Source organism: Globicephala melas, chromosome 6, assembly GCF_963455315.2.
Source record: "Globicephala melas chromosome 6, mGloMel1.2, whole genome shotgun sequence".
Lineage (NCBI taxonomy): Eukaryota > Metazoa > Chordata > Mammalia > Artiodactyla > Delphinidae > Globicephala > Globicephala melas.
Window position 1 is genome coordinate 28,459,431 of NC_083319.1, and position 71,608 is coordinate 28,531,038.

Consider the following 71,608-nt stretch of genomic DNA (forward strand, 5'->3'; position numbering starts at 1 on the left):
TTATTTCCTCAATATAATCTCTTAAAATGAAAATTGAGAGAACCAAAGGGAATATCTTATATATACTTACATATGTACAGTGTACATATTATAAATTGTCATCCAGAAACTATGCACTGATTTATACTCCACATATTACTCTTCCCTTTTCTCTTAAGATTAAAAAATGTGCCTACTCATTTTCAGTTTTTTCTTATAAAAGTTATATACGTCAATTATAAAAATTAAAATACTACTTAATATTAATTTCATCATTCAAATGACCACTGTATGTTTTACATCCTTTCAAATTTCCTTCCTGTGTAACTGAACACATCTATACAACTATGCATATTTCCTAGAATACTGGGAAAAATAATTTAAAAATTAAGGCTTTTAATTTATTTCGCCAAATTTTGTGGAGGGGAAAGGTTAAGCCAGTGTACCCTACACAGTAGGGGTACTTATTTTTTCCCAGCCTATTTAGTACTATATTTATAAAAGTATGTCTTTATTAGGTGAAAATGGCTCTCATTATTGTCTTAATCTACATCTTCTTTAATATATATTCAGTAGTCATCTGTACATCTACCTTTGCATAAGTTTTTATGTTTCTCTTTGCTTTTGAATTTCATTTACGGTGTTTTGGGGCATGCAGAAAGATTGAGCTTTTTTATAATAAAATCATCAACTCATTGTTTTTCCTTCATTGTTTCTTCATTTGTTATTTTGGCTTAAGACATATACTTGTCATTCATATTATTAAATAAATTCATCTGTATTTTATTTTAGTAATTCTATAACTTTTTTCTACATTGAAATCTATAACCCATTTGAATTTTATTTTTTAGCATATGGTATGAGATGGACATCTAATAATTTTCATAATTTTTCTCCTATTCATGTATTTTCCAATTTGAAAATAAATTTGTCTGTATATTCTGATAATTTTCTTAGGATGTATTATTAGAAGTTAAATTTCTTGGTAGAGATCAGAAGCTCAGCTTTGAATATGTTAGGTGTGAGATGTCCACTGGACATTCAAGTAAGGAAGTTGAGGAGGCAGATGGATATAATGTGTCTTTTAACTATTTTATTAGCTATTCTTAGTCACTTATCCTTCCAGGTAAACTTTACATACATTTTTTTAGTTTGCCACAAAAAATGCTCTGAAATTCTGACTGCAATCACTTTCAACTTTAAAAGTTAAATGGCCCAAATAAGTGTTTATTAAATAAGTTAAGTTATGTATAATTATCTGTTTGCTGTGTATACTTGACTAGAGTGTTAGGAAGTAATTGTTAATCATGCACATGCATTATTTCTAATATACATATACACACATATATGTACATGTACATACATATACATAAATATATGACATTTTGGTCTTTTTCTCATGTCATTCATACACACACACACACAAATGGAAGGTTGATGGAAATATCCCTTAAGAACCATTAGTTCTTTTTGTATTAGAGGTATGGTCACTATATAAATTTTTGCTGTGTTTAATCTTCTGAGTCTTAGTGAACTTAACTTTAGGTAGGAAATTACCTGCCAGAAATTATGCCCTGTGAATGCAAATGTGTGTGTATGTAAATACGTATATGCACACGTGTACACACACACTCATAGGGCATTTGTGTTTACAATTTCATGTTATTGTAGTTTTGGATATCATGTGCTAATTCCTGAAGCTGATTAATCAAAATTATCTAATACAAATGTTGGTACAAACAAAGCTATGGACAAATTTGAGGCTTATGTTGACCAGCTGGTATGTCAAATGAAACCAGTAGGCTCCTTTCTCTGACATATTTTTGGTTATAACACACAATTGCCTATGTATGTGATTTAATTGTGCATAATGTCATATTTATAATTAGCTACTTGAGTTCATTCCACTCATGTCCCCTCTGAGTTACATTCCTATTGCCCAAGTGTCTAAGCTTACAATGAAAGCAGGTATTCCCACCAGAAACAACTGCAGCTACGCCTACTTTTGGTGGACATGTTTTTTTGTGTCATTTTAACCAAATTCTAATAAGACAATATTACACAAATAACTGCTTGGTGTAATAGTTTAATAAGTATTATAAATAAAATATATCAGAAAATGAGCCAGTGGGTATTTGTAACAGTTGCTTTTTTAGTTGATTTTTCAGGAATTTGCATTGATACTTGGAAACAAGTATGTGGTCAAGGCACATAATTTTGTTATCTTTCACAAGAGAAAGAAACAAGTAGCAAAGGAAGCCCAGGGAAAGCTTAAACAGCAGTTGAGATAAGTATGTGTGTGCTCGGGGGAAGTGATTTTTGTTGCAGGGCAGAAACTAGAACTGTGCTGGGAGAAGACTCATGAGTACTTCAAGCTCCCTTATATTCATGTCAGGGCTCATTTTCAGCAGCAATAACTTCCAAGTCACCTATAAAAGAGCATTTGATCGACATTTAGTAAAGTCAAAGTTCAGGATAAAGTAAGGAATAATTTTGGCCCTGCCCCGGTAGCGAGACTCAGGATAAAGGCTGTATCGCTAATCGTGAGTGATGGGGCCATTATGGCTCCTCTTTAGTCTTTACAGGAAGTCAGTCTCTATGTAAATCCCCTTCCTGTCCTATTGCTTGAGAAAGGAGTACAAACCTAAACAACAAAAGGAGAAAAATCTTTGGTTAGATGCGCGTATTAGACCAATCCCCGTCAGTTAAAGCTGTCTATTTTGTACATTTCTCATTGTTTAAATGAGGTTGTCATCCTATGTACTGTGAGGTTCCTTACCCTACCTGCCTGACTTGGGCACTGACCTCAGGAGACAGTAGCAGCTGGGAGGATGCTTCACCACCGGCACCCTGGGCCCCTCTTTAAGGTTCTCTGTCTGCAAAATGCTGGGAGGTTGCGTATTTCGTTAAAAAGGGGGAGGCCAGTTCTGTTGCTAGCTGCTGGTTGACCTTTTCTCCTTCCCCCTTCAGCCTGAAGGGGTTTGTCAAAGGACAAATCAAAGAGAAGCTGGAACACCGCCTGCCATAGGCCCCAATGCTGAGACAGCGATAGCGCGGGGCGGCAAGAGCAGCAGCTGGCGCTTCGGGGGTGTCCTCACGGCTACCTGGCACCTAGGCTGCAAAAGCCCCCCCGTCCATGGCTGTTCGCGAGCCGGCCGGAGGCAACCCTGGCAGTGGGTCTTCCCCTAACGGCACCCTTCCTCCCCAAGCTTGTCCCGGGATCCTTGCCCTGCGGGTTCTAGGACTTGCACTAGAACTCAGGCGGCAGCAGCGAGCTCTCAATCCTGGGCTCTTAGGCCTGTAGGCGCATGCGCGGCCAGCACGCTCCCAGCAGTCCCCTCCCCTCCCCTCCCCCAGGAGACATTTTGGGCACGTCCCGGCAGCAGGTACCCGCAGAGCCTGTGTACGAGCGGCCAGAGCCTAGTCAGGCTCCTTCGGATGGCAAGCATGGCGCGGCTTCGAGCGCTGCGAAGGGCAGCGGCCGGTATTCTTCCTTAAATTCCTTCTGTGGCTTCTCTACTGGTAGGGAGCAGCTCCTGCGCAAGGGTGGATGCAGGCTCGGGGCGGCTCAGCTCCTCCTACTGCGGCGGGGCGGGGGGGAGGGGGGAGAGGGGGCGGACAGCCCAGTCAGCGAGGCGTCCGCCACCAGCCCATGCCATGCGCGTTAGGTGTCAGCCCTGACCCTCCGGTGCACTTTTGTTCCCTCAAGAGATCTTACCCCCAGTGTCAGCTGTGACGTTAGTTAATTTCACCTCATCTCCATGCACACCTGCGTACACTTCGTAAAAGTTCGTGTGTAGAATGCGAGTTTGTGTGACCATTGGGAAGGCAGTATGGATGCGTGCCTGTCATGCTTTGCATTTAACTCGTGGACGTGTTTGCCGGGGTTAATTTTTACTCGGGTGATTTACATGTAGCTAAAGACCAGTGAGCCTTCACTCTTCTTTATTAAGTGCATTCTCTCTCCCTGTCGCCACCTCCAGCATGGCCTTGTTAGAGTATTTCTTAGTTGCTCAGAGGAATGGGGGCAGTGAACTAGATAATGGAAATTCAAATTTAAACAAACAAATCAGCAGACTTCTGATCTTGGCTTCTTATTCTTGATATAGGTCCCAGAGTAACCGCTTTCAACATTTTCAGCTGTTTCTTCTAATACTTGTTTCCCTTTTTCTGAATTATATACACTTTCTGGTGCTTCTTGATATTTTCAGTTACAGATAGTATCTATTGCTTGGAAATTGAGGATATAGGTCTGTTAACATACCATTCACCCAAAATACACTTCCTTTCCCTCATCTGATAAATCACATTAAAATAGTTAAAATTTACACTATATTGATCTTTATGCCTTTATCACTAATTACGTTACCTTCTTACACACATAACTACACACACAACACATAACTAAACCCAATTACACAATAGTTACATTCATGCACACACTGAAGTGATATTGCTTATACTATTAAGGCTAGGGAATTATTAGAGGGCTCTCATCTGTGGTTGTATTGGTTGTGCCTTTGCAAAGACTTTTGAATCATCTGTTCAGAGGAAGGGAGGCTTTTTAAAGTTAGTAATTCCAGAGGTAGTGAGTCAGTTTTTCAAGTTGATGGGTGTCCATATCTAACCAAGCAAGACAAAAAACCATCATCTGTGCCTGGACTGGATCTTTATGTTTAAGTTTATTTTCTTAGACTTTTTCTCCGTAGAATTCACAGTTCATACCCTCATTCAACCCGTATTAATTAAACTCCTTTATGCTTCAGGCACTTTTCCAAAAACTGGGGTGCAGAGGTGAATAAAAGACAAAGTATGTGTCCTCTTGGAACTTCCAGGTTAGGGGAAACAGGTAAACAAATGAAGGAAAAATATGTTAGGGATTAATAAATACAATGAGGAAAAACAAGTAGGATATGGAGAATAGAAAGTGCTGGAGGGAGGTAGCAGAGGCTGCTAGCTATTTCCCAATAGCCATTCTTCTCCCACCCCACCTTTTTTGAAAGTTAGCAATAGAACCCTTGCAGCTTAGTGCAGCCATGTGACTAAGTCCTGGCCAGTGGGATGTGTTAATGCATTTATGACCTACTCTAAGTGGTCTTAAAGCAGTTTAGGTTGTTGCCCTCTTTGTTTCTTTCTTATTTCTGCCTGCTGGAATGTGGATGTAATGGCTTGAGTTCTTGGACTATGAGGTAGAAACCACATGCTGAAGATGGCAGAGCAAGAGAGAAGCAGCCAGGGTTCTGACACCATGGAGCATCATACTAGGAGCCCTGTATGAACTCCTTTTTTACTTGAGAAATCATTTTCTAGTGGCTTAAACCTATGATCTTAATGAAAAGGAGAATAACTATTTTATTTCTCTTTTTCATTTGTTTCTATTATTTTCATTATACCTATCACTTATTCATCACCAAAATCTTTGCCAAAAGAATAAATTTCCTCTCAGTATGATTAAACCCATTAATCAGCTTGTCAGTTTCATCTTCTGGCATTGTCTTTTGGGTGTCTTTTGTTTTCTTGCTCCAGTGTGGACTAATTGTTCTCTAAGATAGCATGGTAGTAATTCTGGGATCTCCTCTCACTGATATCCTGGGGGTCTCATTTACCTTGTGTTGGACCTCCTGTTGCCAGGATTTTATAGCTTTTTTTTTACTCCTACATTTTGGAGAGGGTGCATGGGAGTTAAACTTTTGAGACTTGCATCTCTAAAAATGTTTTATTTTGTCAACCCTCTTGATTCATATGTTGGTTGGGTATATAACCCAAATTCTACATTGGAAATAATTTTTCCTTATATTTTCAAAGGCAATTCTCCAGTGTATTATAGCTTCTAGTAAGAAATTCATAGCGTTCTGATTCCTGATTCTTTGTGTGTGACTTGTTTTTCTTTCTCTGTTTGGAATCTTTTATGTTTTTTTTTTCGTTTTCCCTGGGGCTCTGAAATTTCACAATTACATGCCTTGGAGTAGGCATTTTTTTCATCCATTGTTCCTCACTCAGTGACCCCTCTTAATCTGGACACTCTTCAATCCTGAAAAATGCTTGTGTTTCTTGGAGTTTTTTCCTTCTCTTGTCAATCTCTGGAACATCTGTTGTTCAAACATTCTGCCTCCACTTGATCTTCTCACTTTCTTTTTCTACTATTTTACATCTCTACTTTTTTGGTATAGGTTTTTCTGGGGTTAAGTACCACAGTTTTATCTTCTAACTTATCTACTGAATTTTAAACTCCTACTTTCACAGTATTTATTTACAAGAGCTCTTTTTTTATCCCTTCCCCAGAATATTTTTATTATTTATTTATTTATTTTGCGGTACGCAGGCCTCTCACTGTTGTGGCCTCTCCCGTTGCGGAGCACAGGCTCCGGACACGCAGGCTCAGCGGCCATGGCTCACAGGCCCAGCCGCTCCGCGGCATGTGGCATCTTCCCGGACCGGGGCACGAACCCGTGTCCCCTGCATCAGCAGGTGGACTCTCAACCACTGCACCACCAGGGAAGCCCTATTTTTATTTTTAAAAATAATATTCTCTTCTTTTTCATGGGTTAAGTATTTCTATATCTGTGGACATTAATTACAGGTATTTATTTTAGTCATTGCTTTAGGTCTTTTTCCTGCATTATTTCTTTTTCTTTAAAGTTTTATTATATTTTCTCTTGTTTGATTCCTTTTCTCTCTTGTTACTAGGGTTTTTCCTATAATATTTTTATGTTTGTGATCCTTGACTATCAGTTCATATTTTGGAGAGAGACAAAAAAAAAAATTGAGAGCTCTTTGAGTACCTGGAGAGGCGGCTGTCAAACAGTGGGCTTCACTGTAGGGTTTTCTGACTGGGCTGTTTCATCACTGGGGAAATTGCCCCATTTGCTACCATGTGTAAGTCATTTCTCTTAGTTACCCCTCTGAGGAAACTTCCAGGATTCCATCTGTGAGTTATAAGCCTTACTGCCAGTTTCCTATGACTGAGGAGGGTAGAATACTGAATATCTCAGTGTTTGGTTGGTAGTCATTCACATAATTTGTTTAAGACTAGTTTTGACACTTTCCTCTGTATCTGGTATTCCTGAATGTGGTTCAGCCTTTCAAGAATGTATTAAATAGGACAGGCTAAAGTGCTGTAACAAATCGACACCAAAATGTATGTCTCAAACACAGTAGGATTTTATTTCTTGTTCTTTAAGATCTAAAATGGGTTTTCCTAATTGGCAAGCAGCTCTTCTGTATGTGGTGAATTAAGGACCCAGGCTTCTCGACCCTGTGGCTCTGCCATCCTTAGAGCCCCATCATCAACTGCATCTAGTCAGCAGAAAGGGAGAGAGAATTTACAAGGGGAAAGTACTTACCAGATAGGGAAGAGTAAAATACATGACTGTAACTTAGAGAGGGAAGACGTTGCTAAGTGCTGAGACAATTTCCTACTCACTTTCTCACAGGTTTTAATTATCCGCCAAACGCTGTGAGTTAAGCTTTATCTCCAAGTGAGAAAGGTGAACTTCTGAGAGAGAAGTAATTTTCTCAGGTTCACTGCTGCCCAGTGGCACATCCAGGGTTTAAAGCCAGATTTTAAGACCAGTTCAGTTTACCATTTATTTTAAATCAGTTGAGAAATCAATTCACTTTTTAATCTCTTTTAGCTTTACTTGACCATCATGGATTGCTTTTACAGCGTCTTTATAACTTTTTATGCTTTATTTATTCTCAACATTGTATTGAGGGCCAGAGCATTAATGCAAGGGGCTGATAGGCTGTGTCCAAACCCATGGGGCCTGCTGTCTCCTTTGCCCCTTGTTAGGTCCTTCAGGATACTGCCTAGGATTTTCCCATACACACTTTATGATTGAACCTCACATGTCCCTCTATCTCTTATGAAGGTTGACAGACACATGGTTTATAGCAAATCAACACTACACAGATTAAAATTCCTTCAGAAAATCATTCTGTGTTGTCTTTGCAAGATAGCTTAACGACATTAGTTGAAGTAGTCTTCATATTCAAGATGATTTTCTTCTTATATAGACACTGGATATTAAAAAATACAGTTCCCAATTTTCCCACTCTCTTGGAGTCATTGGAAGTTCGCACTCAGCACAAAATAAACATTAAAAATAGTTAGAGAAAAGTCATAATTTTACAGGCTGCCTTAGTATAAATTCTGTTTCAAAGTATATTTCATTGAATAAGGGTCCTGAGCCTGTGAGTGTTCTGGAATGAGACCTCTTGGTAGATTCATGTGACTAGAGTCTCGTTTGTGATTACCTCTTCAATGAGAGCTAGGCCCTCATTTGGTTGGTTAATTCTTTCCTCTTTCCTGTCTCGCTGACCTTCTCCTTCTTAAGAGGTTCTAATAAACATTGATTATTCTCAAATCATATATCCTATTCCTGTCTCTTTCAGAGAACATCAGTGATACCTATTTTGCAGACAAGAGAATATCAGATTCTAATGTGCCTGATATCATGTAGGAGCTGTCATGTATATTAATGTCTTTTACTTAATATTTTCTTTCTTATTCTCTTTCATTTCACTTTGTGAGGTTCATATTTCCATTTTACAGATGAAAACAAAAACAGTAACCTAGAAGCTCGGAGAGACTAAGAGACAAAGGTAACAAAGTAAGTTGTTCAGATATGGTTCATTCATTTTAATACTCCCCAATAATCCAGTGTTTGAGTATACTGTTGGCCTGTATCTGCGGGTTCTGCTTTAGCGGGTTCTGCACCTGCGGATCAAAAACATTAAAAAAAAAAATGCCAGACAGTTCAAAGAGGAAAAAACTTGTATTTGCTGCCCACAGGCTACTATTTACATGGCATTTACATTCTATGTACAGCTATTTCCATAGCATTTGCATTGTAGTAGGTATTATAAGTATTCTAGAGATGATGAAGTATAAGGAGGATGTGCATAGTCTGTATGCAAATACTACACTGTTCTCTGTAAGGGGCTTGATCATGGCAGATTTTGGTTTCTGCTGGGGTCTTGGAACCAATCCCCTGAAATACCAAGGGACATTTGTACTATAACTTTGTTATTTCTTCCCTATTGATTTTTAAGTGTTTCCATATGTTTATTTTATAAATAATGTTTCAGTGAGTAACTGGTACATGGGAGTAGCTGGCAGGTAAACATGGTCACCTAACAGTTTATTGTTTAAGACTTTTAAATACAAAGCCATCACTGGCACGTAGTGATCTTACATTAGGCAAGACCGAGCTCCAGTTAATACTTGAAAATGTAGATCCTATATGTGGAGCATGGCAATTATTGTTTCTGCTTATCTCCTACAGCGTATCAGTATAGGTCACTAGGAATTCTATATGGGTATAATGGGTGTATAAGACCGTTCTTAAAACAAGAATCTGTTAGAATTTTTGTTTCTGTTAGATTAATATGCTATACATTGTTGTTTTCCAGTTTACTTACGGCCAGAAGAATTTAACGTATTTGAGTAATTTCACACTAATATTTCTGCATTTATTAAGTTTTCAAACCAAAGCAGTCCTTTGTGTGTGTGAGAATTTACAAGCTGCTGCTCTTATAATGTCAAAAACTGAACCAAAGTGAACCCCGTTAGGCTACTCTCAGACCTTTTTTAAATTAAATTAAATTGAATTAAATTAAATTAAATTCCATTTATTTATTTATTTCTGGGCCGGGCCTTCCCCGACCAGGGTTTGAACCGAGGCCCCCTGCAGCAGAAGTGCAGAGTCCTAACCACTGGACTGCCAGGAGATTCCTTCTCAGATCTCTTTCAATAGTTTCATTTTGGTACCAGACTTTTTCATGAACTCAGAGAAATCAGTTTTTCATTTGCATTGTCATTTTTTTACCTCAATGATGTTTTAACTCTGAATAAAATAATTTTATTTTATCTATTGAACAGGTATTTTCCCCTGGGCAATTCTTCAGATATTGCGTGTGTGCATGTGTGTGTCCGCCTTGATTGAGTCCTCAGTTGCATCAGTGAACTCTCAGATTCTCACTGACTTTCTCTTTGCAAGAAGAACACGTTAGTGGACATAATCATGTCCATCTGTGTCATCTCTGCGATGTCCTCTGTCCCGTCCAGCTTTGTCATGTTCCTGATCCAGGGGTGTGTCAGCAAATAGAAGCACCTGCAGTTCATCAGTGGAGTGAAGCCTATCATTCTACTGGCTCTCCAGTTCTGTCTAGGACATGGTAAGAACGCTGGTCTGCCGCTGCTTTATAAACCTCCAATAGGGCTCTGGATTGGACGGATGAAAGGGCCCCTGGCCATCACCAGGAAATGTTCTAGCTAGTCCAAAGATGAATGAAAGAGGAAAAGGCAGACCCAGTTGTACACTTTGATGTGACCAAACATGGCCTTAAGCACACGGCTGATCTCACGCCAGAGGAAATCCGTCCACACACACTGCAATTCATACCACCACCACCTCATTCCCTAAGTGACAACTTTTCAAAAAACTGAGGTGGAAGACTCTTAGTCAAAACTTAAAGCCAATGCTTCTAACATGTCTGATAGATTTTAGCCTTCAGAGTCAGGGTGTTCTTTGCCTTACTAGGAACTCATCTGTCCTTCAGATTCCTGAGGACCAGGTAAGTGAGAGGTGACCGTGCTTCCTGTTTTTCAGTTTTCCCATAGATAGCTAATTTGTAATTTATTGTTTTTGCAGTATGTTAGAAACATAAAATAACATAGCTGTAAGTACAAGCTACTAAGAGAGCTTAGAAGTGCGAAATCTAGTTTAAGAAGGCTGAGGCACTCAACTAAAATAAAAACTAAAGTTGTTAGTAAGAAAATCCTAGTATGTCTGGGATGGTACTGAAGAAATCCTTGTAAGGTTACTAGCAGGCTATTTACTTGAGGTGACAGTATTTACAGTAAAGACAGTACATTATTACTGCCTCATTACCTTATGGCAACACAACAATAGCTCCAGAGATGAGGATAAAAATATAAAACACAGTAGAAAGAATCAGATTGTATATATAGGCTTTTATTAGGGCAGACATTTCCATAATTATAAATCTCATTAAAACAAATAGATGACCTAACACAACACTGAAAATCAACTATACTTCAATTTAAAAAAAACCAATTAGATGACCAAGTATCTTTATTAAACAGTGATCCAAAATGAAGTAAAAATTAGTAAAATTAACTGTAAATGAAGACACTGCAATCACATAAACCAAGGAGTTATCAATGTGCTTTAATACCAGGACCTAATGACATTATTTTCCAAGTAATTGATTAATTATTATTGTAAAAACCATTATTAACATAAATGACACAGATGATACTGTACTTTTCTGTAGTAAAGAAACGTTTAATGGATTTTTTTATGGATCCCAATTGGTATTGTATAGAAAACCTTACTGAACAAAAACTTTTATAATCTCAGAAAAAGACATGATGAAAAGGTTGATAGTTTATGCATATAATTTAACTATACTATCACAGGTATGGAAATGTAACAATCATTTCTATGTCAGAAAATGGTATAAAAGCAGAGGGTTGTCAAAATAGAGAATGAGATATTCTGAAACAAATGAAAAATCAAGATACTGTAGTAATGGCAACTATTTTTAATGTGTGACAGATACTGAAATACCAAGGGGAAAATGAACAGACTGTTTCCTGAAGTGGTGGTGACAGTGGATACAGAGTAACTTTTAAAAAATGCAAGGGATATAGCAAATTAGCTTACCACCTCCTTCAAATCAAAGTGGGACTCTCTTGGAAGAATTGAAGCACCATTAACAGACACATCTTATGGCAGTTCATGCAATGCTTTGTATTTCCGTGGAAAACTATTTCAATGGTGAATATGACGTAGGAATCAGAAGCATATTTTGCTGAGACACTAGGTAATTGACACTTTCCCGAACTGAAAAAAAAATTCATAAGAAGGTATATAAAGTTGTTGACTAAATGAAATTTGTTCTAAGAATAACTCGTACCTAGTGAAATAGCTTACCAGCTGCCACAACTCTGGGATCCTCGTGAGACTGGTGTCTCCCAGCTGCTCGGCTATCCGCACTCTCGTTCCACCAAAGAACATGGACTGCAGAAATAAATAAACCAGAAATAGATTGTAAAGACTGTGGCATTGCTCAAATAAGAAAGACAGAAACATTAATCAGAAACTAAAAGTCCTGTTCTTTAAATCAAAATAGTGATTATCAAAAAGGTAGCACTAAGTATGTTAGTGATAAGATTTCAGAGGAGTCAAAGATTTGGGAGAGAAATTTATAAATTAATTAGTCAAACTGGTTTTATAGAAGAAGAAACAGAAGGATTTTACTTTATTTTGAAAAAGCAAGATTATAAAAAAGTTACGCTGACTACTGAATATTAGGCTGATGCAAAGAAGAACATTGAAAGTAGCTGAAACTTAACCACCCAGAGAAAACCTTTATTAATATTTATTGTATTTCTTTTAAAAGATGAGAAATATAAAATTAGGGTCTTACTGTATATTATACTTTGTAAATGATTTAAAAAAGTCAACAATGAGAAGTTTCTATGACAATGCTGTTAATCTTTAACATGTGAATTCTGCCCCATAGATGTAACAACATTTTATACCAGCCCCTTATTGTTGATTCTTTATATCATTCAAAATAGGTATTCTACAAAATACTGAAATAAATGTTCTTTTACTTAAATTATTTAAAAATTTTAAAATAATGACAATGTAATACATGTTGGCTGTATAGATTTTGGAAAATGCAAATAAATAAAAAGAGAAAGCAGGAATAGTTTCTAATCCTACCACCCAGAATTCACCACTTTGCTATTTTGGTTTATCTTTTCCATATTTATATATATATGTATGTATTTTTACATTTTTATGTATTTAAAGACACACAGCATATATGTTTATGCTTATATGAGACGCATGATGTGTATGATGTATATGTGTGTCTGTTTGTGTATTACAAATATATACATAGTGTCATACTACATTGTTTCTAAAGTTTCCTTATTGTAAACAACGCTGACAAAAACTTCCTTAGAGCAGCACCTATCATGTATATTTATAAAAATAACAATGTCAAAGTCAAATCACTACTTACATTTATTGGGTGCTTCCTATGTGCTAGGCCTGGCTTTAAGCGTTTTGCATGTATTAACTCATTTAGTCTTCACAAGAATCCTAGGTGGTAGGTTATGATTATCATTATTTTATCAATGAGCAAAGTAAGGCACAGAAAGGTTAAGTAACTCACTCCAAGTCACAAAGTTAGTAAGCGGTGGAGCTGGGATTCAAACCCAACCAGTCTGGATCTCATTATTTCCTCAATGTAAACTCCTAAAATTAAAATTGAGAGAACCAAAGGGAATATCTTATATAGGTACAGTGTACATACTATATGTTGTCCAGAAATGATGCACTGATTTATACTCAGCATATTACTCTTCCCTTTTCTCCACTGAGAATGAATTTAAGATTAAAAAGTGTGCCTACTCATTTTCAGTTTTTTCTTATAAAAGTTATATTATGTTCATTATAAAAATTAAAATACCACTTAAAAATTATTTTCATCATTCAAGTGACCACTATATATTCTTTCAAATTTCCTTCCTGTGTAACTGAACACACCTATAAAGCTATGCATATTTCCTAGAATACTGGCAAAAATAATTTTAAAATTAAGGCTTTTCATTTATATTGCTGAATTTCATGGTGGGGAATTATTAAGCCAGTATATGCTACACAGTAGGGGTACTTATTTTTTCCCAGCTTCCCTGGTACTATATCTATATAAGTATGTCTTTATTTGGTGAAAATGGCATCTCCTCATAGTCTTAATCTACATCTTCCTAAATATATATTTAGTAGTCATCTTGAATATATATGTATACACATATATACATTCACCTACATATATATGAATGGCACAGGACTAGAAAGACCAAAATGTTAACAGTATTATCTCTAAGTAGTGGAAAATGGTTTTTTTCCACCTTTGGTCATGGCCATGATATTTAGTCTCTGTAAAAATATGTATTACTTTTTCATTCAGAGACAAACACTCTATCCCAAGTAATGTTATTTTTAAAAATCAATAAAAATATATTTAGAGGAAAAAAAAGAGGAAGAACAGATTTTTCTTAGCCTCCTTGCAGTTTTTTAATTTTATCATTTTGATGTATCATGGAGAACAGCAGTTCAACATTTGGAAAAGCCTTCATAAGTGGTTAACAGCCTAAATAAATATTACGTAAAACAGGTATTTTCAACCCTTAAAATGACAAATAAACCCTAAATATTTGGCAATAAAAATGAAATATATGGCATAATCAAAAACAGTGACAAAATACTGGAGGAACTTAGTAGGTCACCAGTACACTTTAAATTTCATAGAAGAAATGGACCACTGTACCTCTGTTGAGTGCTCCATATTCTGTATGGAAAACTCCAATTAGTTTTGAGTAGCCTAGATCGACATGGGCATTAATTGCTCTTTTGAATGCGTCACCCCACAGAGCTGGCCCACCAGGTTTCATCTGAAAAGTTACCAGCTCGTAGACTCCTGGAATAGGGAGAAAATAAATTATAAAAGATATTCAAGAAATTTCTCATCAGGTTAGCATGGTTCCAGTGGAAGGCTAGTCTACATATACAGATTTGGAGGGTCAAACAAAAAATGTTTATGTACACATATTTATGATTTCTTTGCATTTCTTGCGTTTTTCCTAGCTTTTATATTTAGAAAGTCTCCATGTTTAAGGGTGAGTTATTAAGCTTATCATAGAGAACAAAGAAAAAGGAAGCTATATTAAGCTATTATCAGAATGATTTTTAATCTATAAAATTAGTCATTTAAACAAATACTGAGAATTTATGATAGGATTAGGATTTTTGAGCTGCCTGAGTCTAATTCTAGGTAAGAAATGAATAAGAAAAGTATTTTCTGATCTCATATATTTCCTTCTTTCCAATTCTGAGAGGAAACACTTTTTTGTTTGTATAATTTCCCCCTACAGGTTTCCATTTCTAACAGGAACAGCCGGCAAACAAAGGACCCAAAGTGATATGTGAGATTTTTGACGGGAAAAAAGATGAAGAAGGTGGTTTTATTGTTCCTAAATATCCAGGTAAACACTTGAAAATCAGTCTACCTTCTGGTCAGAAGTATGGAGCAGGTAGAAAAAAAGAAACCAGGGAACAAGTAGATTTGAGAAGTAAAAGGAAAAAAAGTACAAAGCAACTAAAGAATTATAAACAACATAGAGGCAGATAACCAAGATGTGACACTGTTCTAGGAGCCACTAAGTTCATGTAGCCAGCGCTGAAGGCTGAGGGGAGGTCCAGGTGGATAGGATCCAAATAAGACATTTCAAATCTCTTGTCATCTAAGATACATTATGAAGTTGGGATTATGGGGGAAAGAAAACTTAAATTAGTTTATGCTTTCAAAAAGTCTGCCTTTGGTTTAAAATTGGGTTGAGGTAAATATTTCCCTTAAGTCAGTAAGAAAGTGAAATCAGCAAGAAGATAAATCTTTAATAATTATTTTCAAACTGAGGAATAAGAGGAAAACAAGTTAAACTACAGTAATTCAGCTTAACAGTTTAAATTAATCCATCCCCCCCAGTTTTACAAGCAAAGATACACTTACTGTTTTTAGATTAACTGTAATTTGTGTAAAAAAAAATACTAAGTTATGAGAAAATATCATACATTTCCCTTTACCTACCTATACATGTGTTCTGTGTTCTAGATCCCCAACTTCTCAACCTTTCTTCCCATGTAAACTTTTCATATTCATACCTAAACTTTAACAGTTTTTCCAAATTGGAAAAAAATTCATTATTTAATGCTCATTGTTTTAACTGTAAGCAAAGAGCTCAAATTCATTTTTATCTCTATAATCACAATATATTCCGATATAAAAACAAAGGATTACTTTCTCCTACAGAACTTTAGTTTTTATAGCTTAAAATCTTCAGTATGTTCTTCATTAAAATTCAGTGTAATTTAGAGAGACGAACTTACCTTCTTTGGGTGGTTTTTCTAATTTGCACCATGGCACCAGATAAGTAACTTCACTCTCTTGTTTATCAGTGAGACCCATAATTGGAATGAGTAATTGTTCTCGCCATTCCTTATCATTGGCCAAGGCTTTCCGAACTTCAGTTTGATGAGCAAAATTGTCTATGGGAATAACAGGAGTAAGAAAAATAAAACTTTTTGATTTAAAATCACCTGTACACCTTTAACATATATAATATTGTATATCAACTGTACATCAATAAAAAAATAAAATCACCTGTACTATTTCTGGGTTTCATTCAATTTAGCAAATGTTTATTGAGGCCACATAAGGACAATATGTTATATCACTAGAGATACCAACATAAGTAGTTAGTTGCTCATGGTCTGAAAGGGGAGTGGCAATGTAAACAACCAATGATGTCATATAGTAATGGGCTTCATAGGTGCTACCATTTAGTAGGTAGTTGTGAGACTTAGGTAAGTTATTGAATCATTCTGTGCCTGTCTCTTATTCTGTGAAATAGGGATAATGATATAGTATCTACCTCCAGGGCTGTTGTGAGGATTAAAAGAATTGGTACATGAAAGGAGCTTAGAACAATGTTTGGCACCAAGTGAGTACTCCATATATATTAATTTATTCTTATTACTTGAGGCATTTAAGTTATAGTGTTAGTCTAGAGAAAGACTGTTTCTTCGGTAGTGCTGGTGGTGGGTAGTCAGGTCAAGGTACAACTGAATTAAATTTAACATAAATGAAATTAAGATTTGCTTTTTCAGCCTCTTGAACAAACAGCTTCCAAAGAAACAGTGCTAATTCTTACTGATTGACACCATTCTTTTTACCCAGTACTGTTTCTCTTCTGTTTGTTACCCAAACAGGTATATACATTTAATAACATATAGGCCTAGTACTATATTTATTATTAGGGCCTAAGGTTAATGGTAAAAGAGTTTTCTATGGTTTATGCTAGAGATAAGGAATAACATCTATCTTAGAGCTTAAGTAAGTTATATCACGATCTTACTAGTAATTTTCTTAATGGGACATAATTCTCCTTGTTGCACATTAAAGCATAAATTGTGTTTTAATGGGGTTTGTCCTATTACAACAGGGAAATCCTCTAAACTATGGCCATGTTAAATATAGAATGAGCACTTTTCACAATAATGTGATGAATATTAACTTTGGACACTATTATGACTCTTAACTTTGATGACCAGACATTAATGAAATTATTAAAAGTTCTCTGGAAAAAAAAAAAAGTTCTCTGGATATCATCAAGTCCTATGTGGACTTCAGAAAGATTAGACACTGGAGTAACAATCTGGGGATTCCTGTAACCTGTTCTTCGTTGTCTACTAAACCAGCAGTAAGTCAACTTCAATATGGGGAGAATTCTAATTCCTTTGCCTTTACTTCCCTAGAGCAGCATAATGATAGTGAATTCCCTGAAACCTTGGGGTATACTAACAAAAGTGGTTCCCTAAATTTAACAAATTATTCAATCTGAGTTGGGTGAGGCCTGGAAGTTAACTATTATCCCCATGAACCTCAACTAACCTAAATTAGAAATATTGAATTGTTTCTACTAACATCCTGATATCCAGTTGCAGATTCAGCAATAAGAAAAAATAACTCTCCCTTTTATGACCTCTACCCACTTGGGCTCTTGCAGTCAATGCTTAAAATTTTTCATAAATGATCTGTACAGTGGACCATTCTGTGTTCTTTCTGAGCATTAAAGGCTAGTTCACAATTTCATGATTTGAAATATGAGATGTCACACTTTCCCAAAGATGATACATAGGAAATTGGGCAAAAGTTGTTAGAGGCACCAGTGGGAGGAGTAATCACTGAATTCATTTTTTGTTGTTGTTGTATTTGTTGTTCCTCTCTTTAAAAGTTGAATTCAACCTGCGTGTATTTATAGTAACAGAGACCCAAGAGGTAAGTGTCATGTAACATTTAAAAGAGTGAAAATCTATACTGTATACTTAAGCTGGAAAAATCATACCATACTTCCAAATATGAAACACTTTATCGATCCTGCCTCCAAGTTCTACACTCCAGAATCCAACCAATTCAGAGTGAGCTGTCTGAAGATGTATGTTTTTCTTAACAGTTTCCAGAAACTCATTCATCTTTGAAGGTTTAACGCAATAAGTACGAAACTCATAGAATGTTCCATCGTATTGTCTGGGGCCTGTAGCAAAAGATGAACACACCTGAAGAAACATAAGGCAGATTTAAGTATTTGGGGACCTTAAGGCTTATAATATCATGTTACAACCAAATCTGAATCTGCAAAGAAGGGACACTCATTAGACTCATACTCCATGTTTGTACCTCTGTTGTCATCTCTCCTTAGAATTTGCTGAGAGATGTTAATAAAGGTAAGTACTCTTAAGTGTGCTGAATATACAGCTACTGCTTCCTAGCAGGGGTGCCTTAGCCACCTTTTCATGAAAAGTTAATCATAAGAAGGCACTAGGGTCTTAATGAGAGTCCTTTATCCAAGAACTACAACTAGGATTCTAATTAATTACAAATGGTTTACCTTATTTATCCAATATTCTATCTTTAGTCAATACTATATGTGTTACAGTTATATATTTAAATGAACTTTATAAAATATACAGGTGTTCTGGCAGTAATGATGGAAATACGTTTACTTGCAGAAAGATCTTCTTTAGGTTTTTTTAAAAAATGTTAAGTTTCAGTTCAGGTCAAAGTATTTTCCAAATTCAATGAAGTACATCACTGGTAAGTAATAGAACTGGGATGTAACTAATGTTAAAGGGAATCCATAATCTATTAAATTGCACTGTAACATGGTGGTAGACTGTATGAATTCTATAAAGGAAAAATCAACAGGTCAGAACTGAATCATTATTAGGTTTAATTATAGATGCAGTGTGAGAAGGGCATTTAATCCATCCAATTAACTAGGTTGATGGAAATATCCCTTAAGAACCATTAGTTCTTTTTGTATTAGAGGTACGGTCACTATATAAATTTTTGCTGTGTTTAATCTTCTGAGTCTTAGTGAACTTAACTTTAGGTAGGAAATTACCTGCCGGAAATTATCCCGTGAATGCAAATGTGTGTGTATGTAAATACGTATATGCACACGTGTACACACACACTCATAGGGCATTTGTGTTTACAATTTCATGTTATTGTAGTTTTGGATATCATGTGCTAATTCCTGAAGCTGATTAATCAAAATTATCTAATACAAATGTTGGTACAAACAAAGCTATGGACAAATTTGAGGCTTATGTTGACCAGCTGGTATGTCAAATGAAACCAGTAGGCTCCTTTCTCTGACATATTTTTGGTTATAACACACAATTGCCTATGTATGTGATTTAATTGTGCATAATGTCATATTTATAATTAGCTACTTGAGTTCATTCCACTCATGTCCCCTCTGAGTTACATTCCTATTGCCCAAGTGTCTAAGCTTACAATGAAAGCAGGTATTCCCACCAGAAACAACTGCAGCTACGCCTACTTTTGGTGGACATGTTTTTTTGTGTCATTTTAACCAAATTCTAATAAGACAATATTACACAAATAAAAACTGCTTGGTGTAATAGTTTAATAAGTATTATAAATAAAATATATCAGAAAATGAGCCAGTGGGTATTTGTAACAGTTGCTTTTTTAGTTGATTTTTCAGGAATTTGTATTGATACTTGGAAACAAGTATGTGGTCAAGGCACATAATTTTGTTATCTTTCACAAGAGAAAGAAACAAGTAGCAAAGGAAGCCCAGGGAAAGCTTAAACAGCAGTTGAGATAAGTATGTGTGTGCTCGGGGGAAGTGATTTTTGTTGCAGGGCAGAAACTAGAACTGTGCTGGGAGAAGACTCATGAGTACTTCAAGCTCCCTTATATTCATGTCAGGGCTCATTTTCAGCAGCAATAACTTCCAGGTCACCTATAAGAGAGCATTTGATCGACATTTAGTAAAGTCAAAGTTCAGGATAAAGTTGTAAGGAATAATTTTGGCCCTGCCCCGGTGGAGAGACTCAGGATAAAGGCTGTATCGCTAATCTTGAGTGATGGGGCCATTATGGCTCCTCTTTAGTCTTTACAGAAAGTCAGTCTCTATGTAAATCCCCTTCCTGTCCTATTGCTTGAGAAAGGAGTACAAACCTAAACAACAAAAGACAACAACAAAACATCTCTAGCTTAGATTCACAAAACAGGACAATCCACGACAGTTAAGGCCAAATCACAAAAATCTATTTTGTACCTTTCTCATTTAACTTTTTAAATTTATTTAATTCTTATTACTTTTTATATGTTAGTGCCAATCTCCCAATTCATCATTTCTCATTTAACTTTAAAGAGGTTGTCATCATCATATTTTCTAGGAAGTTCCCGACCCTGCGTGACTTGGGCACAGACTGCAGGAGACAGTGGCAGCTGGGCAGATGCTGCACCACCTGTACCCTGGGCCCCTCTCTGAGGTTCTCTGCAAAATGCTCAGAAGTTTTATTTCATGTATAAGGGGGAGGCCCGTTCTCTTGCTAGCGTCAGGTTGACCTTTTTCTCCTTCACCCTTCAGTCTAGAGAGGCTTGTGGCTTGTCAAAACTCAGTAGAAGAGGCTGGACCAACGCCTGGCACAGGGACCAGCGCGGCGAGCCCAAAGGCGTGGGGCGGCAAGAACGCAGCAGCTGGCGTTTCAGGGGTGGCCTCAGGGCCGCCGGGCACCCAGGCTAGAAAAGCCCCCCATCCATGGTTGTTCCCGAGCCGGCCGTAGGCGACACAAGCAGCCGGTCTTCCCCTAAGGGCACCCTTTCTCCTGCGCGCTCCAGGGTCCTCGCTTCCAGGTGCTGCGACTTGCTTTACAAGTAGGCAGCAGCACAAGGCTCCCAGGTCAGAGAGCGCGAGTCGGGTGGTGCGCCTCCCGGGCCCTCCCCTTCCCTCTCCCAGGGATCATTTTGGGCGCGTCCCCGGGGCGGGTACCTGAGGCGCCAGGGTCCGAGCGGCCAGAACCTTAGTCAGACTCTTTCCGAGGGCAAGCATGGCGCGGCTTCGAACGCCGAGAAGGAACGCGGCCGGGATTCTTCCTTAAACTCCTCCTCCTGTGGCTTCCCGACTAGCAGGGAGCGACACCTGCACAAATGCAGGACGCAGGCTCGGGGCGGGGATCCGCGGGTCAGCTCCGCCTCACGCCCGGGGTTGGGGCGCGGCCGGAGAGCCCAGTGCGTAAGGCGTCCGCCCGGGGCCGGCTCCAAACGCCTTTTGGTGTCACCTTTCGCCCTTCCTGGCTCCTTTGTTTCCCCAAACGTTCTCACCCCCATCGTCAAGAGTGATATTAGAATTAGCTGAATGCTGAGGTCGTTCCTGTACCACCTGTCTGGACACATCGCCTCATCTCCAAGAGCTCTTGCATACAATCAGTAAAAGTTCGTGTGTAGAATGAGTGTGTATGATCATTGGGAAGGCAATATGGATGCGTGTGTGCGTCATGCTTTGCATTTTAAATCGCGGACGTGTTTGCAGCGGTCAGTTTTAGTCGGGTGATTCACGTGTAGCTAAAGACTAGTGATTCTTCCCTTTTGTTCATTAAGTGCATTTTCTCTCCCTATTGCCACCCCCAGTATGACCTTGTAAGGCTCCTAATAATGATTGTATTTCTCAGGAGCTCAGAGGAATGGGGGCCCCGAACTACATTCGAAAATTCAAATTTAAATATATATAGTTTGAATCAAATAGTTTTTAAACCTTAAAAGCAAAACAGCAGACCTCTGATCTTGTCCTTCTTAGTCCTGAAATTGGTCCCCAGAGTAGTTAACTTTCAACATTTTCAGCTGTTTCTTGTAGAGCTTGTTTATTATTATGTAAATGTCACTATATGCCTTTTCTGGTGTTTCTTGATATTTTCAGTTATAGATAGTGTCTGTTGCTTGGAAAATGAGGATTTAGGTCTGTTACATACCACTACCCCAAAATACACTTCCTTTCCTGCATCTGATAATGCTTACATTAAGAATAGTTAATTGTAACGTTATTAATTTGATTATATTGATGCTTACATAATTACTAATTACATTACCTTCTAAACATATAAATACACTAACTAAATCCAATTACACAATCATTACATTCATGCACACATTGAAGTAATATTGCTTATACTGTTAAGACTAGGGAATTATTACAAGGCTATTGTCTGTGGTTGTATTGTTTGTGCCTTTGCAAAGACTTTTGAATCATCTGTTGAGAGGAAGGGAGGCTTTTTAAAGTTAGTAATTCCAGAGGGTGATGAGTCAGTTTTTCTAGTGGATGGGCATCCACTTCTAACCAAGCAAGACAAAAAACATCATCTGTGTCTGGACTGGATCCTTATGTTTAAGTTTATTTTCTGAGGCTTTTCCCCCCTAGAATTAACAATTCATTCCCTCATTCAACCCATATTAATTAAACTCCTTTATGCTTCAGGCACTTTTCCAAAAACTGGGGTGCAGAGGTGAACAAAAGTCAAAGTTCGTGTTCTCTTGGAGCTTCTAGGTTAGTGGAAACAAAAACAAATGAAGGAAAAATATGTCAAGGCTTAATAAATATGATGAGTAAAAACAAGTAGGATGTGGAGAATAGAAAGTGCTGGAGGGAGGTAGCGGAGACTGCTAGCTATTTCCCAATAGCCATTCTTCTCCCACCCCACTTTTTTTGAAAATTAGCAATAGAACCCTTGCAGCTTGGTGCAGCCATGTGACTAAGTCCTGGCCAGTGGGATGTGTTAATGCATTTATGACCTACTGTAAGTGGTCTTAAAGCAGTGCAGGAGCGGTTCTCGCCCTCTTTGTTTCTTTCTTATTTCTACTTGCTGGAATTTGGAGTAATGGCTTGAGTTCTTGCACTATGAGGTAGAAACCACATGCTGAAGATGGCAGAACAAGAGAGAAGCAGCCTAGGTTCTGACACCATGGAGCACCATACTAGGAGCCCTGAACTGCCTATCTCTGGACTTCTTTTTTACAAGAGAAAATGTTTCTAGTGTAAGCCACTGCTTTGTGGCTTAAACCTATGATCTTAATAGGAGAGTGACTATTTCTTTTTCATTTGTTTCTGTTATTTTCATTATACCCATCACTTATTAAACACCAAATTCTTTGCCTAAATAAATTTCCTCTCAATATGCTTAAACCCATTAATCAGCTTATTAGTTTCATCTTCTGGCATTATCTTCCGGGGGTCCTTTGTTCTCTTGCTCCAGTGTGGGCTAATTGTTTTTTAAGACAGCATGGTAGTAATTCTGGGATCTCCTCTCACTGATATCCTGGGGGATCTCGTTTGCCTTGTGTTGGACCTCCTGTTGCCAGGATTTGGTAGCTTTTTTATTCGAGACTTGAATTTCTAAAAATGTTTTATTCTACCAAACCTCTTGATTCATATGTTGGTTGGGCATAAAATTCTACATTGGAAATAATGTTTCCTTATAATTTCAAAGGCAATTCTCCATTGTATTATAGCTTTTAGTAAGAAATTCATGGCATGCTGATTCCTGCTTCTTTGTATGTGACTTGTCTCTCCATAAAATCAAGGGAAGGAGTCTGCATAGATTCTTCTCAACAGACTGTGTGAGTGATATAAAGAATATGAGTTTGGAGCATACACACCTGGATTTGAATTCCGGTTCTGGTACTTATTGGCTGTGTAACCTTGGGTAAGTTACTCAGTTTCTCTGAGCCTCTGTTACTTTGTTTGTTATTGGTGATAATTAAACTACTACCTAGGGTTGTAAGAATAATTAAATGAGAGAATCTCATTATAGTACTCTCCCACAGAATTAATCACTCAGATTAATTTCTGCACTGAACCCCCAGAATATTAGAACCAGGGGCATCATTGGAATCTTTCACTTTTTTAAGGATAAATTTCTCAGAAATAAATGCATTAAATTGTATAATTTTGAAACTGAAAGGGACACTAGAAATACTTTGTTGAAAGAAGTAATTTTACACTTTTATTTTGCTAGTGCTGAAAATAAGCTCCAAGAGGGCAAGTGACTTGTTGATGGTTACACAGTAATTTAGAGCTCAAGTCAGGCATAAAGGCCTTGTCGTTGGTCACCTGGGGTGCTTGCAGACAACCTAGCTCTTCATGTACCAACAACTCTGACCCCTACTAACTGTGCCCCTCCCAATTCTCTACTCGTTTTGAAACATAAAGTGCATCCTGACACTCTCCACCAGGTTTCAGCACGTTGAGCATGAAATGCAGACTCCTCGCAGGCCTGTGTCCTGTGGCTCCCGCCTCCCTCTCCTCATCTCCCACCACGCTCCCTCGCAGCTCAACACATTCCAGCCCCACTGCCTTCCTGTTGTTCCTTAAACGTAAAAGCTCATTTCTTTTGTGGGACTTTGTACCTACACTTTCTATTGCCTTTGCTCATAGTGTTCTTTCTCCCCAAATCTTTTCCTGGCTTGTTTTTCCTAATCGTTTATGCCTTGGAAGAAGTTATCACCTTCTCAGGGAGCGTAGTCACTCTTCTCCTCATACACTGCTTTATTTTTGGCTAAGTGATATAATTATTTGTTTACTGTCCAATTTCTCTATAGGATTGCAAACTCCTTGAAGGTAGGGACTTTTTCTTATTCACCCAGACTCTCAAATATGCAGAACAGTGTCTGGCATATAGTAGCTACTCAGTGAATGTTTGTTGAGTGAAGACATGGGCAGTAGATTGGATTGACTTGAGTTCAGTATATGAGTATTTAAGCCCTCTTTGTGTTCCATCACCACTAACCGTAAAATGAGTCTGCAGCTTACAAGCCTATGGCAGCAGGGAGCGGGGCATCAAATAACCAAAAGGTGAGGGGATAGATGCACGTTTGCAGTTGTTATTGATTGGTCCTGTGCTCTGAGGCAATAGGAGGGGCCAGGCCCTCTTGGGTGATCCTACCTTTGATGTCCCTTTGCAGAGACATGCCCTGCTCGGTGGGGGAGGAGGAGTGGACCACCACCCCCGTCCCCCAGACCATCACAGAGCTCTTCCAAAATGGGAACTGGACGATGGAGAACCCCTCCCCCGCCTGCCAGTGTAGCAGCGACAGAATCAAGAAGATGCTGCCCGTGTGTCCCCTGGGGGCTGGGGGGCTGCCTCCTCCACAAGTGAGTCACTTTCAGGGTGCGACCGTTCAGGTGGGGTGCAGGGTGGGCTTGGGGAGAAGGAATGGGTGACCTGCCGTGTCAGGAGGGTCTCTTTCAGTCTTGATTCTTGTCATAGGGAAAAGCATGTGAGTTTTGAGAGGAGGGGCCTTGGAGCACATTGTTCCTGTATCTGAGGGAGCTTAGCCTGCTTCTCTCTTTTGAAGTCAGCCTAGTTTCCTTACTGGTTCGAGGTCCAACCAGAATACGACACTCTGGATCAATGAGCTGTGGAAGGCACACTGTGGACTCTCCCCCAGTGGTGGTGTCACGGGACAGACTGTGACAAGCCCAGCTTCATCTCTGCCTCTGCCACAGATGAGCTGGTGACCTTGGACAGGTCACGCTGAGCCCTGGGCCTGTTTCCTCACCGCTGAATTAGGGAGGCTCGCCCATAAAACTTCTGTGGGTCTTACAACTCTGACATCCTCTGAAACTCTGAGCGTGGGAATCAGTTGTGAGCCATTTTTTCTGAGAATGATTTCAGGAAGAGGCTTGCTCTTGATGTCTCTCTGCTGCCTTATCAGCATCCAGGTTGCAGGGTGAGGAGAAGGAATTTCAAATGGTGTTGAAAACTTAAAGCAGTCCTTCCTGATTACGTTTCTTTAAAATAAGAGCTCATCTCTTCATCAGTATAACTCCAATGAACAAAAGAATTTGCTAGGCGTAGTCAACGGTGCTGCTCCCTGAAAACCTTTTGTAACCATAAAGAATGATACTTCACAGTCTATTCTGATACTTCATAGTTGCTCAGAATAATTTGCTGGGGCTCTCCTTGGCTTGCCATAATGGCCCTGCTGAGAGCAGAATGGATCAGCCCTTGGTGGCTGGCTGATGGCAGAGCCTGGGCCCTGTGGGCAGAGTCTGGTCACACTGTGGTACATGTTTGAGGGACATGTATCATTGTTGTCCTTGATTTGTTTTCTGTCCCAATTCTGCCCCATAAAGACACATGTGCTCGGTTTACTTTGAATTTAAAAAGCTTCTAGCTCAGTCATCTCTCAGTAAATAAGGTTGTTTTTAATTAGTTTAATCCAAAGTGTGCGTCTCATATCTTAGTTACACTTTTCTCCCAAATCAGATTCATAAAGGGTCCTACGGATTTAAGGACAGTTTCTCAGGCTTTTTACATGGACCCATGAAGGACTTGGATGGAAGAAGTGGTATTAAAAGCATTTACTTTCACTGCTTTTCAACTCATTTGTCCCTCTGAGTTTTGAAGGAATAGGTGGTACTCAGAAGAAAAGAAGGAAGAATCGTTGAAATCTTCATACCTTCAGGAAAATGAGATAACTTACATGGCTGCCTCACAACATAGCTCTCTGAGCAGCGTAGTCTGGGACATCTACAGTGGCTCTCATGCTGGGAGAGAGCCAAGGCCTGTGTATAAGTCCTTCAGGTCTTTCTGGTCAGTATCCCTCACTGCTCATACTGACTCCCCATTCGTTTACCCTACGATCCAAGTTCAGGCCCGAGCCACCATAGTTGGAGGAGCATCTGTGAGATGAATGAGTATTCTTTCTTTAACATCTCAGATGCCTAACTTTGTCGATAATCAAGCCCAGCCTCCTCCCCTTCCCCATTTAGCTTCTGTTAGCCCCCTGGGCAGAAATAATAGAAGTTAAGAGGTTGCCAGAATCCAACAGAGGAGACTGAGCTATAACTTTCACCAAATCTAACTTTAGATTTCCTTTAAAGAGGGAATTCATCTAAATGAAGCATGTACAGACTCATGCTGTTATCTGCTACAAAGCGATACTGTGTTCATATTCTCAGTGTTCTAATGTCAGGCTGTACTTTTAGGTATGGTAGGTTTCTCGGGGTGCCGGTACTTCTCAATCATGTCCTCCAAGTCAAAGTTAAGGATGCCATCAAGCAAGTGAAGGAACACTTAAAGCTCGGCAAGTAACAGTATCCATCCCAAAACATGTCAGAAAAGGGGGCCCAGAGTAGTTGGTACATGGGAGTAGCTGGCAGGTAAACATGGTCACCTAACAGTTTATTGTTTAAGACTTTTTAAAATACAAAGCCATCACTGGCATTTAGTGATCTTACGCCACTCAAGACTGAGCTCCAGTTAATACTTGAAAGTGTAGATCCTATACGTGGAGCATGGCAATTATTGTTTCTGCTTATCTCCTACAGAATAATTATATAGGTCAATGGAAATTTTATATGACCCTGTATAAAGGGTGTATAAGACCGTTCTTATAACAAGACTCTGTTAGAATTTTTGTTTCTGTTAGATTAATATGCTATACATTGTTTTTTCCAATTTATTTACAGCCAGAAGAGTTTAACTTATTTGAGTAATTTCACACTAATATTTCTGCATTTATTAAGTTTTAAAACCAAAGCAGTCCTTTGTGTGTGTGAGAATTTACAACCTGCTGCTCTTATAATGTCAAAAACAGTGAACCAGAGTGAACCCCATTAGGCCACTCTCAGACCTCTTTCTTATTTTTTTTAAATAATTAAATTAAATTCCATTTATTTATTTTATTTTGGGTCAGGCCTTCCCTGACCAGGGATTGAACCCAGGCCCCCTGAAGTGGAAGCATAGTGTCCTAACCACTGGACTGCCAGGAAATTCCCTCTCCGACCCCTTTCAATAGTTTCATTTTGGTACTGGACTCTTTCATGAACTCAGAGAAATCAGTTCCGCATTTGAAGTGTCAGGTTATTGACCTGAAAATGATGGTTTAACTCTGAATAAAATAATTTTATTTTATTTATTAAGCCGGTGTTTTTCCCTGGGCTATACTTCAGATATTGCGTGTGTGTCTGCCTTGATTGCATCAGTTGCATCAATGAACGCTCAGATTGCATCAACTGATTGCATGCAACTCATGGTGTTGAAAACTTAAAGCAGTCCTTCCTGATTGCGTTTCTTTAAAATAAGAGGTCTTCTCTTCATCAGTATAACTCCAGTGAACAAAAGAATTTGCTAGGCATAGTCAACGGTGCTGCTCCCTGAAAACCTTTTGTAACCATAAAGAATGATACTTCACGGTCTATTCTGATACTTCATAATTGTTCAGAATAAGTTGCTGGGGCTCTCCTTGGCTTGCTATAATGGCCCTGCTGAGAGCAGAGTGGATCAGCCCTTGGTGGCCGGCTGATGGCAGAGCCTGGGCTCTGTGGGCAGAGTCTGGTCACACTGTGGTACATGTTTGAGGGACATGTGTCATTGTTGTCCTTGATTTGTTTTCTGTCCCAATTCTGCCCCATAAAGACACATGTGCTCGGTTGCATCAATGAACGCTCAGATTCTCACTGACTTTCTCTTTGCAAGAAGAACATGTTAGTGAACATAATTACGTCCATCTGTGTCATCTCTGCGATGTCCTCTGTCCCGGCCAGCTTTGTCGTGTTCCTGATCCAGGGTTGTTTCAGCAAATAGAAGCACCTGTAGTTCATCAGTGGAGTGAAGCCTATCATTCTACTGGCTCTCCAGTTCTGTCTAGGACATGGTAAGAATGCTGGTCTGCCGCTGCTATATAAACCTCCAATAGGGCTCTGGATTGGACGGATGAAAGGGCCCCTGGCCATCACCAGGAAATGTTCTAGCTAGTCCAAAGATGAATGAAAGAGGAAAACGCAGACCCAGTTGTACACTTTGATGTGACCAAACATGGCCTTAAGCCCAGGGCTGATCTCACGCCAGAGGAAATCCGTCCACACAGACTGCAATTCATACCACCACCACCTCATTCCCTAAGTGACAACTTTTCAAAAAACTGAGGTGGAAGACTCTTAGTCAAAACTTAAAGCCAATGCTTCTAACATGTCTGATAGATTTTAGCCTTCAGAGTCAGGGTGTTCTTTGCCTTACTAGGAACTCATCTGTCCTTCAGATTCCTGAGGACCAGGTAAGTGAGAGGTGACCGTGCTTCCTGTTTTTCAGTTTTCCCATAGATAGCTAATTTGTAATTTATTGTTTTTGCAGTATGTTAGAAACATAAAATAACATAGCTGTAAGTACAAGTACCAGGAGAGCTTAGAAGTGCGAAATCTAGTTTAAGAAGGCTGAGGCACTCAACTAAAATAAAAACTAAAGTCATTAGTAAGAAAATCCTAGTATGTCTGGGATGGTACTGAAGAAATCCTTGTAAGGTTACTTGAGGTGACAATATTTACAATAAAGACAGTACATTATTACTGTCTCATTACCTTATGGCAACACAACAGTAGCTCCAGAGATGAGGATTAAAAATATAAAACACAATAGAAAGAATCAGATTGTATATATAGGCTTTTATTAGGGCAAACATTTCCATAACCATAAATATCTCATTAAAACAAACAGATGACCAAGTACCTTTGTTAAACAGTGATTTAAAATGAAGTAAAAATTAGTAAAGTTAACTGTAAACGAAGATACTGCAGCATATAAACCAATGGGTCATCAATAACTTTTAATACCAAGACCTAATAACATTATTTTCCAGGTAAGTAATTATTAATGTGAAAACCATAATTAATACAGATGACCCAGGTAACATTGTACTCTTCCATAGTAAAGAAATATGTTTAATATTTTTATGAATCCTATCTGGTAGTATAAAATAAACTTTAATGGACAAAAACTTTTAAAATCTCAGAAAAACAGACATGATGAAAAGGTTAATAATGTATACAAATATTTTAAAGATATTATCACAGCTATGGAAATGAAAGAATCACTTGAATGTAAGAAAATGCTATAAAAGCAGAGGGTTGTCAAAATAGAGAAAAAGAGATATTTGGAAACTAATGAAAAGTCAAGATCCTATAGTAATAGCAACTATTTTTAATGTATGACAGATACTGAAATGCCTAGGCAAAAAGGAACAGACTGTTTACTGACGTGGTGGTGATAGTGGACAGAGGTAGCTTTTAAATATGCAAGGGACATAGCAAATTAACTTACCACCTCCATCAAATAAAAGTGAGAATCTCTTGGGAGAATTTAAGCACCATTAGTAGACACAGCTTATGGCACTTAATGAAATGCTTCATTTATCAGTGGAAGACTATTTCAATGGTGAAAATGACATAGGAATCAGAAGCATATTCTGCTGAGACCCAAGGAAGTTAACACTCTCCCGAACTGGAAAAAAATTCATAAGAAGGTATATAAAGTTATTGACTAAATCAGATTTGTTCTAAGAATAACTTGTGCTTAGTGAAATAGCTTACCAGCTGCCACAACTCTGGGATCCTCATGAGACTGGTGTCTCCCAGCTGCTCGGCTATCCGCACTCTCGTTCCACCAAAGAACATGAACTGCAGAAATAAATAAACCAGAAATAGATTCTAAAGACTGTGGCATTGCTCAAATAAGAAAGACAGAAACATTAATCAGAAACTGTAACTCCTATTCTTTAAATAAAAATAGTGATTATCAACAGGGTAACACTAAGTATATTAGTGATAAGATTTCAGAGGGGTGAGCGATCTGGGAGAGAAATTTATAAACATTGTTTCCAAAGTTTTCTTACTATAAATAATGCTGACATAAATTTCATTAGAGCAGCAGTACATGTACATAATAAGAGCAATGCTGATGACAACTTCTACTAACATTTATTGGGTGCCTACTGCATGTTGAGCCTGGTTTTACATTTTGTGTGTATTAACTCATTTAGTTTTCATAATAACCTTCAGTGGTAGGTTATTATTATCATCATTTTATGGATGAGGAAACTAAGGCACAGTAAGGTTAAGTAACTCACCCAAGGTGACAGAGTTTTAAGTGGTGGAGCTGGGATTCAAACCCAGGCAGTCTGGATCTGATTATATTCTTAACATAAACTCCTAAAATTTAAATTGAGAGAACCAAAGAGTATCTTACATATGTACACTTACAAATGTACAGTGTATATATTATACACTATCCTCCAGAAGTGAAGTACTGATTTATACTCAGCATATTATCATATTCCTAGTACACTGAGAATGAATTTAAGATTAAAAAGTGTGTGTACACACATTTCAGTAGTTTTTTTAAATAAAAATTCTACACGTCTATTATAGTAAATTAGAGATTTAAAAAACCTTTAACGTCATCATTCAAATGTGATTATATATTGTATATCCTTTCAAATTTCCTTCTTGTATAACTAAAAACATTCGTATTTCCTAGAATGTTGGCAAAAACAGTTGAAAAAAATTAAGCTTTTTATTTTATTGCCAAATTATTAAGGGGGGCAAGATTAAGCCAATACAACCCTACATAGTACAACAGTACTTGTTTGTCCCCAACCCCTCCAATACTATATCTATATAATATGTTTTTATTAGGTAAAAAATGGCATCCAATTATTGTTTTAATCTGCAACTTCTTTAATATATATTAGTCATCTGTGTCATCTTTGCATAAGCTTTTATTTTTCTTTTTGCTTTTGGATTTCATTTATGTTTTTTTTGGTATGCACAGAAATTTGAGCCTTTGTACAATAATATCATCAGTTCTTTTCTCTCCTTCATAGTTTCTTCATTTGCTTTTGGCTTAGAAATGTTGTTCTCACATATTATTAAATAAATTTATCTATATTTTGTTTCAGTAATTCTATGAATTCAGTTTTTTAATTGATATTTATAATCCATCTTGATTTTATTTTAGTGTATGGTGTGAGAAAGGCATCTAATAATTGTCATAATTTTTCTCCTCTTCATGTATTTTCCAACTTAAACAAACATCTATTTTTGCACAGTCCAACTTTTTTTTTACAATATATTATTAAAAGTTGAATTTCTGGGCAACGATCAGCTCAACTCTGGATATGTTAGGTTTGAGATGTCCATTAGACATGAAGTGGAGAATATGAGGCGGCAACTGGATATTATGAGTTTTCAAATATTAAAAGTCTTAACTATCCTTTCAGATAAACTTTAATATCCCAAATAGGTGTTTTATTAAATAAATCAATATGGTATACATACTATGTGTATATAAGTAGTGAGAAATGGGTAATTTTTTTCTTTGGGCTTGTCCATGTCCATTTAATATTTACAATAACTATATATTACTTTTCACCCCCAAACAACCCAAGTAATATTATTTTAAAAAATCACAAATGGTACAACAGTACAAACTTTCACATATAAAATAAATAAGTTGCTGAGAAGCTTAAAAGTTCCCATCACAAGGAAAAAAAAATTGTAACTATGTGAGGTAATGCATGTTAACTAAACTTATTGTGGTAATCATTTCACACAATATATACATATTATACATACACAATATATACATATACATGATATATATACATATATCAGATCATTATGTTGTACACCTTAAACTTACATAATGTTATATGTCAATTATATTACCATAAAAGTGGGAAAAAAATCAATAAAACTCCATTCAGAGATTATGTAGATTATGAAAAAGAGATTATGAAAGGAATAGGTGATTTCTTGAGGTCCTTTCCAGTTTTAAAAATTTTATCATTTTGATGTATCAGAGAAAAAAGCAGTTCAGTATTTGAAAAAGGCTTCATAAGGTATTAATATTCTAAATAAATAAGATTTAAAACAGGTTTACTCAACCCTTAAAATCACAAAAAACTAAAAATTTGGCAATAAAAGGTAAAATACACTCAATAATGAGAAGAGAGACAAACTGACCCAAGGAACTTAACAGTAGATCACCAATATACTTTGCAATTTCACAGAGAGATGGACAACTGTACCTCTGTTGAGTATTCCATATTCTGCATGGAATACTCCAACTAATTTTGTGTAGCCTTGATTGACATGTGTATGAACGGCCCTTTTAAATGGGTCACCCCACAGAGCTGGCCCACCAGGTTTCATCTGAAAAGTAGCCAGTTCATAGACTCCTGGAATAGGGAGAAAAATAAGTATTTTACTGAACACATTCAAGCAATTTGTAATCCTGTCTAGTTTGGTTCCAGTGGAAAGCTAATCTATATATAGATTTGGAGGATCATATATACATATACATGTTTATGTAGACATATTTATTAATAATTTGCACTGTGCTTTTATATTTAGAAAGTCCTTGACCTACTTTAAGGATGAGTTGTTAAGCTTATAGAGAACAAAGAAATATTTTTAATATTTTAAAAATATTTTTAATTTATAAAATTTATCAATAAAATTGTGAGAAAATAATGGAATAGGACCTTTTAGCTGCCTGCATTTACACTTTTATAATAGAAATGAATAAAGTATTTTCCAGTCTCTTCCGGTTCTGTTCTTCTTTCCAACTTCTACTACTTTTTTGCTTTATATAATTTCCCCCTATAGGTTTCCATTTCTACCAGGAACAGCAAGCAAACAATGGACCTGAAGTGACTGTCTCAGAGTTTTTGAGGCAAAACAAACCCTGAAGGAGGTGGTTTTATTATTCCAGGTATATAATATCCAGGTAAATACTTGAAAAGTATTTTACCTTCTGGGTGGAAGTATAGGGTGGGTGGACAGAAAGAAACTAGGGGACCAGTAGATTTGAGAAGTAAAGGAAAAACATGCAAAAGTTACTGAAGAATCATAAATAACATAGAGGAAGAGAACCAAGATTTGACATTGTCTTTGAAGCCCACTAGTTCATTTAGATGGTGCCTAAAACTGAGGGGATCTAGGTGGATAAGGATCTAAATAAGACTTTTCAAATCTCTTGTAATCCAAAATGCACTACAGAGTTGGGAATAATGGGGGAAATAAAATAAAATTTAAATTAGTTTATGCTTTTTCTAATCTGACCTTTGTTTAAAACTGGATTGAGGTAATAATTTCTTTAAGTCAGCAAGAAGTGAAATCAGGAAGAAGACAAATCTTTAGGAATTATTTTCAAACTGAGAAATAAGAAAGAGGAAGACATAAAAGTTAGACTACAGTAATACAGCTTGGCAGTTCCAGTTAATTCATTCCCCCCAAACAGTCAAATTTAATAAGCAAATTTGTACTTCATGATTTGAGATTAGTAGTAATTTATGAAAAAATACTTTTATATCTAAAAGTTTGTAATATTTAAAAATTATGACAAAATATCATACAGTATCCCTCATCTACCCACATGTGTTCTCTGCTCCCAAGGCCCAACTTCTCAACTTTTAGTGACCATGTCAACTTTTTCTATAATATAGCTAAACTTTAAGTATCAGTAATGATAACAATTTGGAAAAATACTCCATTATTTAATGCTCAATTTTTAAGAATAAGCTAAGAGCTCCAAATTATTTTTATCTCAACAATCAACATATGTTCCTATATTATGCAAAAGATTAACTTCATTTTTTTCCAGTAGAACTTTAGTTTTTATAGCTTAAAATCTTTAATATTTTCTCCATCAAAATTCAGTGACTAAGACGGAAGGACTTACCTTCTTTTGGAGGTTTTTCTAATTTGCACCATGGCACCAGATAAGTAATTTCACTCTCTTGTTTATCAATAAGAGCCAAATTTGGAATGAGAAATTGTTCTTGCCATTCCTTATCTTTGGCCAAGGCTTTCTGAACTTCAGTTCGATGAGCAAAATTGTCTATGGGATGAAAAGGAGTAAGAAAAATAAAAATGTCTGATTTAAAACCACCTGTACTTTTTCTGGGTTTCATTCAGTTTAGTAAATGTTCATCGAGGCCACAAAAGGACTGTGTTATATCACTGGAGATACCAACATAAGTAAATGTGACGCCTGTCCCCAAGCTGTTCATGGTCTAAAAGGGGAGTAGGAACGTAAACAACTGATAATATCATATAGTAATGGGCTTTATATGCTCTACCACTTAGTAGGTAGTTGTGAGGCTTAGGTAAGTTATTGAATCTTTGTGTCTGTTTAACGCCAGGGCTGAAGTGAGGATTAAATGAATTAGCACATGAAAGGAGCTCAGAACAGTGTTTGGCACCTAGTGAGTACTCAGTATCTGTTAACTATTCTTATTAATTTTATTGAGGCATTTAAATTATGGCGCCAGTTTAGAAAAAGACTGTTTTTCTTTGTCAGTGGTGATGGTGATGAGTGGTCAGGTCAAGGTATAACTGAATTAAATTGAACATAAATGAAATTAAGATTTGCTTTCTCAGCCTCTTCTTTGAACAAACAGCTTCCAAAGAAATAGTGCTCATTCTCTTAATTACTGTCATCCATTCTTTTTACCCAGTACTATTTCTCTTCTGTTTGTTACCCATATGTTACTAACATATGGGCCTAGTACTAATATTTACTAATAGGGCCTTATAAGACTAATGGTAAAAGAGTTTTCTATGGTTTACGTTGCAGATAAGGAATAACAGCCTTCTTAGAGCATTAGTAAGTTATATCAGGACCTTACGAGTAATTTCTTAATGGGACGTGATTCAGCTGGTGGTGCATTAAAGCATGAATTGTGTTTTTTTTAATAAATTTATTTTTGGTTGCGTTGGGTCTTCGTTGCTGCGTGAGGGCTTCTCTAGTTGTGGCGAGTGGGGGCTACTCTTCGTTGTGGAGCTCGGGCCTCTCATTGCGGTGGCTTCTCTTGTTGCGGTGCACGGGCTCTAGGCGTGTGGGCTTCAGTAGTTGTGGTTCGCAGGCTCTAGAGCGCAGGCTCAGTAGTTGTGGTACATGGGCTTAGGTGCTCCGCGGCATGTGGGATCTTCCCAGACCAGGGCTTGAACCCGTGTCCCGTGCATTGGCAGGCAGATTCTTAACCACTGCACCACCAGGGAAGTCCCATAAATTGTGTTTTAATGGGGTTTGTTTTATTACAACAGGGAGAACCCCTAAACTATGGCCACGTTAAATTCAGAATGAGTACTTTTCATATTAAAGTACTATATGACTATTAACTTTGGACACTGATGACCAAACACTAAATGAAATTATTAAAAGTTCTTTAGATATCATCAAGTCCTGATGTGACTTCACAAAAATTTAATATTGGAGTTAAACATTCTAGGGATTCCTGTAACCGTTCTTCTTGTAAACCAGGGGTTGGTCAACTTCAATATTGAAAGAACTCACTTCCTTTCCTTTACCTCCCTAGCCTAGTATAATGACAGTGAATTCCTTGAAACTCTGGGGGCAGAAAAAAACCCAAAGTGGTCCTGAAATATAACAAAATTATTAAATCTTAAGGATGGGTGAGGGCTTCAAAGTTAACTATCATCCCCTATCAACTTCTATTTCCCTAAAGTCCCTAGATGTTTGAATGATTTCTGCTAAAACATTGTTATCCAGCTATAGCTTCAATATAAAGAAAAAATAATTCTACTTTCTTTTATGATCCTAACTCACTCTGGTTCTTGCATTAACTGCTTTAAATTTTTCATAAAAAATCTTTACAATAACCATTCTAAACTTTTTTTTCTAGAATTAAAGTCTAGCTTAGAATTTTATGACTTGGAATTGGAGATGCCACATTTTCCCAATATTGCTTCCCATATGATAATATAAAGGTTCCAGCAATGGGCTGTTAAGAGGTATACTGTTGGGAAGAATAATCACTGAATTAATTTTTTTGGTATTGCTTTTTTAGTTTTACTTAACCTGTATGTATTTATAGTAACATAGATCCAAGAACTAAGTCTCATGTAATATCTAACTGAATGAAAATCTGTACTGAATACTTAAGCTGATGACTCATACCATACTTCCAAACATGAAACACTTTATTCATTCTGCCTCCAAATTCTACAGTCCAGAATCCAACCAATTCAGAGTGAGCTGTCCGAAGATGAATGTTTTTCTTAACATTTTCCAGGAACTCATTCATCTTTGAGGGCTTAACATAACAGGTACGAAATTCATAGAATGTTCCATCGTATTGTCTGGGGCCTGTAGCAAAAGATGAGCACACCTGAAGAAAGATAAGGCAACTTGAAATATTTGGGGAAGGCAGGGTTTATAATATTATGTTACAAACAAATCTGAGCCTGGAAACAAGGGACACTCATTAAACTCATAATCTGTTTCGACTTCTGTTGTCCTCTCTCCACTGAATTTGTTTAGAGATATGTCAATAAAGATGCCTGCTTTAAACATTCTAAATATATAGCTACTGTTTCCTAGCAGGGGCTCCACCTTTAGTCACTTTTCCATGAGAAGCTCCTAAGAAGGCACTGGGTCAGTCTCTTTACCAAAGGACAATTAGGATCCTAATAAATTTTACAAATAGTTAGGATCCTGATAAATTTTACAAATAGTTTATTATCCCTTATTTAGCTAATATTCCATCTATATTGAATAGCATATGTATTAGAGTTAAGCATTTAAAACAATTTTTTAACATATACAGGTATTTTGGCTGGCACAATGACAATGTGTTTACTGGCAGAAAACTAATTTTTTTTTTACGTTCTTAAAACAATGGAAATTGCTGGTCAGGTAGAAGTATTTTCTAAATCCAGTGAAGTGGACCACTAGTCAAAAATAGGACAGGAGTGTAACTAATGTAATAGGAAACTATGACTTAGCCAGTTGCATTGTACTATGGTGATAGCCTGTGTAAATGCTAGAAAAAGGAAATATCAGTAAGTTAGAATTGTCTGAATAATTATTAGGGTTTAATTACATATGCAACCTGAAGAAGGGCATTTAATCCACCCAATTATAGCAGGTTGATGGAAATATCCCTTAAGAACCATTCATTACTTTTGTAATAGTCATATGCTCACAATGTAAATTTCTAATTGGGTTCTCTGAGTAAACTTAACTTTCAGTAGATGCTTTGTGTATGTATATGTGTTTGTGTGTATATATATATATATATATATGTATATACAAATATATGTATATACACACATGCGCATACATATACATTCATATAGCATTCTAGTTTACATATCCATCGTACATAAGTTTGGTTAGCATGTGCACATTTCCTGAAGCTGATTATACCAGAATTATCTATTAAAGTAGTTTTGGTACTTATAAGGCTATTGATGAATTTTGGGCTTATACTGACTACCTGATATGTCAAAGGAAAGCAGTAGGCTTCTTCCTCTGACATATATTTTGTTTACAAAACACAGTAATGTATATATTTTACTTAATTGTGTATAAGGCTTAATTATAATAATCTCTCTTGAGGTCATTCCATGTCTATGATGAGTTATACTCTTATTGCCCAACTGACTTAAGCTTGCCATCAAAAACAATTGCAGCTGCCCCTGTATTTGACAGATATTCTTTTTGTGCCATCTTACTAAACTTTACTAACAGAATGTTAAGCAAATAAATACTGCCTAGTATTTATAGTTTAAAAATATTATAAATAAAATATAAGTATATCAGATATCAGAAAATAGGCCAATAGGGTACTTGTAACAATTGCTTTTTAAGTTGCTTTTCAGGGAATTTGTATTTGGAGATCAAAATATGTGATCAAAGGCATACATTTTATTATCGTTGGCAGAAGAACGTGTCCTCCCTGTATCCTCAAGTCCATTCTCTACGTCTGCGTCTTTACTCCTGTCCTTCCCCTAGGTTTGTCAGAACCATTTTTTTTCATTGTTTTGGTTGACATTTAATAACATCAAAGTTCAGAGTAAAATTCTAAGGAATAATTCTTGGTCCTGCCCCAATAGAGAGAATCAGAATAAAGCCTGTATTGCTAATCTTGGGTGAAGGGGCCATTAATGGTTCCTCTTTAGTCTTCACCAGAAAGTCAGTCTCTAGAGTAGATTATAATCCCCTTCTTACTGCTCTTTGAGAAAGAAGTAAAAGCCTAAACACCAAAAGGAAAAAACCTCTAGGTTAGATTCACAGAATAGGCCAATTCCTGACAGTTAAGGCTGAATCACAATAATCTATTTTGTACATTTTTTACCCAGATGAAATAAGTTGTCATCATCATATTTGCTACGAGGTTCCTGACACTGCCTGACTAGGGCACCAACCTCAGGAGACACTGGCATCTGGGCAGGATGCTTCACCACCTGCACCCTGGGCCCCCTCTTAAAGGTTCTCTGCCTGCAAAATGCTGGAAGGTTGTGTATTTCGCTTAATAGGGGGAGGCCTGTCCTATTGCCCCTTCAGTCTGGAGGGGCTTGTCAAAACACAAATCAGTAAGAGAGGCCGGACCAGTGTCTAGCACAGGCCCCAATGCGGCGACAGCAACCTCGCAGAGCCGCAAAAACGCAGCAGCTGGCGCTTCAGGGTGACCTCAGGGCTTCCGGGTACCTAGGCTAGAAACGGCCCCTGTCCACGACTGTTTGCGAGACGGCCAGAGGCGACCCTGGCATTGGGTCTTCCTCTAACGGAACCCTTCCTCCTGCCGCGCATCCCGGGGTCCGCCGCCACGGGATTCCGAGACTTGTACTAGAAGTCGGCTCTGCGGCAGCAGAACCACGTTGGCAGGTCTGGGCCCGTAGGCGCATGCGCGGCCCGCGCTCTTCCCCGCAGACGCCCTTCCCCGCCCCTCCCCCAGGGAACGATTTGGGCGCGTCTCGGACGGCCAGTACCTGAGGCGCCTGCGTCCGAGCGGCCAGAGCCTTAGTCAGGCTCCTTCGGAGGGCAAGCATGGCACGGCTTCGAGCGCTGAGAAGGGCAGCGGTCGGTATTCTTCCTTGAATTCTTCCTCCTGTGGCTTCCCGACTAGCTGGGAGCGGCGCCTGCACAACTCCCGGACGCAGGCTCGGGGCGGGTCGGCTCCTCCTCCTGCGTTGGGGCCGGGGGGGCGGGTTGGGGGGCGGCCGGACCGCCCAGTCTGCCAGGCGTCTTCCGCAGCCTGAGCACCAGACGCGTTTGGTGTTAGCTCTGACCCTTCCTTCCACGTTGGTTCCCTCGAACGTTCTTACCCCCAGCGTCAGAAATGACATTAGAATTAGCTGAGTGCTGATGTCGCTCCTGTACCACCTGTCTGGGCCCGTCGCCTCATCTCCTTGCGCACGTGCGTACAGTTCCTAAAAGTTCGTGTGTAGGATGCGAGTGTGTACGACCAAGGAGCCGTCACTTTTCTGTTCTAAGTGCATTCTCCTTCCCCATCACTGCCCACAGCGCGAAGTTGCAAGGCTCCTAATAACTTACACTGTATTTTCCGGGAGCTCAGAGGAATGGGCGCACCGAGGTAGATGTGAAAAAATCAAATATAAACATACGTTGTTAAAATTCTGTGATCCTTAAAAGCAAAACCTCTGGTCTCGTCTCCCCTATCCCTGATTATTGCTCACCAGAATAATCACCTTTCAACATTTCGAGCTATTTCTTCTGACGCCTGTTTCTGTATTTTTAAATAATAGGCATATTTTGCTATTTCTTGTGTTTTTTTTTTGTTTGTTTTTTTTTTGGTCTAGATAGTATCTATTGACTCCTTCTATGGAAGAAGAGGATTTATATCTCTAGTATAACACTCCCCCCAAATAATTTCCCTTCCTGCGGCTAATAATATTTACATGAAAAATAATCAGTTAATTGGTTACATCATTAATTTACATTATTTACATCATGTTAATGTTATTCTTGCTAATAGTTACATTATTGCAAACATTAATGCAATATTGCTTATATTATTAGGACTAGGGAGTTAGTTGTACCTTGTACAATGACTTGAATCATCTGTTCAGAGGAAAGGAGGCTTTTTAAAATTAGTAATTCCAGAAGGGCGAGTCATTTTTTCCAGATGATGGGCATCCATTTCTAACTAATGAAGACAAAACAAAGCATCATCTGTGCCCAGACTGGATCTTTATGTTTAAATTTATTTTCTTAGACTCCCCCCTCCCCAACCCCGGAATTAATTTATTCCCTCATTCAACCCATATTAAATTTCTTCTATGCTTCAGTCACTTTTCCAGAAACTGGGGTGCAGAGGTGAACAAAAGACAAAGTCTGTGTCCCCTTGGGAGTTCTAGGTTAGGGGAAACAGATAGACAAATGAAAGAAAAATATATCAGGGATTAATAAATACGTCGAGGAAAGACAAAGTAGGATATGGAGAATAGAAAGTGCTGGAGGGAGGTAGCAGAGACTGCTAGCTCTTTCCCAATGCCATTCTTGTCCCAACCCCTCTTAAAAAAATACTAATAGAACCCAGGCAGCTTGGTGCATCCGCGTGACTTAAGTCCTGGCCAGTGGGATGTTTTAGCGCATTTATGACCTACTGTAAGTGATCTTAAAGTTGTGTAGGAGGGGTTGTTTTCCTCTTTGCCTTTTTCTTATTTCTGCCTGCTCGAATGTGGATGTAATGGTTTGAGTTCTTGGTCTTTGAGGTAGAAGCCACATGCTGGGGATGGCAGAACAACAAGAGAGAAGCAGCCTAGGTTCTGACACCAAGGAACACCATACTAGGAGCCCTGGACTGCCTGTCTCTGGACTTCTTCCACAAGAGAATTCATCTTCTAGTTTAAGCCACTGCTATGTGGCTTACGTCTATGATCTTAATCATGGGAAGGTGACTATTTTTTTATTTCTCTTTTTCATTTGTTTCTCTTCTTTTCCTTATACTTATTAATCACCAGATTCTTTGCCAAAACTCAAAATGATTAAACCTGTTAATCAGTTTATCAGTTTCATCTTCTAGAGATATCTTTCAGGAGTCTTTTCTCTTGGTCCAGTGTGGACTAAGCGTTCTCTAAGGTGGCCCTGTAGTAATTCTTGGATCTCCTTTCACTGATCTCCTGGGGAATCTCATTTGCCTTGTGTTGGACCTCATTTTTCCAGGATCTTGCATCTTGTTTTTTCCTCCTAATTTTAGGAGACAGCACATGGGACTTAAACTTTTGAGACTTGCGTCTCTAAAAATGTCTTTATCAACCTCCTTAATTTATAGTTTGGGTGGGTGTAAAATTCTACACTGAAAATAATTTTTCCTCATGTTTTTAAAGGCACTGCTCCATTGCATTATAGTTTCTAGTGAAACATTCATCACGTTCTGATTCCTGATCCTTTGTATGTGACTTATTTCTCTCTGGAAGCTTTTATGTTTTTTTTGTTTTCCCTAATTTTCTGAAATTTCACAATAATGTTCCTTGGGATAGATATTTTTTCATACGTTGTGTCTCACTCAGTTGACCCCCCTCAATCTGGAAACTCTTAAATTATGAAAAATTTGTAATGTTTCTTGGATTTTTTTTCTTCCTTCTCAATCTCTGGAACTTCTTTTGTTCAAACATTATGCCTCCATTTGAACCTCTAATTTTCTTTTTCCTCCTAATTTTTTAATCTTTCTTTTTTGCTTTTTTCGGGGGGTGGGTCATGAAATGTTCCAATTTTATTTTCTAACTCATGTAGTAAAATTTTAATCTTCTAATTTCCATTGTTTATGTCCAAGAGCTCCTTTTTACCCCTTTTTCCAGAATGTTTTTTTCCCCACTCTCTTCAGAAATATTAGCCTCTTTTTGTTTCATGGGTTCCATATTTCTGTCTCTCTGGGGACATTGATTATAGGTGTTTTCTTTTTAAATATTGTTGTTTTAAGTCTTCATTTGAGTTTTATTTTGTTTTCTATTTATTTTTTCTGTCTCTGGTACTGGAGTTTTTCCTGAAATGTTTTTGTATTTGTCTCTCAGCTCATATTTTGAAGTTGGACTATAAAAAAGCTCTGTGAGTATGGGCGGGTCTTGCCAAATAATGGGCTTTAGTGTAGGGTGATCTGACTGGGCAGTTTCCTTCAGTAGATGCCCATCACCCCACTGTTATTATCTATAAGTTGTTTCTATTTTTGTCTAGTCAGTTTTCTCAGCAAGGAAACTTCTGGTGTCCCACCTGTGAGGTCTAATCTTTGTTGCCAGGTTCTTGAGGCTAAAGAGAGAAGGAGGCCAGAGATCTCAATATTTGGTAGTACCTTTCAAGAATATATATAATATATATATACATACATACATATATATATATCGTTTAGGCTAATTTGCTGTTACAGATTGACACCAAAAGCGTATTATGACTCAAACACTAATGAATTTTATTTTTTATGAGAAACCAGAGTGCATTTACCTACTTGGCAGGCAGCTCTTCTATACATGATAAGGACCAGACTTCTTCCACACTGTGGCTTGGCCACCCCCTAGGGCCTCCTCATTAACTGCATCCAACCAAGAGAAAGATAGAGGAAACTTCCAAGAATATTTCCAAAAGGAGAATGCTTACAAGATAGGAGTAAAATTTATGGCTACAACTTAGAATTAGGTAAACATTGTTAAGTACTGTTAGGTGCCTAAGGCAATCTCCTATTTATTTTCTCACAGGTTTTAATTATCCTCAAAATGCTATAAGTTAAGTGAAAAAGGTGAGATTTTGAGACATTAATTTCCTCAGGTTCACTGCTGCTATGTGGCCCAGCCAGGACCACTTTTTAATTATTGCCATCTGGTCCGATGAGTGTGAAAGTGCATTTTACACTGTACGTAACAAATAGGTATCAGTTAAAGGGTGGAGGAAATTATATGAGGTGGGGAAAGGCAAGGATCCACTTGATGATGTCTCTGCTTGGTTTTGTCCAAAGGTCAGCCTCATCAAATCTGAAGAAGGAAGTGGGAGAGATGGATCCAAAGCTGGCCCAGCTGCATAGGAGGGCAGCAGCTCTACGTGTAAACTCCAGATGCTTGTACTTTGGTGACATCACTGGTAAGTACTTTCTTTGTGCTGCATCATTGTGTGGCCACTAGGTGGTGGTATAAACTAGTTTCCTTCATTAGGCTTCCAGTAGTGTGCGCTATTTTTGTTATTTTTAAGTTCCTGTAAGTTAACCTGTAGGTATTTAGAGTGGAGTTGTCTTACAGTTCTTCTTTTTTTGTTATATGGTATTATGTATTAAAGAGAAAAATTTCAGTAAAGATGAATTACTTTCAAAACTTTTATGAGTTACTTTATTATTAATATATATAAATGGTAATAAAGTAACAAATTTTCATTCAGTGTTTCTTAGCAAGTATCTTACTCATATCAGTGAATATGTATTAAGCACCTGTTGTGTGTTGAGTATTGAATTAAATGCTGTGGGGAAGGAAAAAGACTGGATACCTCTTCTTGAGATTGTCAATGTCTTGATATTTCTGTATCAGCCTCTTTGCTGCTAGCCTTCTTAGAATTAGTAGGAAAGACTTGTGAGCAGCCCAGTATTTCATATAATATGAATTTATTTAATGCTGTTTCTATTAACAAAATAAATTGTTTTTTATTACTAAAACACATAAACATATGAGTTTAATATATATCCGTTATATACCTTTTTAGATATCCTCTGTTAATTGGCTTTCTTTATGTTTTGCATTTGAAAGTGAATTCTAGTGCCAATGACATTTAAAAACCTGTCAATAATAAAAGCAATTATTTCCTGAAATAGGCTTGGCAAGTCTATTCCTTTGAATAATCCTTGTGCCTCACAATTGGAGTTGGGGGGAAACATTTGGGGGAGGTATTTCTGGACCTTTTGCTAATTGTTTTGGATTTTTATTATGAAATATGGCTGATTTCTTTCCTAGGTGTAAGTTTAAACACCTTTTACCTTTAGGCACTAGTGCGCTTAGTCTGTGACACGTTTTTCCATGAAGTTCCTCTTTCAAATGAACACACATTATCTGATGCTCTCCAATGGAATTCTCTTCCTCTCTGCAAGTTATCATAGACACCTACTAGCTGAGTAATCAACTCACTTTTTAATCTGTGTTAGCTTTACCTGACCATCTTTAATTGCTTTTGCAGCATCTTTATAATTTGTTATTTTAAAATTTATTCTCAATATTGTATTGCAGGCCAGAGCATTAATGTAAGGGGCTTGTAGGATGTATCCAAACCCAGGGGGCCTATTGGCTCTTCTGTCCCTTGTTAGGTCCTTCAGGATATAGTTTAGGATTTCCCCAAATACACTTTATGATTGAAGCTCAGATGTCCCTTTATCTCTTATGAAGGTTGACAGACACATAGCTTATGGGAAATCAGCATTATTCAGATTAAAATTTCTTCTGAAAAATGTAAGTTGACTTCTCAAGATAGCTTAATAGTGTAAGGTAGAAGTGGGTTTACTAGAAGTGGGGTTACTAGTTCCATTACTAGAAGTGGGCTTCATATTCAAGGTGATTTTCTTCTTATATAGACACTGAATATTAAGAAATATGGTTCCCAATTTTCCTACTACCTTGGTGTCATCAGAAGTTCTCACTCAGCACAAAATAAAACTAAAACTAGTTAGTGAAAAGTCATAACTTTACAGGCTGCTTCAGTATAATTCCTGTTTCATAGTGTTTTTCATTGAATAATGGTCCTGAGCCTGTAAGTGTTTTGGAATGGAGCCTGTTGGTAGATTTATGTGACTAGAGTCTCATTTGTGATTACCTCTTCAATGAGAGCTAGGCCCTCATTTGGCTGGTTAATTCTTTCCTCTTTCCTATCTAGCTGCGTTTCTCATTTTTAAACGGGTTTTAATAAATATTGATTATTCTCAAATCATATATCCTATTCCTGTCCACCTCTCTTTCAGAGAATGTTGGTGATACCTATTTCACAGACAAGAGAACATCAGATTCTAATGTACCTGATATTTCATAGGAGCTGTTATATATATTACGTCATTTACTTATCTCTTTCTTACTTATTGTCTTTCATTTCACCTTGTGAGGTTGATTTTCCATTTCATAAATTAAAACAAAAACAGCAAACAAGAAGCTCAAAGAAGCTAAGTGACTGACAAAGGGTAACAAAATGAGTAGTTTAGAGCTGGTTCACTCATTTTAATTTCTCTCCTATAATCCAGTGTTACAGGATACCATAACTTAGTTATTGATATTTAAGTGTTCCCATATGTTTATTTTATAAATAATGCTTCAGTGAATAACTCTGTGTGGATCTCCTTGGTCATATACCTGTAAGTGGAATTAATGAGTCAACTTCATACTTTTTGGTAGATTTTTAAATTGATTTATAATTCCTACTGTCAGTGAATGGGATTTCCTCTTTCTCCATATTCTTGACAGTTCTTGTAACGGTTTAATATTTTCGTATCTCTTGGCTGAGAAATATCTCGTTGATTTAATATACATTTCTCTGATTTCATGTGAATTGAGCCTCTTTTCATAATTTTATAGTCCATGCTGTTTTCCTTTTCTTTGAGGTCCTGTTTATATCCTTTGCCCTATTTTCTGTTATGTTGTTTATCTTAGTAATCTGATAGCTTAAAAAAAAAATCTGGATACTAATCCTCTTTTGTTGTATTTGTTACTGATATAATCTTTCATTTGTGTTAATATTTAAACCTTCCTAATGATGCATTTTTGCCATATAGATGTTTCTAAATTTGAATTAGTAGTTTTTTATGTTTTATGGGCTCATTTGAGATAACGCTTTTCCTATCCCTGTGTATGAAGACATTTTCCTGTAGATATTTTACAGTTTTGCTTTTGGCATTTGATTTGTCTCAAATTTGTTTTGGTCACAGTGTGAGGTGGAGGTTTAATTTGATCTTTATTTTTCCCTTTAATATTAGTAGTCCATTACCAAAGCACAATTTATTAAATATTTCATCCATTCCCTACTGATTTGCAATGCCATATTAAGTATCATTTATTTAGGATATAAACTTCCACATATGCCCAGGCTATTTCTGAATACTCTATTTCTTTGACATATTTATGTTTACTTGTACCAATGCTATGCTATCTGAATTATTGTAGTTTTATCATCCATCTTAACATTTAGTACAGTAAATTTGTAGCTCTTATTCTTACATTTTCTTGGCTATTCTTGGTCTTTACTATTCAAGTTGAATTTGGGGGTAAACTTAAGAAATTAAAAAAAAATCCTAATTTCATTTTGATTGAAATTACACTAACTTTATAGTGAAATTTGGGATGAATTGATGTAGTTATTCTTGAATTTCTTAACATGAACAAAATAAAGCTCCCCAATTTGTGGGGGTTTTCTTCTATGTGTTTTAAAGAAGAGTTATACTTTTCTTCGAAAATTCCCTACACAGATTTTATAGATTTATTTGTGAGCACTTTATACTTTTGTTGGTGTTGTGAGATGCTTTTTAAAGTACATTTTCTAACCAATTATAACTGCTGCACAAAATACTACTGAATTTTGTATATTGATCATGTATTTAGAAGTCTTGCTAGATCCTCTTATTCATTTAAATTTTAAGATTTTCCTTTTATAGATTTTTTTCTTACTTCCTATGTAGACAACCTTATTTTCAGTAAATAATGATAATTTTGTTTCTCCCTTTCCAATCTTCATACCTCCTCTCCTTCCCTTCCTCCTTCTCTCCCTCCTGCCCTTTTTTCTCCCCTTCCTTCCGATTTTTCTCTTTCTTTTCTTTCTTTGCTTTCTCCCTTCCTTTCTCCTTCTCTTCTCTCTCTTTCTCTCTCTCTCTTTCACTGGGTAGGATTTCTGTGCAATGTTGAATTTGTTTGGAACTTTAAGGGAACTTGTTATAAGTTTTTTGATAAATACTCTTTATCAGGTTAAACGAGTTTTTTTTCTGTTTTTAGTTTGCTAAGTTTTTAATTTTTAAAAAATTGTGAATGCCTATTGAATTCAAAACTTTTCCTGAATTTGCTAAAAACATATTTGTTTTTATTCTTTAATTAATATTGTGGTGAGTTACATTAACATATTTTTATAATGTTAAGACTTCCTTACATCCCTGGTATAAACCCTGCCTAGATGTTAGGTATTATTATTTTGTACATTGTTAGATTCTGTTTGCTATTATTTTATACAGAAATTTTCTGTCTATGTTTGTGTGATTGGCTCATAATTTTTCCTTTCTCATATTGCCGTTCAGTTTTCATTTCAGTGTTATTTCAGGCTTATAAAAAACAGTTGGGCGAGGTTCCCACTCACTTTTTATGTTTTATGAAACAATTTGCATATGATAAGGGCTACCTGTTTTTGGAAAGTGTATTAAAAGTATCCAGGGAAATGGGATGGGCCTGGTAAAATTTTAAACTACTGGTTTGGTCTTTACCTGTCTTCGGATTTTTTCATTTCTTCTTTTTATAAATCTTTGGGTGGGATTCTTAGTATATTAATTTTTAATCTTTCTTTTTTCTGAATTTTATTTTATTTTTTTATACAGCAGGTTCTTATTAGTCATCCATTTTATACACATCAGTGTATACATGTCAATCCCAATCTCCCAATTCATCACACCACCACCATCACCCCCTGCCGCTTTCCCCCCTTGGTGTCCATACTTTTGTTCTCTACATCTGTGTCTCTATTTCTGCCCTGCAAACCAGTTCATCTATACCATTTTTCTAGGTTCCATGTATATGCGTTAATATACAATATTTGTTTCTCTCTTTCTGAGTTACTTCATTCTGTATGACAGTGTCTAGGTCCATCCATGTCTCAACAAATGACCCAATTTCATTCCTTTTTATGGCTGAATAATATTCCATTGTATATATGTACCACATCTTCTTTATCCCTTCGTCTGTCGATGGGCATTTAGGATGCTTCCATGACCTGGCTATTGTAAATAGTGCTGCAAAGAACATTGGGGTGCATGTGTCTTTTTGAATTATGGTTTTCTCTGGGTATATGCCCCATAGTGGGATTGCTGTGTCATATGGTAGTTCTATTTTTAGTTTTTTAAGGAACCTCCATACTGTTCTTCATAGTGGCTGTATTAATTTACATTCCCACCCACAGTGCAAGAGCGTTCCCTTTTCTCCACATCCTCTCCAGCATTTGTTGTTTGTAGATTTTCTGATGATGCCCATTCTAACTGGTGTGAGGTGATACCTCATTGTAGTTTTGATTTGCATTTCTCTAATAATTAGTGATGTTGAGCAGCTTTTCATGTGCTACTTGGCCATCTGTATGTCTTCTTTGGAGAAATGTCTGTTTAGGTCTTCTGCCCATCTTTGGATTGGGTTGGTTGTTTTTTTAATATTGAGCTTCATGAGCTTATATATATTTTGGAGATTAGTCCTTTGTCCATTGATTCGTTTGCAAATATTTTCTCCCATTCTGAGGGTTGTCTTTTTGTCTTGTTTATGGTTTCCTTTGCTGTTCAAAAGCTTTTAAGTTTCATTAGATCCCATTTGTTTATTTTTGTTTTTATTTCCATTACTCTAGGAGGTGGATCAAAAAAGATCTTGCTGTGATTTATGTCAGAGTGTTCTTCCTATGTTTTCCTCTAAGAGTTTTATAGTGTCTGGTCTTACATTTAGGTTGCAAATCCATTTTGAGTTTATTTTTGTGTATGGTGTTAGGGAGTGTTCTAATTTCATTTTTTTATATGTAGCTGTCCAGTTTTCCCAGCACCACTTCTTGAAGAGACTGTCTTTTCTTCATTGTATATCCTTGCCTCATTTGTCATAGAGTAGTTGACTATAGGTGCATGGGTTTATCTCTGGGCTTTCTATCTTGTTCCATTGATCTATATTTCTCTTTTTGTGTCAGCAGCATATTGTTTTGATGACTGTAGCTTTGTAGTATAGTCTGAAGATAGGGAGTCTGACACCTCTCACTCTGCTTTTTTCCCTCAAGACTGCTTTGGCTATTCGAGGTCTTTTGTGTCTCCATGCAAATTTTAAGATTTTTTGTTCTAGTTCCATGAAAAATGCCATTGGTAATTTGATAGGGATTGCATTGAATCTGTAGATTGCTTTGGGGAGTCTAGTCATTTTCACAATATTGATTCTTCCAATCCAAGAACATGGTATATCTCTCCATCTGTTGGTATCATCTTTAATTTCTTTCATCAGTGTCTTATAATTTTCTGCATACAGGACTTTTGTCTCCCTAGGTAGGTTTATTCCGAGGTATTTTATTCTTTTTGTTGTAGTGGTAAATGGGAGTGTTTCCTTAATTTCTCTTTCAGATTTTTCAACATTAGTGTATAGGAATGCAAGAGGTTTCTGTGCATTAATTTTGTATCCTGCAGCTTTACCAAATTCATTGATTAGCTCTGGTAGTTTTCTGGTGGCATCTTTAGAATTCTCTATGTATAGTATGTCATCTGTGAACAGTGACAGTTTTACTTCTTCTTTTCCAGTTTGTATTCCTTTTATCTCTTTTTCTTCTCTGACTGCCATGGCTAGGCCTTCTAAAACTATGTTGAATAATAGTGGCGAGAGTGGACATCTTGTCTTTTTCCTGATCTTAGAGGAAATGCTTTCAGTTTTTCACCATTGAGAATGATGTTTGCTGTGGGTTTGTCGTATATGGCCTTTATCATTTTGAGATAGGTTCCCTCTATGCCCACTTTCTGGAGAGTTTTTATCATAAATGGGTGTTGAATTTTGTCAAAAGCCTTTTCTGCATCTATTGAGATGATCATATGGTTTTCATTCTTCAGTTTGTTAATATGGTGTATCACATTGATTGATTTGCATATATTGAAGAATCATTGCGTATCTGGGATAAATCCCACTTGATCATGATGTATGATCCTTTTAATGTGTTGTTGGATTCTGTTTGCTAGTATTTTGTTGAGGATTTTTGCATCTATATTCATTAGTGATATTTGTCTGTAATTTTCTTTTTTTGTAGTATTTTGGTCTGGTTTTGGTAACACGGTGATGGTAGCCTCATAGAATGAGTTTGGGAGTGTGCCTTCCTCTGCAATTTTTTGAAAGATTTTGAGAAGGATGGGTGTTAGCTGTTCTCTAAATGTTTGATAGAATTCACCTCTGAAGCCATCTGGTCCTGGACTTTTGTTTGTTGGAAGATTTTTAATCACAGTTTCAATTTCATTACTTGTGAGTTGTCTGTTCAGACTTTCAATTTCTTCCTGGTCAGTCTTGGAAGGTTATACCTTTCTAAGAATTTGGCCATTTCTTCCAGGTTGTCCATTTTATTGGCATAGAGTTGCTTGCAGTAGTCTCTTAGGATACTTTGTATTTCTGCGGTGTCTGTTGTAACTTCTCCTTTTAAATTTCTAATTTTATTGACTTGAGTCCTCTCCCTCTTTTTCTTGATGAGTCTGGCTAATTGTTTATCAATTTTGTTTATCTTCTCAAAGAATCACCTTTTAGTTTTGTTGATATTTGCTATTGTTTTCTTTGTTTCTATTTCATTTATTTCTACTCTTTATGATTTCTTTCCTTCTGCTAACTTTGGGTTTTGTTTGTTCTTCTTTCTCTAGTTCCTTTAGGTGTAAGGTTAGATTGTTTGAGATTTTTCTTATTTCTTGAGGTAGGCTTATATAGCTATAAACTTCCCTCTTAGAACTGCTTTGCTGGATCCCATAGGTTTTGGATCGTCGTGTTTTCATTGTCATTTGTCTCTAGGTATTTTTTGATTTCCTCTTTGATTTCTTTAGTGATCTCTTGGTCATTTAGTAACGTATTGTTTAGCCTCCATGTGTTTGTGTTTTTTACGTTTTTTCCCATATAATTCATTTCTAATCTCATAACATTGTGATCAGAAAAGATGCTTGATATGATTTCAGTTTTCTTAAATTTACCAAGGCTTGATTTGTGACCCAAGATGTGATCTATCCTGGAGAATGTTCCATGCACACTTGAGAAGAAAGTGTAATCTGCTGGTTTTGGATGGAATGTCCTATAAATATCAATTAAATCTATCTGGTCTGTTGTGTCATTTAAAGCTTCTGTTTCCTTATTTATTTTCATTTCAGATGATCTGTCCATTGGTGTAAGTGAGGTGATAAAGTCCCCCATTATTATTGTGTTACTGTCGATTTCCCCTTTTATAGCTGTTAGTAGTTGCCTTATGTATTGAGGTGCTCCTATGTTGGGTGCATAAATATTTAGAATTGTTATATCTTCTTCTTGGATTGATCCCTTGATCATTATATAGTGTCCTTCCTTGCCTCTTGTAACATTCTTTATTTTAAAGTCTATTTTATCTGATATGAGTATTGCTACTCCAGCTTTCTTTTGATTTCCATTTGCATGGAATATCTTTTTCCATCCCCTCACTTTCAGTCTGTATGTGTCCCTAGGTCTAAAGTGGGTTTCTTGTAGACAGCATATATATGGGTCTTGTTTTTGTATCCATTCAGCAAGCCTGTGTCTTTTGGTTGGAGCATTTAATCCATTCACGTTTAAGGTAATTATCGATATGTATGTTCCTATGACCATTTTCTTAATTGTTTTGGGTTTGTTTGTGTAGGTCCTTTTCTTCTCTTGTGTTTCCCACTTAGAGAAGTTCCTTTAGCATGTGTTGTAGAGCTGGTTTGGTGGTGCTGAATTCTCTTAGCTTTTGCTTGTCTATAAAGCTTTTGATTTCTCCATCAAATCTGAATGAGATCCTTGTCTGCTAGAGTAATCTTGGTTGTAGGTTCTTCCCTTTCATCACCTTAAGTATATTATGCCATTGGCTTCTGGCTTGTAGAGTTTCTGCTGAGAAATCAGCTGTTAACCTCATGGGAGTTCCCTTGTATGGTATTTGTCATTTTTCCCTTGCTGCTTTCAATAATTTTTCTTTGTCTTTAATTTTTGCCAATTTTATTACTATGTGTCTCAGCATGTTTCTCTTTGGGTTTATCCTGTATTGGACTGTCTGCACTTCCTGGACTTAGGTGACTATTTCCTTTCCCATGTTAGGGAAGTTTTCGACTGTAATCTCTTAAAATATTTTCTTGGGTCCTTTCTCTCTCTCTACTCCTTCTGGGACCCCTATAATGTGAATGTTGTTGTGCTTAATGTTGTCCCAGAGGTCTCTTAGGCTGTCTTCATTTCTTTTCATTCTTTTTTCTTTATTCTGTTCTGTAGCAGTGAGTTCCACCGTTTTGTTTTCCAGGTCACTTATCCGTTCTTCTGCCTCAGTTATTCTGCTATTGATTCCTTCTAGTGTATTTTTCATTTCTGTTATAGTATTGTTCATCTCTGTTTGTTTGTTCTTTAATTCTTGTAGGTCTTTGTTAAACAGTTCCTGCATCTTCTTGATTGTTGCCTCCATTCTTTTTCCGAAGTCCTGGATCATCTTCACTATTATTATTCTGAATTCTTTTTCTGGAAGGTTGCCTATCTCCACTTCATTTAGTTGTTTTTCTAGGGTTGTATCTTGTTCCTTCATCTGGTACATAGCCCTCTGCCTTTTCATCTTGTCTATCTTTCTGTGAATGTGGTTTTTGTTCCACAGGCTACAGGATTGTAGTTCTTCTTGCTTCTGCTGTCTGCCCTCTGGTGGATGAGGCTATCTAAGAGGCTTGTGCAAGTTTCCTGATGGGACGGAGTGGCAGTGGGTAGAGCTGGCTATTGCTCTGGTGGGCAGAGCTCAGTAAAACTTTAATCCACTTGTCTGCTGATGGGTGAGGCTGGGTTCCCTCCCTATTGGTTGTTTGGCGTGAGGTGACCCAACACTGGAGCCTACCCGGGCTCTTTGGTGAGGCTAATGGCGGACTTTGGGAGGGCTCATGCCAAGGAGTACTTACGAGAACTTCTGCTAACAGTGTCCTTGTCCTCATGGTGGGACAGAGCCACCCCCTGCCTCTGCAGGAGACCCTCCAACACTAGCAGGTAGGTCTGGTTCAGTCTCCTATGGGGTCATTGCTCCTTCCCCTGGGTCCCGATGCACACACTACTTTGTGTGTGCCCTCCAAGAGTGGAATCTCTGTTTCCCCCAGTCCTGTTGAAGTCCTGCAATCAAATCCAAATCCTGCTAACCTTCAAAGTCTGATTGTGTAGGAATTCCTCCTCCCGTTGCTGGACCCCCAGGTTGGGAAGCCTGACGTGGGGCTCAGAACCTTCACTCTAGTGGGTGGATTTCTGTGGTATAAGTGTTCTCCGGTTTGTGAGTCACCTACCCAGCAGTTATGGGATTTGGTTTTTTTGTGATTGTGCCCCTCCTACCGTCTCATTGAAGCTTCTCCTTTGTCTTTGGTGAGTTCCAGTGTCTTCCTGTCGATTCTTGTTCAGCAGTTAGTTGTGATTCTGGTGTTCTTGCAGGAGGGAGTGAGAGCATGTCCTTCTACTCTGCCATCTTGAACCAATCTGAATCTTATTTTTTAATATATTTTTTTAAGATTGTAAAATTGCTTTATCCCACCAGTTTTGATAGTCCTATTAAGTTATAAGTATGTTTAAATTTTCATCATTTTTTTAAACATGAATTATTTAAAAGTATGTTTTAAAATTTCCACATTTAAAAGACATTTGGGGGGTTTCTCTTTTCAATATTGATTTCAATGTTTCATTATAGTTATAGATTGTGGTTTGAATGACATTAATTGTTAGATATTCATTGAGACTTACTTCCTTTACTAATGTATACGTTTTATGAACATTTTATTGGATTTAAAAACATTCTTTGCAGTTTGAGTGCAAAGTTACACACACAAACATATACATGCATGTGTGATTGCTGTAACTTTTTAAGATGCTTGTCTGACTTAACATAGTCCCTATTCAATAACACTGCAATCCTCCTGAGTAGTACCAAGGACCTTAAAATGTTTATCTATTATTTCTAACCCCTCCCATTATCTTCCATATTATTTGTATTTAAGGTTTCATTTATACCTTGTTTTTTTTTTTTTTTTTTTTTGTGGTATATGGGCCTCTCACTGTTGTGGCCTCTCCCGTTGTGGAGCACAGGCTCCAGACGCACAGGCTCAGCGGCCATGGCTCATGGGCCCAGCCACTCCGCGGCATGTGGGATCCCCCCGGACTGGGGCATGAACTCATGTCCCCTGCATCAGCAGGCAGACTCTCAACCACTGTGCCACCAGGGAAGCCCTATACCTTGTTTTTAGGTTCCCCAATTGTGAGCATTCTCTCTCTCTCTTTTTGTTACAGTAACAGTTTGGATCCACTCACATATTGACCAATTTCTTTGTTTAGTATTATTTTTTCATTCATTTCCTTTCATCCAGGGACAGTTTTTTTCTAGGGTTGCTTTCTGGAAAACTCTTTTAGTTTTTTTTTTTTTTACTAAAAATGTCTTTATTTTGTCTTCTCTCTTGAAAGATAGTTCAGTTTGGTATAGAATTCTAGGTTTTTGGTTATTTTGCTTGAAAAATTTGAAGATATTATTCCATTGGCTTTGGGCCTCTATTTTCACTGATGTCATTTTAAAAATTCTTTTTCAATATGTTTTACTACAGGTTATTGAATATAGTTCCCTGTAGTATACAGTAGGACCTGTTGTTTATCCATTATAATTCTATGTATAATAGTTTGCATCTGCTAATCCCAAACTCCCAATCCTTCCCTCCCCCACCCCCCTCCCCCTTGGCAACCACAAATCTGTTCTCTATGTCTGTGAATCTGTTTCTGTTTCATAGATATGTTCATTTGTGTTGTATTTTAGGTTCCACATATACGTGATACGATATGGTATTTATCTTTTTCTTTCTGACTTACTTCGCTTAGTATGATAATCTTTAGGTCCATCCATGTTGCTGCAAATGGCATTATTTCATTCTTCTTTATGGCTGAGTAATAGTCTATTGTATATATATGTACCACATCTTATTTATCCATTCATCTGTTGATGAACATTTAGGTTGCTTCCACATCTTGGCTGTTGTAAATAGTGCTGCTGTGAACATTGGGGTGCATATACACTGGTGTCATTTTTACTTTCTTAATTTTGAAGCATTTGAGAAAAATAAATACTATATGATATTATATGATATTAAAATATAATGAGATCATTCATTATTAAGAACAGACTGTGCTTCATTCAAAAAAATAAACTGCTATAAATAATCTATGTGGAAAGCATCATGACATTCTTAGATGAATGTCCTAAAAGGAACGGTTCCTTTTAGGCACTCATTTTGCCTATATATTATGCTTAATTATAAACACGCATATATTTTTATATCATGTTAATTAAAAAAGTAAAAATTAACAATATATTGATGGTAACAATATATTGATGGTAAAAATTAACAATATATTGTTTTTTCTCATGTTATGAAGTAATTTTAATAAATGTCATAATATTTTTACATGGTAAAGAGGTATGGGGGAAACATGTAATAAGGAAATGAAACAGTTTACTGTTGGATTCTTAGCAGCTTTCTATTTTTTCTGACTTTTTGAAGGTAATGACAGTGTTGGAGGACTGGAAATAAAGCTTCCCTTCTATCTATTCCTAATGACTAAAAACCAGGCTTTAGTATTTTAATTGCCTCCACATTTATGTTTTTCCAGCACCTCCACAATAGTGTCGACTTTAGTTAGGACATTCATGTTAGAAAGGAGACTTAACTCATCTATAATAATAGCACCATGAAATAAGGGGATGGAACACATAATTTTAAAAGAGGATCAATCAATTATACTTCAAATATATAGCATGTGTTTCATTTTTCTCTAGATGTTTTATAGTTATGTGGGTGTTTTCTTTTTTTTGCAGTTACATATTTTTCTTAAACTTATTTGGGGCATAGTATGGGGTAAAGTTTTAGTCTTTTTTCAACACAATTAGTCCAATATGCAGGCACCATTTATTAAATAGTTTATTTTCTCTTGATTAGTAATGCTGCTTTATATCAAATACCAGTTCATTTAGGATATAAATAAACTTCTATATATGCCTACAATATTTCTGCATTCTCTACTGTCTTCCTTTGGTATCTTTGTCTTTACCTGCACCAATACCACACTATCTGACGTACTGTAGCTCCATGATCATTTTTGATATCTTGATATAGTGAGTATGTATTTCTTATCCTACAGCATTGTCTTGGGTATTCTTTTTTTTTTTGTGGTACGTGGGCCTCTCACTGTTGTGGCCTCGGCTCTGGGCACGCAGGCTCAGCGGCCATGGCTCACGGGCCCAGCCGCTCTGTGGCACGTGGGATCTTCACGGACCGGGGCACGAACCTGTGTCCCCTGCATCGGCAGGCAGACTCCCAACCACTGCGCCACCAGGGAAGCCCTGTCTTGGGTATTCTTGACTCTTTACTCTTCCATAATCTTTAGGATTAACTTGACAAATATAAAAAAATCCAATTTCATTTTGTTTGGAATTATATTGAATTTTTAAAAATTGGGGCAAATTAATATATTTATTTAAAAATTCCCTAACACGAACAAAATAGAACTTCACAATTTACTGTCTTGTTTTAATGTCCTTTAATAATTTGATGTTTAATAGTCATTAAGTTTTAAATATTTTGGAATTTTTATCACAACGTATTTCTAACCTATTAATTATTTAATAGTATCTTTTAAAATTTCCAGATGTAAAAGATACTTTGGAAAGTTATAATTTCAACATTTATTTTTAATATTTCTGCATTGTGGCTAGAGTTGAAGTTTGAATGATATTAATTCAAACTTATTGAGACTTGGTTCCTTTCCTAACATTGCATCAGTTTTTACAGATATTTCATTTGGGTTTTTAAAAATCCTCCAGTGTTTTAATGCAAAGTTATATATGCATATGTGTGGGTATATATGTTTATTATTTCACCTATTTGTTTGAGACAGACACAATAAATTCTCCCTTTTTTATTGTAGATTTGTCTTTTTCTTGCAGTTCTGTCAATACTGAATCTGTGGTGTAAGATTCATAAAGTTCAGGACTACTTTTTCTTTCTGATAATTTCCCTGGTAATGCTTTTTGCCTCAAGGTCCTTTTAGCCTGATTTAATCAAAGCAATGGCTTTCTTTTGGTTGGTATTTGTGTGATTTACGTTTTTCCAACATTACTTCCAACTTTTGTCACACTTTAGGAATTTGAATTTCTCTTGTAAATAGAATATAACTGGATTAGCTGAAGTTACTGCTGGGATGAAAGATAATTTCAGTATTACAAAATGTGTTAATGTAATTCTTCACAGTATCAATCAACTTCTAACTGGTGCCTTTAACTATTTACATTCAGTGTGAATATTTATGCTTCTGATTCTTTGATCCTCATTTGGTTTTTTTTTTTTAATGTTTTTTAAATTTTCTTTCTTTTTAAATTAATTAGTTAATTAATTTTTGGCTGCGTTGGGTCTTCGTTGCTGTGCGCAGGCTTTCTTTAGTTGTGGTGAGTGGGGGCTACTCTTTGTTGCAGTGCGCAGGCTTCTCACTGTGGTGGCTCCTCTTGTTGCAGTGCACAGGCTTCAGTAGTTGTGGCATGCAGGCTCAGTGTTTGTGGCTTGTGAACTCTAGAGTGCAAACTCAGTAGTTGTGGCTCACAGGCTTAGTTGCTCCACGGCATGTGGGATCTTCCCGGACCAGGGCTCGAACCTGTGTCCCCTGCATTGGCAGGCAGATTCTTAACCACTGAGCCCCCAGGGAAGTCCTTTTCTTTCATTCTTGTGTAGGATATTTATGCCTTCTATTGAATTAACAAAAAAAGTTTTGCTCTCTTTTATTCCCTTAGTAGGTTTAGAAGTTCTGTATCTCATTCCTATTGTTTTTGTGAGTTCCCTTAATTTTTTAATGATGCTTGTTTAACTTAACATAGTCTCTACTTACTATCTCTGCAGTCCTTCTGAATAGTACAAGGACTTTAAAATATTTATCTCTGATTTCTAACTCCTCACATTATCTTTCATGTTATTTATTTTTTAAATTTCATTTTAACTCATACTTAAGTCCTCCAAATTATTGCTGGTTGTTTGTTTTTTTTTAACAAATTAGGGACAATTTGGATTTATCCACGTACTTACCAGTTTCTTTGTTTACTATGATATATTTTTTTCATTTGAGTACAATTTCTTTCTTTCTGGAGTTTGATGTGGGGTAAAATTGCTCATCTTTGTCTAAAAGTGTCTTCATTTTGTTTTCTCTCTTGGAAGTTAGTTTAGTTTGGTGCAGAATTCTAGATTTTTAGTTATTTTCCATGAACAACGTGAAGATATTATTCCACTGATTTTGGGCCTCTGTTCTCATTTATGACATTTCTACTCTATTCTTTATTTTTAAACATTTGACAAAATAAATATTATAGGTATAACATGATATCAAAATTTAATGGGATTTTTCATCATTAAGAGAAGTCTATTCTTATTTCTAAATAACAATAAATAGTCTCATAGAAAAAGCATCAAGACATTCTTGACTAACTTCCATGATTCCCTATTGGACACTAACTTTATCATTATAATTTGTTTAATATAAACATGCATATCAAGTATTGGTTTTAGAAAGTGATTTGCTTTGTTTTATAAATCATTACAGTTAAACATTGATTTAAAAACACTTTAAATGTCTTAGACTTTGAGATATTTGGATTAAAAATATAATTTTTATGGCTCTAGTCCAAAGGTTTAAATATCAAAACATTATTTGTTCTTTGAGTATGTCATAAGTCTAGAATTATATAATGCACAAATAAAATTTACTTACTTTTGACAAATGCATACACTTGTGTAATCTAACCCCATATCAAGATATAGAATATTAGTATAACCTTAGAAGAGTGCCCTTATGCCTCTTCCCAGTCTTTCCCTGCCCCAACTCTCCCAAAGCAACTACTTTTGTGATTTTTTTAAATACCATTGATTACTCTTACCTGTATTAGAACTTTAGTATATACTCTTTATTCTTTTTTTTCTTAGATTTTCTTTTCTTTTTTTTTTTAAGACATACAAACAACTGTACATAATTCATGTATACAACTTCATGAGTTTGGAGGTAAATATACACCAGTTGAAACTGTCATCACAATCCATGACACAAACCTATCCATCACTTCCAAAAATTTCCTCCCACCCTCTTATTTATTACTATTATTATTATTTGGTGATAAGAACTCTTAACATAATATCTATCCTTAGAAAAACTCAAAGTATACAATACAGTACTGCTAACTATTGGCACTATTGTCAGTGTATCTCTAGGACTTTCTCATCTTGTATAGCCAAAACTTCGTACCCTTTGATTAATATCTCCCTGTTTTTCCTTCCATCTAGCTCCTGGCAACCCCTCTTCTACCCTCTGCTTCTATAAGTTTGACTATTTTAGGTTCCTCATATACATTGTATCATGTAGCATGTATTTATCCTCTCTGACTGGCTTATTTTGCATAGCATAATGTCCTCAGGTTTAATCCATGTTGTTGCAAATGGCAGGATTTCCTTCTTTTTAAAGGCTGAATAATATTACATTTAATTATATAGCACCACATTTTATTTATCCATTTATCCATCAATGGGCATTTTGGTTTCTAAGTCTTGGCTATTGTGAAATCGTTGCAATGAACATGGGAGTGTAGATATCTCTTTGAGATCCAGACTTCAATTCCTTTGGATATATACCCAGATGTGGGATTGCTGGATTATATGTTACTTCTATTTTTAGTGTTTTGAGGAACCTCCATACTTTTTTCATAGTGGATGCATAAATTTACATACCCACCAACAATGTACAATGTTTCCCTTTTCTCCACATCCTTCCCAACAGGTTATCTTTTTTTCTCCTGATAATAGCCGTTGTCACCTGTGTGAGGTGATATCTTGTAGTTTTAATTTGCATTTCCCTGCTGATTAGTGTTGTTGAGCACTTTTTCATCTGTTGTATATCTTCTTTGGAGAAATGCTATTCAGTTCCTTTGCCCAGTTTTTAATTAGATTATTGTTATTTTTTGCTATTGAGTTGCAATTAATCCTTTATCAAATACGTGGTTTGCAAAGATTTTCTACCATTCCACAGGTGGCCTTTTCATTTTGTTGATTGTTTTCTTTGCTATGAGGAAGGTTTTTAGTTTGATATAATACCTCTTGTCTATTTTTTGCTTTGGTTGCCTGTGCTTTTGTAGTCATATCCAAAAAATCATTGCCAAGGCTGATATCTGGAAGATTTTTCCCTGTGTTTTCTTCTAGGAGTTTTATGGTTTCAGGTATTAGGTTTAAGTCTTTAGTCCACTTTGAGTTGAATTTTATATATGGTATGTGGTATAAGATAAGCTTTCAATTTGATTCTTCTGCATGTGGATATCCAATCACTTGTTGAAGAGACTATCCTTTCCCCATTGTGTATGTTGACACCCTTGTCAATCAGTTGACTGTACATGTGCATATAAGTATGTGTATTTCTGGGCTCTTTATTCTGTTCACTTGGTCCATATGTTTGTTTTTATGCCAGCACCATAAAGTTTTGATTATATAGCTTTGAAATATAATTTGAAATCAGGAAGTATGATATCTTCTGCTTTGTTCTTCTTGCTCAAGATTGCTTTGGCTATTTGGGTTCTTCTGTGGTTCCATATTAATTTTAGAATTGTTTTTCTATTTCTGTAAAAACTCTGTTGGAATTTAGATAGAGATTGCATTGAATATGTAGGAACTTTGGGTAGTATGGACATTTTAACAATATTAATTCTTCCCATCCATGAATATGGAATGTCTTTCCATTTATTCCTGTCTGCTTTAATTTCTTTCATCAGCATTTTATAGTTTTCAGTATACAAGTTTTTCACCACTTTGATTAAGTTTATTCCTAAGTATTTTATTTTTTGTTGCTGTTGTGAGTGGGATTGTTTTTTAAATTTATTTTTAGATAATTAGTGTATAGAAACATACTGATTTTTTTTTACATTGATTTTGTATCCTGTAACTTCGCTGAGTTTGCTTATTATGTTCTAACAGTTTGTTTTGGTGTGTGGAGTCTAGAGTGTTCGCCACATAAGGTCATTTCATTTGCAAACAGAGATGATTTTAATTCTTCCTTTCTTATTCGGATGATTATTATTCCTTTTCCTTGCTCTGGCTAGGACTTCAATACTATATTGAATAGAAGTGATGAGAGTGGGCATCCTTGTCAGGTTCCAGTTCTCAGAGGAAAAGCTTTTAGTTGTTTACCACTGAGTGTTATTTCTGCTGTCCTCTTGCCAGTTTAAATTGGTTGTGCCTGCCTCAAACTTTGTGCTCTAGTTCTTCATACCAGAAATTTACTTATTTTTACTTTTACTTTACTTTTATTTACTTATTTTTAGCCTCAAAAATGTGAGTAGATGGAGATGTGAGGTAAGGGGAGATATTAATTAGAATTTATATGGTTGTAAGTGGTAAAACCCAACTAAAATTAGTTTTGCATAAAATACTAATTTGATTTAAATAAAATGAACACAGGCGACTCTGATTTTAGCCATAGCTGGGTTCAGGAGTTAAAATGACATCATCAGGCACATTCTCTATCTCAGCTCTAATCTCCTCGGTTAGATTCTGCCACATATTGGCAAAGATGACCATCAGGAGCTCTGGGTTTACATTCTTCCAGTTTAGAGATCGTTGCACAAAGAGCACCCTTTTTGCTGACACTGGGGTAGCACTTCTGGGATTGAGTCTGATTACCTTGACTCAGGTCAGTTGCTATACTATACCAGTCACCATGACTAGAGGAATAGAAGTCTTTTTTATGAGAGTTATTTTATACTTTTAAGAAATAATTTCTGTGCCATATAGCATGTTTTAATATGAAAATATTATGGAATATTTTACAAAAACATTGTATCAAACTAAAGTAGTCTGTTATTCTAAATTGTTAAGGGTAGAATAAAACTATGGAATCATTATTACTTATGCATATATATATGCAAGAATCATAAATAAGTATATCCAAACTATATACTAAAGTGATATGATTTATTTCATGGATTCATGAAATTCCAAATTAATATTTGAAAATCTATCAATGTAATATACTAAACAACTAGGCAAAAAACAAAACAAAACAAAGCACATGGTCAGCTAACAAGATGCTAAAAAGCACTTGATAAAATACAATACTCATTCTTGGAAAAAATTAAAATCTAGTAATACAGATATAGGAAGATATATAATTTAGATAATAAAGATTGTCTTTTTAAAAAATTTTTTGGCCACATATTCAAAATGGTGAAACTCTGGAGTATATCCCTAAAAGTAGCCAAAGATTGGTATTAGCACTATTATTATTACTTAACATTTTTTCCCCTTAATGATCCACCCAATTGACTAGAATAAGAAAAAAATAATGACATTGCATGTCCTTTCATGTTTCAGGTTCAATCATGGTTTAAACAGTTACAACAGTTTTTTCCTCTAGGCTGCTGGAATTCTGGTTTGTGTTGGTTGAGGGTCAAGCAACACATGTGAGAAGACATACCCTTACATGTTATACAACCAGTGAAAATTGTAATCTTGGTATAGATTGGCCGTGGTATAGTATTAAATTAAAATAGGAAATTTCATAACTATAAAAATGAGCACAATTTGTATACATGTGGCTGGAAAAAGCCACAGCAAAATGTTAACTTGTTTTCTCTAGAATGTGGGACTTGGCTGAATTATTTTTATTCTTAACTTTTCCTCATTCTCCAAATTTTCTTTAAGGAATGTATATTTTAGGACTGTAAACATCAGAAATATTAAAAAGTTTTTCTTTGAAGGAAACAGAGGCAAGGATTTGCAGAATTTTGTCCTCAGTTTTCGTTAACACCCAGGAAAGGGTTAAGAACAGTTAATGGAAAGGAAATTGGAGAGATTTTTTGTTGTTTTATTACATAGGCTGACTTAAGGCCATTTAATGTTTTGATTTCAAGCAATCACTTCACAAAAATATCCACCCTGAGCAGACACAATGACATAGTCTCAATTCTTGGAACAGGATTCTAGAGTCCACCATTTAGAACGGCCCAGGTGGGCAGTTTAGGTAGGATGCACTTTATGAGGCATTCAATCATATTACACAGTAAAAAGATAAGGCAGAGGAGATACCCGTGGTGAGGAGTGTGGGGGATATTAGTAATAACTGTTACCTTGGCTTCTTTATTTCTGCCAAAAGGAGGTAAAATTTCAGCTTCTTGGCTCTCTGTTTTTTGTCCATCTCTCTCCAAAGGATCAGACCTTAGATTGATGTTCATCTTTGGGCATCACCTATAGAAGGGAAGCAAACTCTGCTTGAGGACTTGGATCATGAAGCATTCACCCTTCTCGCTATGTTTACCAATAGAAGAGAGTAGTAGTTGTTTGTAAAGCACATGTACTCACCCAGACTCCCTGATTTTAACCCAAGGAACCTCTTGAAACAGGCTGTGCTCACTCCCCTCAGAAGGAAATCAAATGCACTAAGTATTGCATCCTGTCTCCCACGTCAGTTATTTTTTTCCTCCTGTTGATGAAACAATGTATTCTTCGTGATATCAGACATGGCTGGTGCTAGATCTCCAGTGAGTGTCCAAATTTCTGAACCCTGACATTGCTAATAATGAGCAATAGTGCTCTAGTTAAAAACTCTTCTCATTTTCCTACATGGTTTTGAGAATTTTCTTGGGTTTTCTCATTCACGTTTCTGTGTGGAAACCAAGAACACGTCTCTGTTGCTTGGAACTTCAGGGAGCTAGGCTCACTGCTGGGAGTGATTCACCTAGCTCGTGTTCTTCATGCTCTGACCGTCTCTAGGGCTGTGCTAGAGTGTGGTAGTCCTGTGTCTCTGGAAGCCTACTGTGCCTCAGTTCTCTTACTCCATTGTCGCCTTAACTGCTGAGAAAGAGAAGCACTACATATTATTGGAAAGCACTTGGCTTGGAGGACCTAAACTTCAGTCTTAGCTCCTTGGCGTATTGGCTGTACAGACTTGGGCAAAACACTATCTCTCAGCGTGATGTGTCATTTAAAATGTGGGTAATGTACCTATGTTTAGGGTTATTTTGAGGATTGGTGTAACATACCTGAAAGTTCGTGGCATAGATTGTATGCAGTATACATGTTAGTTTAATCTGTACCCCTAGGCTGGTATTCTTTCATTTTCCATGACAAAAGACAGTGACTCATTTAAATTATGTTCATGTATATCCATGGTATTTTCTTTTCTTCCTGGTAGTTTTTTTGTTGTTGTATTCAGCACTTTAAAAATAAAATAAATTATTCATAATTCCCAGTTCCCATTCATCTTTTCCTTTCTGGAAATATCTCTTCTCAACTTTGTCCTTATGTTCCCTACTAAATCTTCAGTATAGGATCCTCAACTTCACCAGTTGCAGTAGATAGCATGGCTAATTGGGATTTCAGTTTTCAAAACAAGGAGAACATTCTTTCTTTTTCATCAGTGTTTCCCTAACTTCTTGTGACAGTTGCTGCTCCTCCTCAGTGAATGACTTCTTAGTTTTCCTTCTAGAGCTATAGCCATGCTCTAGGGCTCACAGTCAAGTATCCCACAATCACAGACAACTATTAGTAATGGTGAAGGAGAAGAAGAAATAAAGCTTTCTGCACAACAGAATGTCATGTTATAAATTTGTATGCAATAGTAAACTAACATGTCACATAAATACTTTCCTACCTCTGAGCCCTAAATATTTCCAGAGGCCCCACAGTGGTTCTGATAGCCAATTGAAATCCTCCTTTGTTTTCTTCTAAGAGACTCTATAATCCCAGAAGTAATTTCAAGTTGAATCTTTAAATAATATAGAAGGTAGTAACTTTTAGATACATTAGGGTTGATGTCTCAAAGAACTGATTGTACCTAACTTACCAACATTAATTTCCCTTCTCCTCTGAATTATTATTTCCCTGGTTATACCAATAATACATATTCAGTATAGAAAATTTGAGAAGCTCAGGAAAACCCAAAGGAAGAAATGAAAGTCATTCATAATTATAGAATAAATATTAATATTTTTATATATATCTATTTATATACTATATTTACACACCCAAGAGCACACTGTATTTCTTGATTTACTACCTGCTTTTTTATAATTAACAGTATAGTGTATTTTCCCATATCATTTTACTAGGTAATTTTAGTTAATTTCATAATAATCTTTAAACGGTAAATAGGAAAAAGCATGTAAGAATGGAAAAGAAGCAGTTTTCTGCTGGATTCTCAGCAACTTTTCACTTTTTCTTTTTTTGCTTTTTGAAGGCTGGAGGACTGAGATCAGAGATTCCCTTCATTTTATTCCCTGTGAGTAAAAGCCAGTTCTCATTGTCAGAATGTATCACAAAGCCCATTTTATAGAATGGAAGGTCAGTGTGATGCACAGTTTTTCTTTTTCAGGTGAAGCAGATATAAGGGTGTGGTAACCAAAGCTGTCGATGCACAGCCTCAAGGAATGTCCAATACCCTCCTGCCATTTCTTCCCAACTGTCCCCTCTCACTCCATTTATCTTCTATTGACTTTCTGTCCCCTGACCCTGCTGTGCACTTCCATATCTTAGTGTTTTAGCTCCTTCCACACTTATATTCTTCCAGCACTCCAGAATTATGTTGGCCTTAGTTAGAAGATCACAGTTCTATTTGTATTTTAAGATCCAAATATGTGCCAGGCCCTCTGCTCAGTTTTGATGCCAGGTGTATTTACTCAGTGTTGTGGGATGCACAAAGGTGAAAAAGACTCTGCCTCTTGATCAGGGGACTAGCAAGGTTTCAGAAGAGCCTGTTGGAGTAAAAATATTTCTGTGACTATTTGCGGAAACGGAATTTTCCACAAGTATTGATGTTTTGCTTTAGCAGGCAGTACTTTGACAGGACTCAGATTTCAAACTTGTCTTCTCTGAGGTGGGCAGCAACTGAAATCTCTGTTCAGGTCTTTTAGCCTTAACTCTTCTTATGGGTAGTTTAGGGATCAGCCAGTATTTGGGCAGAGTTTATATAGAAATTTGGGGCTCCCACTCTCTGGCTGTATTTGACTGTGGTTTTCTTTTCTAGATTTTCAGCTGCTGTGGTCTTCCTGAACTCTGTCCTCTGTTTCTTCAAGTCAGTAAGATTGAAGTTTTCCATCTGAATTTTAGGCACCTTGTAGTGGTGGTGACTGTCCTTCCCCCCTTATCTTAAAATCCCTAAAAGGGAAACTCACCCAGTGCCATTGCTTCTTATGAATGTTGACTGCCCCCATTTCATTTTCTGGATGCCTTTGGCCACTTCAAGAAGGTTTTGTTTTATTTTTTATTGCGGTAAAAACTAACAAGATATAACCCCGCTTAACAAGACTTGAAGTGTACACTACAGTATTGTTAACTATAGCACAATTTGTACAGCTGATCTCGGGAACTTATCCATTTTCAATATATGAAAATTTTAGATTCTTAGATGTCCTTTGGGGTTAAGAACCATGATGAGAGAATGTATCCAGGAGAGGAATTTTTGTGTCATAGTTTATACACATATTTATCTTTTTTGTAATTTTTTTGTTTAATAAAAAAATTATTGGTTTGATTTTGGGATATATATTCATCTTTGCTAATTTTCCAAATTTGTACCTTAACAGAAGTGTATGAGGGCCCCTTTTGCACCATATTCCTGTCAATGCAATCTAATCTGGTTAGTTTGGAGAAGCATTCTTTCAACCTCACATAACAATGGATATCATTTGAAGGGTGTTGGAAATTATATAAGATAGACATGAGAAACACTCTGCCTGAAGATATTTCTACTTGGTTTTGTCACAAGGTTAGTTAGGTTCATGCAAATCTGCAAAAGGAAGAAGGATAGATGGAGTCAAATACTGGCCCAAAAGGGCAGTGAGGGAAGTTACTGCGTATATAAACTCTGCACATTTATAAGTTGTTGCTGCACCCCTGTGCAGGTACTTTGAGAAGTCCTTTGTAAACACTGCTGAAGGTATTGTATTTTCTATTATATTCTGAGGCCACTAGATGGTGGCATAGACTAGCTTTTTCTTCATCCTTTCTTTGAGTCCATACCTGGAAGTGGAATTAAGGGATTAACTTTACCTGATCTTGCTTATTTGCTCTTCAAAGTGTTAATTCATATTCCCCGTGGCAATTAGATTTTGTGTTTCTCCATATTACTGTCATAATTTACTGATTGACTATTTTTGGGGTATGCAATGTCTCATTAAAATTTTTTTTGTTTCTCTGATAAGTTGTGATTTGATTATTTTTATATTTTTATTGGTATTGGGGTTCCTTTACATTGTAGAAATTGCAGTTTTTTATTGGATTGTTTGTATTTTTAGAAACATACTCTGGACTAATCCTTTTTTTGTTTTTGTGTACTACAGATAATTTCTCCCATTTATGTCTAGTATTTAAACTTTCTTAATGGTGTCTTTTGTCATATAAAACTTTTAATTTTAAGGAGGTTGAGTCTTAAATTACCTATTTTTTGGTTGCATAATATTTCATTGAGTTGATGAAGGATACTTGGCTCATTCTCCTCCTATCTTTCTCATATTTAGATATTTTAAATAATGAAAATTTCTGTATGGTTTAATTTGGTTTTTTCTTTCTTTTGGCTATATCCCTTGGATGAAATTCTAGCTGACTCTCAGGAATGAACAGATTGCTGAGATTTTAAATAGGTAGTGTCATATTATTTTTCTGAAGGGTTGAACCAATTTTTATCATTTAAAATAAAATTTTACTGTTTTGTTAAGTGTGTTTCTTTGACTAAATAGTTTTTAAACCTGAAGACACATCTGAAAAAAATTTTTTTTAAGGAGGCTGATTTTGTCATTCTTTTCATTTACTTTTTGTTTTGTGTCTTATTTAACAAATGTTAATACTATTCCTGCCCATATGCCATAGAGATATTTTTCCACAATTTTCTATAGAAGTTTTAGAATTTTGCTTTTTAGAATTTGGCTATTTACTCTTTATTAAATTTATATGTGGTGTAGTATGAGGTAGACATCTATCGTTATCTTTTTTTGTCAGTATTTGGTCTGTACTGATTTACAATGCCCTATCAGTCATCAAACTCTCTATAATATCTGTTTTCAAACTCTTTTAGTTGCCTGGGATGTTCCTAGACTTTCTGTCCTATTCTGTTGATCCATTTGTCTGTTTATCTTCACCAACACTACATTATCTACATATCTACAACTTACAGTCAGTCTTGATATTTGGTATAGTGATTACCATATCCTCATTCTTATTCTGCAGTATTTTCTTGGTGACTCTTAGTCTTTTATTCTTTCTGTAAATTTTAGGATCAACTTAATAATATCCAAAGAGGGGAAAGAAAACCTCACTTTGTTTGACTTTTAATAGAAATTACATTAAATTTAGGTTGTTGGGGATGAATATTTTTGAATTTCTTAACTGTATTCAAAATATAGCTCCCTGTTTACTCAGGTTTCCTTATCTGTTTTTTTAAAATAAAGATTTATAATTTTTTTCTGATAAAGTACTTGTGCTTTTTTTATTAGATTTATTCATAGGCATTTCACATATATGTTGCTATTGTGAATGAGATTCTTTTTAAGATACTTTTTTAACCAGTTGTGATTGATACAAGGAACACAATTGATTTTTTAATGTTGATCTTTGACTTGCAACCATTATTAACTCAGATGATTTGTTTATAAGTTTTCTTCGTTTTCTTTGTAGAAAATTGTATTGTCTGGGATAACGATAATTTCATTTCTGCCTTTGTAATCTTTAAATGTCTTATTTCTTCTTCTTTATACAATTGGATTCTAGTCCAGTGTTATAGAGGCAAACCCAGGCATTTAAAAAATCTTATTTTGAACATTATAATGAATATATTTAATATTTCGTCATTAACTATGATATTTGCTGTGGGTTTTGGATAGGTATCTTATCAGGTTGAAAAGTTTCTTTCTGTTCTAATTTGCCAAGATTAAAAAAATTATAATTGCCTGTTGAATTTATCAAGTGATTTTCCTGCATTTATTAAAATGGTCATTTTTTCCTCCTGAAATAGATACTGTGAATTACTGATATTGTGTGAAAATGAACACATTTTCTAATGTTAAAATTTCCTTGGTTGCCTGGGATAACTCCTACTTGGACACTAGGTATTATGACTTTGTACATTGCTGGATTATGTTAGATAATATTTTATTTAGGTTTTTTTTTTTTTTACATCTTAATTGGAGTATAATTGCTTTACAATGGTGTGTTAGTTTCTGCTTTATAACAAAGTGAATCAGTTATACATATTATGTTCTCATATCTCTTCCCTCTTGCATCTCCCTCCCTCCCACCCTCCCTATCCCACCCCTCTAGGTGGTCACAAAGCACTAAGCTGATCTCCCTGAGCTATGTGGCTGCTTCCCACTAGCTATCTATTTTACGTTTGGTAGTGTATATATGTCAGTGCCACTCTCTCGCTTTGTCACAGCTTACCCTTCCCCCTCCCCATATCCTCAAGTCCATTCTCTAGTAGGTCTATGTCTTTATTCCTGTCTTACCCCTAGGTTCTTCATGACATTTCTTTTTCTTAAACTCCATATGTATGTGTTAGCATACTGTATTTGTCTTTCTCTTTCTGACTTACTTCACTCTGTATGACAGACTCTAGGTCCATCCACCTCACTACAAATAGCTCAATTTTGTTTCTTTTTATGGCTGAGTAATATTCCATTGTATATATGTGCCACATCTTCTTTATCCATTCATCCAATGATGGACACTTAGGTTGTTTCCATCTCCGGGCTATTGTAAATGGAGCTGCAATGAACATTTTGGTACATGACTCTTTTTGAATTATGGTTTTCTCAGGGTATATGCCCAGTAGTGGGATTGCTGGGTCATATGGTAGTTCTATTTGTAGTTTTTTAAGGAATCTCCATACTGTTCTCCATAGTGGCTGTATCAATTTGCATTCCCACCAACAGTGCAAGAGGGTTCCCTTTTCTCCACACTCTCTCGAGCATTTGTTGTTTGTAGATTTTCTGATGATGCCCATTCTAACTGGTGTGAGGTGATACTGCATTGTAGTTTTGATTTGCATTTCCCTAATAATTAGTGATGTTGAGCAGCTTTTCATGTGCTTCTTGGCCATCTGTATGTCTTCTTTGGAGAAATGTCTATTTAGGTCTTCTGCCCATTTTTGGATTGGGTTAGTTGTTTTTTTAATATTGAGCTGCATGAGCTATTTATATATTTTGGAGATTAGTCCTTTGTCCATTGATTCGTTTGCAAATATTTTCTCCCATTTTGAGGGTTGTCTTTTTGTCTTGTTTATGGTTTCCTTTGCTGTTCAAAAGCTTTTAAGTTTCATTAGGTCCCATTTGTTTATTTTTGGTTTTATTTCCATTACACTAGGAGGTGGATCAAAAAAGATCTTGCTGTGATTTATGTCAAAGAGTGTTCTTCCTATGTTTTCCTCTAAGAGTTTTATAGTGTCTGGTCTTACCTTTAGGTCTCTAATCCATTTTGAGTTTATTTTTGTGTATGGTGTTAGGGAGTGTTCTAATTTCATTGTTCTACACGTAGCTGTCTAGTTTTCCCAGCACCACTTATTGAAGAGACTGTCTTTTCTCTATTGTATATCCTTGCCTCCTTTGTCATAGATTAGTTGACCGTATGTGCGTGGGTTTATCTCTGGGCTTTCTATCTTGTTCCATTGATCTATATTTCTGTTTTTGTGCCCGTACCATATTGTCTTGATTACTGTAGCTTTATAGTATAGACTGAAGTCAGGGAGTCTGATTTCTCCAGCTCCGTTTTTTTCCCTCAAGTTTGCTTTGGCTATTCGGGGTCTTTAGTGTCTCCATACAAATTTTAAGATTTTTTGTTCTAGTTCTGTAAAAAATGCCATTGGTAATTTGATGGGGATTGCATTGAATCTGTAGATTGCTTTGGGTAGTATAGTCATTTTCACAGTATTGATTCTTCCAATCCAAGAACATGGTCTGTCTCTCCATCTGTTGGTATCAGCTTTAATTTCTTTCATCAGTGTTTTATAGTTTTCTGCATACAGGACTTTTGTCTCCCTAGGTAGGTTTATTCCAAGGTATTTTATTCTTTTTGTTGTAGTGGTAAGTGGGAGTGTTTCCTTAATTTCTCTTTCAGATTTTTCATCATTAGT

The 71,608-nt window shown here is 36.5% G+C and overlaps 3 protein-coding genes across 13 annotated transcripts; 1 reads left to right on the plus strand and 2 right to left on the minus strand.

Moving 5' to 3' along the window:
* The first annotated feature begins 3,322 nt into the window (after positions 1 to 3,322).
* Positions 3,323 to 30,412, plus strand: LOC115854638 (phospholipid-transporting ATPase ABCA1-like). 8 transcript variants are annotated; one of them, XM_070045712.1, is made up of 7 exons: positions 3,323 to 3,501; positions 8,513 to 8,591; positions 9,863 to 10,158; positions 14,960 to 15,070; positions 23,539 to 23,660; positions 24,919 to 25,108; positions 28,508 to 30,412. In XM_070045712.1, exons 4-7 carry the CDS (start codon positions 15,035 to 15,037, stop codon positions 28,619 to 28,621), a joined length of 462 nt encoding a protein of 153 aa, XP_069901813.1. In that variant the 5' UTR covers positions 3,323 to 3,501; positions 8,513 to 8,591; positions 9,863 to 10,158; positions 14,960 to 15,034; the 3' UTR covers positions 28,622 to 30,412. The 8 variants fall into 8 exon arrangements, 7 of the variants coding, with proteins under 7 accessions (XP_069901813.1, XP_069901817.1, XP_069901811.1 ...); XM_070045716.1 differs by having other exon boundaries at positions 8,534 to 8,591; positions 25,312 to 30,412; XM_070045710.1 differs by having other exon boundaries at positions 8,534 to 8,591.
* Positions 10,938 to 21,271, minus strand: LOC115854637 (protein NipSnap homolog 3A-like). 3 transcript variants are annotated; one of them, XR_009564267.2, is made up of 7 exons: positions 20,957 to 21,271; positions 17,990 to 18,200; positions 15,972 to 16,130; positions 14,356 to 14,505; positions 13,198 to 13,280; positions 11,943 to 12,029; positions 11,801 to 11,852 (listed from the first exon to the last, which is right to left on the minus strand). XR_009564267.2 is itself a non-coding variant. In XM_030859141.3 (6 exons), exons 1-6 carry the CDS (start codon positions 21,014 to 21,016, stop codon positions 11,776 to 11,778), a joined length of 744 nt encoding a protein of 247 aa, XP_030715001.1. In that variant the 5' UTR covers positions 21,017 to 21,166; the 3' UTR covers positions 10,938 to 11,775. The 3 variants fall into 3 exon arrangements, 2 of the variants coding, with proteins under 2 accessions (XP_030715001.1, XP_060156660.1); XM_030859141.3 differs by lacking the exon at positions 13,198 to 13,280 and having other exon boundaries at positions 10,938 to 11,852; positions 20,957 to 21,166; XM_060300677.1 differs by lacking the exon at positions 13,198 to 13,280 and having other exon boundaries at positions 10,938 to 11,852; positions 17,990 to 18,178; positions 20,957 to 21,080.
* LOC115854640 (protein NipSnap homolog 3A) lies at positions 29,382 to 39,742 on the minus strand. Of its 2 annotated transcripts, XM_030859148.2 has the most exons (6): positions 39,536 to 39,740; positions 36,720 to 36,930; positions 34,479 to 34,637; positions 32,824 to 32,973; positions 30,326 to 30,412; positions 29,382 to 30,236 (listed from the first exon to the last, which is right to left on the minus strand). In XM_030859148.2, the coding sequence occupies exons 1-6, from the start codon at positions 39,593 to 39,595 to the stop codon at positions 30,160 to 30,162; spliced, it is 744 nt and encodes a 247-aa protein (XP_030715008.1). In that variant the 5' UTR covers positions 39,596 to 39,740; the 3' UTR covers positions 29,382 to 30,159. The 2 variants fall into 2 exon arrangements, with proteins under 2 accessions (XP_030715008.1, XP_069901810.1); XM_070045709.1 differs by lacking the exon at positions 32,824 to 32,973 and having other exon boundaries at positions 39,536 to 39,742.
* Positions 39,743 to 71,608: the final 31,866 nt, after the last annotated feature.

Coding starts and splice junctions, on each gene's coding strand:
- LOC115854637 (XM_030859141.3), bottom strand. CDS start 21,016: ATGCTTGCCCTCGGAAAGAGTCTGACTAAGGTTCTGGCCGCTCGGACC. Junction 12,030..14,355: donor ATATGGAGCACTCAACAGAG/GTACAGTGGTCC, acceptor TTATTTCTGCAG/TCCATGTTCTTTGGTGGAAC. Junction 11,853..11,942: donor TCCCAGAGTTGTGGCAGCTG/GTAAGCTATTTC, acceptor TTTTTTTTTCAG/TTCGGGAAAGTGTCAATTAC.
- LOC115854640 (XM_030859148.2), bottom strand. CDS start 39,595: ATGCTTGCCCTCCGAAGGAGCCTGACTAAGGCTCTGGCCGCTCGGACG. Junction 34,638..36,719: donor GTTTCATGTTTGGAAGTATG/GTATGAGTCATC, acceptor TTCATCCCATAG/ACAATTTTGCTCATCGAACT. Junction 32,974..34,478: donor AGAAAAACCTCCAAAAGAAG/GTAAGTCCTTCC, acceptor TCCCTATTCCAG/GAGTCTATGAACTGGCTACT.
- LOC115854638 (XM_070045712.1), top strand. CDS start 15,035: ATGAAGAAGGTGGTTTTATTGTTCCTAAATATCCAG. Junction 15,071..23,538: donor TATTGTTCCTAAATATCCAG/GTAAACACTTGA, acceptor CATAAAATCAAG/GGAAGGAGTCTGCATAGATT. Junction 25,109..28,507: donor GGGGGCTGCCTCCTCCACAA/GTGAGTCACTTT, acceptor TGTCCCGGCCAG/CTTTGTCGTGTTCCTGATCC.